Raw genomic sequence first — 66820 nt, forward strand, 5'->3', positions numbered from 1 at the left:
ATGCAAACATGTAGATTCTAAATTTAGACCAGGTTTTAGAGCTCTAAACCCTGTACGGTGGACACTGTCTCTGGCCCGGTGTTTCTGCTCCTCTCCACTAGCGATCACTCGGGAATTTGCAGATAATATTTAAGGCATATTGCAATACAGTGGTCGCCAGACTCGAGTTTTGTGTTGTCGAAGAGGCAAACCCACACTGGCGTGGGCCTCAAACTTCCCCCTGGCTTGTCTGAGCCCGGGAGGAAGGGTTACAGCAAAACCCAGGAGGCAGGGACGCCTGCTTGCTGGGGAGGATCTGGCGGGACTGCCCGTCCTAGCTGTGAGCACAGCACACTGGCTTCTTGGGGCAGGGGGTGGGGGGAGAGCCAAAGGAAGAAGCAGGCAGCTGGGGCTGAGCGGTCGCAGAGCTGGCGTGCACTAGGCTCGGGTAGCTGTCGAGTGCTCCACTGGCATGGGTGGCCGACCTGGGCCTCAAAGGATATGGGCCTAGATGGCGGGACCAGTTCAGGGTTGCTCTAGCCAGACTCCAGAGTAGGCAGAGCAAGGCTCCAGAAAACTGGAGGTTCTTTTCTTCCAGTGGGGTCACTTTACCCAGCGTGGGCTCCAGTCCTGGGAATTCTACCAGCGGGTCCTCAGCAAGACCAGCCTTCTGTTTGATTCTGGGTTGTCCTGACATTTGGGTAGAGCCTTTGGTTTCCATATGCCTGCAGACTGCTTTCAACTCAGATCCAGAGAATCTGGATCTTTCCCATCTGGAATTAACTGGTGTAAGTTACTCTCTGGGTGCGTGGGGCTGTGATCGTGCACCCTCCGCTCCAGGAGCTCTTTGCCTGCTCTCCAGGGCCCAGCCAATTACTCTTCCTTTTAAGTGAGCCTGTGCTCTGCAAGGGAGGGAACTTCATTAGTGCCTTAGGAGCCAAGAACTGCGGTTGGCGGATCACACATTGCCATTAAGAGCGGCTCCAGGCAATTACAGCTGAAACTTAAAAATTGGATTTTACACGGTGGGGGCAGGAGAGAGTTGGATGCCAAGATCCCGTTCTCCCAAATTTACAGGCGTCTGAATGGAAACGGGCTGCCTGGGCACAATCCCTGACTTCCTGGAGATCCCAGGGAACTGTCTTGAAGGTACCTGGAAGCAACCAGAAGGCGGAGTCAGTCACCAGTCTTGGCTGGAGATTCAGAGCCGGGCTTGGGAAGAGTCCAGGCTGCTGGGGAAGCCGTGCAGGGGGGGGACAGGGGCCCTGAGCGGGGGAGCCCGGCGTGTCTGTCAAGAGGGCAGAGCTCGAAGCTCTGTGTGGCTCTGTCACCACCACCCCTATACTCACCGGCCCACACTGGAGCCGGGGTCCCAGAAACAAGGGGTTGGAAGGCAAGACAGAGGGAAAACCTCCACGCCCGCAGCTCATCTTCCACTGTCTCTCACCCCAAGCACCTTGCCTCCCTGCACCACACTCTACCAGAGACCCAGGGGCACGGCTGAAACCGCCCCCCCAACCCCAGCCTTTCCAAGCCCGGGCCCCACCACTGCCCCCTGATGCTGGGAAGAGAACCCCACCTCAAGCATCAGCCTTCAAGGGCCTCCCTCCTTCGGCACCTGGGTTTTGAGCTGCTCAGCTTCCCCCATCAACTCTTCTCTCTTTTCAGCCTCCTGGCCCTGGGCCTGGCCCAGCAGGGCAGGGCAGCCGGCCTTTCCCAGGCTGCTCCATGTACCCGGCCTGGGCACTGCTCCAGAGAGCCCCCGGGCTCCAGCTGAGTGAGAGCAGTAACAGTAACAGCGGTTCAGATGCTCTGCAGTCCCTCGTCATCCTCACTTCCACCCCACGAGATGGCTCCATTCTGCCCATTTTCCACTGAACTCATCACAGCCAGGATTTCAAAGCAGATCTGTGCAACTTACAGCCAGGTGCTCTTTCCTCTACCCCATTCCTGCCCCTTAAGTGTGGCCAGGACGCTGGGGGGACGGTAGCGCTCGGGGCAGGGCTTCCTGGGGGTAGGTGGAGAGCCTTCCTTCTTTCTTTCGTTAAGTACCATGTGCTGGGGACCCAGTGGCGGGCAAAGCCAGCAGGAGCTCGGCCCCAATCCTGATGGGCTGAGTGGACAGAGAGGGTGCCGGCTGGGAGCAAGGGCCAAAGGCGGCTGCTGGCTACTGTGCGCCTGGAGAACAGTTTGGAGGAATGAGACCAGGGTCCGGAATGAATCGTCTTCCCTGGGAACCGGAGGCCCATCTGCTGGGCCAGATATGTATCCTACAGACAACGCAAGGACCTCTGGAGGCCCACTTTGGGCCCCAGGGATGCCGTGTAGCCTTACAGGAGCTAGAGCCCTGCCGCCAGTCAGGGCCCAGCAGGCCACCAGTGTCCCTCTGAGTACGGCCCGGGGCGAGCCGCAACCACTCCCTGCCTCCAGGGAGCTTGCGTGCGTTCCCTAACCTCCGTGAACTCTGCTCACTTACAGTCAGGGGCCTCATCCGCCATCCCCTCCATAGCACGAAGTGGGAGGATGGATCAGTGAGGTAACATTTGTGCACATGTTTTAGCCTGACTTGTGAAAAAGCAGGGCACAGCCGAGGCATTCAGAAGGAAGCTGGGGAAGGGAGAAAAGTGTTTTGAGGGTTCAGACAAAACGGATCATTGCCTGAGAAGGGCCTTGAAGAGATGCTGTTTGAGGATGAGGCCCTGCTGGCGCATCTCCAGCATCTGCACCCCTGGTTTTACCAAATCTCTTGACCTCCAGCCAACTTTGGGCCAATTCATCCTACCCTGCAGAATGGGTGAGGGCTCAAGCCTAAGCGCCTGGAAGGGGTCCCCTCCTCAGAATGCCTGTGTCCCCTGGGACAGGCTCATCAGGGATCTATCTGATTGAGGTGTCAAGGAACCTGCTGGAGGGCAAGGTCACCAGGTGCCAGGGCAGGGGCAAGGTTGAAAGCACTAGAAAACTGGCAGCGCCTTCCAGGTGAAGGAAGCTGGCTTCTCCAGGAAGCCAGCCCAGGGTGCTTCCCAGGAATCAGCTTAATTTTATATTCACAACAATCCTATGAGGTAGGTTCTAGAATTATCCCCATTTTACCAATGAGAAAACAAGAGGTTTTGTTTGCCCCAATCCCTAGTGAGGGACTGGGATTGTCCTCAGGCAGTCGGCCTCCTCCTCCCAGCTCCCCCAAGCCCGTGGCCTTCCTCCCTCATCCTCCTGCTGCCCCCCTAGTGCCCAACTACAGATCCCAGGTCCCACCACCCAGTGGCCCTCCGTGCTGTCCAGATACCCACGCCAGCTTCCACCCCACCAGGCTGGCCTCCTGGCCGCCCTGTCAGGCAAGCTTCGGGATTTTTCCATGCCCACATTGTTCCTGTCCTTCTCCCTGTTCTGCAGGGCCCCATCCAGCCAAGAGGCTTTTGGGGTGACTCCAACTGGACACGTTCCCTCCCCCATCTGAAATCTCCAACTTGCTCCTCGGGTTGAGCTCCTCCCTTCCTGTGAGCGCCTCGGGAAGGCCTTGACTTCAGCTGCTCCCCCTGCTCTCCTCATCGGGCTCCTCGGATTCTGACTCAGACTAGGAGGAGGGGAGGACAGAACTGCTCCTGGCTTCTCCTGCGCACAGGCCCTGGGCCGGGCTTCCCCACGTTTAATCCTCACCACGGCCCTATGACCCCCATGCAACAGATGAGGACGTTGAAATTCAGAGTAGGTAAGGAACGTGCCCAAGGCTTCACAGCCGGTAAGCGGTAGGGCTGACTCAAGCCTAGCCAAGCTGACTGGGAAGCGGGTCTTCTCCCCACCACTTCACCAGCCTGTTCTTGTGCCAGTGGGTAGGTCTGGGTCATGCAGACACGCAATCCTACTAACCCAGACTGGGGCAGCCAGAGAAGGCTTCCTGATGCAGACAGAGGAGGTGGGGAAGGGGGCGAATCCAGAGGGGCCTGCCAGGCTGAGCAGCCAGCCCCCTGGCTCCTTCTAGAGGCCGGCTGACCGGGACCAGGCATCGGCTGAAGAGAGGGAGGCACTGGCCACCTTGTGGAGCTTCCTGCTCAAGAGGCGCCCAAGCTGACTTGCCGCCCACCCCCACCCACCTGCACAGGTGAGGAGGGGCGAGACTGTCAAAGTAGCAAACCCCTGGAAGGGGCCGACCAGGGGGGCCTCTGGACTGCTTCTGAAACTGAAAACACAGCCGAGTGACCACCAACCACCGAAAGCCACTTTGGCACCTTTCTTCTCCTTTCTTTCTTTGGGGAGGAGGGAGAGCTTCATCATCTGCCTTCCATTCATCCACCCCCTCCATTTCGACCCTGTCCTGGTCGTCAAGTCTGTAAAACCCTCAGTCCCCCACCCTGCGCTCGTGCAGATATACACAACACGCACACACATTTACCTCCACCGTATGCACCGTACTCTGTCGGTTGCTGTTCTTGTTTAACTCGAGGGCTGACCCCAATTGACATGATGGTCATAGTACTTCTTAAAAGGGAGCTTCTCTCACTAAAGATGATAGTATTATATAACGTACATATATGCAAATGTATTATTCTTATTACTTTGACTTCTCTGGGCATCCAGTCATACTGTAGGGATGGCTGAACAATGAAATATGAGAAACTACAAAACTCTCCCGAGAACCACAGAAGGAGATGATAGAGAAATGAGCCATTAGCTTAGCTAGAAAGACCATGTCAATCTCCCAAGTACTTTAATGAAATTTAAATGAAAAATCTCAGTGGTTGGTGGTTGTTTTTTTTTCCTTTACCTTTATAATATTTCTCAGAATCACTTGGAAGAATGAATAAGTGAAAGAAATCCAGAAGCTGTTGAAATCGAGAGGCTGCTTAAGCATAGGAGAAAGCTATGATCAATAAAACAGTGTGATACAGGCATAAGAAAAAAATAGTCTGTGTAACAAAACGGGTACCTAATAATGAAACTTAATATCTATAAAAATGTAACAGAGGATAAGTAAGACATGGCTGCATGGAAAGGAAAGAAGGTCTTATCCAATAAAATGTTGTGGTATAATTGGTTAGTTATTTGGAAAATAATTAATCTGTACTCTATAAACCAAACTAAATCCAAACAGATCAAAGAGCTGTGTGCCACAAAGGAAAGAAGAAAGAAAAGAAAGCCTACGAACTAGAAAGAATGCTCAGTCCCTATCTGTTTTATTTCTTTTTGATAAAAGACTTCCTGAGTTAAAAAGCAACGTAAAGAAGGCATGGGAACCTGGGGATCAATAGGCTGACTACGTGCAGACGGTAAACAGTCATCCACTGAAAGTGCGAGAAACAAGATTGAAAAGTAGATAACCAGCCAGGAAAACTGTCTCAATAAGTGTAAGGGACATAGGGTTAAAATCCTTAGTTACGAAGAACTTATTCAAATCATTAGGAAGAGAAAATGCCAATAGATAGATGAGAACAGACAAGTCGAAGAAGAATCCAGATGTTGAAATTTTCTAGAAATAAGAGAAATGAAAACCTAAGATGGCATATCTAAACACCATTTTAATAGCTTTTTCTGATTATAAAAGTAATGCATGTTTATGGTAGGAAATCCGGCAAATAAAACTGACCTGCTTGGCCGCCATCCAGAAACGACCAGCATTAACGTTTGCTGTGTGTCCTGCAAGTGGTGTCTCCTCTGCCTTTTTCTTTTTTAAATTAGGATCGTATTGTTGGCGTCACACTTTCTGCCTATCAAGTTAACAAAGGTCGTTTTTAAAGCTCCTACTCAATGCTGGTCACCGTATATAGCGTTCTGACAGTGTAGGTGCAGCTGAATTGGAAAGGGGCTTAAATCATCCTGTCCTTTGTCGGAGGCCACAGCTGAGCCCGGGTGTCAGGCAAGGGTGACCCCAGGAGACAGGGCGGGAGTAGGGATTTCAGTTGCCAAGGTCACAGGACCGCAGTCAGCAGGGAGTTTTTCAACAGGACAGACTCGGGGGCCCCACTCAAGTCCAGTGATTCAGAGGGCCCCTCTCCCAGGGTCCCCCCGGTATTCTGAGCTTGCCAGTGGTACCTCCGCCCCGAGTCTGGCTGCCCGGGTTGGGGTCAAGGGTCCGTGCCTAGCTAGCCGCGGGTACTCAGGCACTCCCAGAGCCTTGGTTTCAACGGAGACTCCCAGCTCGCAGGGTCATCATGAGGATGAAAGGACAGAGTCCAGCAAATGCGTCTAGCCCACTGCCACGCCACAGTACGTGCTCAGATAGTGTTAGCTCCAAAGGACAAACTCCAAATGAGTATTTGCTTTCTGCCTTTATAACAAAGGACTCATCAAAGGATTTTTGCTGAACAAAGGCACTGTGAATTCAAATCTTTGCCTCCTGAGGAATCAGAAAACTGTTTGCAGCTTTCAAATGGCAGTTTCCCCAGCTTTCCAAATATCTCCTGGCTAAATTTCAGAAAGCCCTGCTTACAGTCCTTTCTCTGAACACCTCCTACCTGGCCAAGGTGACACAGCACGTCAGAGGCAGAAATGGTCCCAGGCCCCTGAATCCAAGCCTGTCCTTACTTCCTCCCCAGGCTTGATCCTTTAATGCCCCGGGACGAGCCGCTGGGGAGGGAAGGGAGGCTGCGGGAGGCAGGGGGAGGAGGATGAAGGCTGCTGTAGGCAGCCCCTCGAGTTCCAGGCCTGCTGGTTCATGAGGGAGTCACTGTGCCCAGAAGCATGGCACCCCTCCCTGGACAAGGGGCTCGGCCAGGCCCCAGCCTTCCTGGCCCCTGGCCTTCCTCAGAGTCCACTGCCCACATCTGGGCTGCCATTTCAGCTCCCCTCACACACTGTGCCTGGGCATCCTAAATGCTCCAGTCGGGTGTACTTTCTTTTTGGGAAAGTCATTAAATTACTTTTGTGGAAACATTTTAATTCAATTAGATTGTTTTCTGATTGTAATAAATGTTAATTAATTGAGTGGGCTGGCTGTCTTTGGATCTAGCTGGCTTCTCTCCGTTTAATTAGGAGGAGAGTGCGGACTTCTTTCTTTTTGCCATGACTCTGTGGTTTAAATTTATCTATTGTGCTAATAAAGTGATCAGGGAGTGCAGGGAGCAGATCATTTCTTCTATCTGAAATTTAATAGCCTGCTTCACTCACAGAGCCGGGCGGCAGCCCCTGCTTGACGTCATCGGGGCGTGACCCTGTTCTCTCGTCTGGGCTTAATGAGGTTTCTCCATTTCTCTTGGGAAAAGAAAGAAGTTTTAAGTTCTGCAAACATCCCGTTGTTTCCCAAGAATACGAGTCACCTGGTTCCAGGGGCCGATATCGCTGATTCCCATGGACACAGCTGACCAGAGAGGCAGGTGGTCGGCCGGGTAGCTGAGCCCCCAAGCTTTTTGTCCAAGAGCCAGCTAGATGCCAGAGACCCTGGCAGGTTCTTCATCATAGAGATGCAGAGCCTGGAGCCAGAGAGGGAAGGAGCATGTCCAAGGCTATACAGCATGGTTCTGGGACAGAGACATCTGTAGCCCAAGGAGTCTTAACTCGTAACAATTTCAGTTTGGTTCAACTAAGGTTGACGTGATTCAGGACCTGTGTTAGGTTTGAGGGCAAAGATGGATCCAAGGTCCTCAGAGAGGTTGCACAGCAGTGACTGTGATGGTTGTGTAAACCAGGGACAACAGAGGGGTCCGCACAACACAGAAGGCAAATCGAGGGACCAGCAAGTTCCCTTGTACTTGTGGGGAGGAAGGGCAGTCTGGAGAGCCTTCAAGGGGAGGTGTGCCTGCACTGGGTTTTGAAGGATAAACAGGAGTTCCCCCAGGTGGACAAAGTATAGAGAAGGGCCTTCTAGACAGAGGCCCTTGTGCAAGGCTAAGTTCATTCTGGCCAACATGGGAGCCACAGGACGAACATGTTCAGATGTGCACCGTAGGAAAGATCCTTCTGGCAGCTTCAGAGGAGGAGGGTCCAGAGGGGGAATCTAGGAGCAGGGACAGCCAGGCAAGAGAGGCTAGGAGCTCCCCAGCTCTGCTTGCTGCCACGGAGATGGAAGAGCAGGGCCAGACTCTAGAAATATTCAGGAGGTAGAGTCAAGAGTTCCTGGCTTGGGCAACTGCCCAGGTCAGGTCTCCCGAGGAGTCCCCTGGAGGAAGCAGGTGAGGAGGAAGGGAGAATTGACACCCTCCCTTTTGGACAAGTTCCTCTGCAATGGAATGGTTGGTTCTTCCTCTGAATGGCGCTTGGTGGTGATGAGGCCGTATGATAGCAACCGGCGCTCCCGCCAGACGCCGTCAGCCGTGCTTTACCTGCACGGCGCGTGGAACCTTCAGGACAGCCCTGTGACATGCGTTCTCTTCTTACCCATTTCACCAGTGAGAAAACCTGGGCACGAAGAGGGTCAGTGGCCTTCCCAAGGTCACTGAGCTTAGGAAGTGGGAGAGTGCAGCTCCCCAGGCCGAGCCAGGGCTCCTCTGACCTACCCCAGAGAAACGTGTGCTCCACGTTCACATAAGGCTTAATTGGCTCTTTACCCAAAATTACCCATTCTAACAGGCAGCAAGACTCTAAGTTTTCCTCTGAGAAATCAAAAGACCTTCCTAGCACCACTGTGCCTTCCCCAGGACCAGAAGGTGGCATCTGATTCCCTTAACTCGTCTTAAGGGAGGGTGGGGTACCCATGCCCAGCCCATCCTGTCTGGCGGAAGGAGGGGAGGAGTGCAGGTTGGACTTCCTTCTCGAAGGTCCCACAGTACAGCAAGGAGGGCTTGGGCTCAAACGCACTTACTCCCTATGTGCCCCTGGGCCAGCCCCTCTCCTCTCCAAGCCTCAGCAACACACTGTGTCTGCATCAGCCCCTCCCGAGGCTGCATGGGGTCCCCAGGGCCCGGCCACACAGTACTCGGTGGTTGCTGTGATTATGGCTGTCCCAGCCTTGCTCCTGATTCTCTCCGGGCTGAGGTGGTCCGAGGACATAGGCCGCCCTCGGAAAAGGATCCTCACAGGGGCAGCCACCAACCCCAGAAACTGGGTCCCAGGCCTGCCACCCAGGAATCAAGCTCAGTGTCAGTGCAGCCTCTTTCTTTAGTAGATGCTCACCGCTCAGAGAACCCTTGGGTAGTTTCTTTGCTGGGAGCCCCAGAAACAAGCCCTTCCCCATCCACACGCCAACCCCAACTCTGCCCGTCAGGATTCTGTTCATCCTTCAGGGCCTCAGTCTGCCCACTTCCTTTCCAACCCCGTGGAGCATCTCCCTGACTGCTCTCTGTGCCCCCCGCCCACCCCATCTGCCACTGGGCACTTGTCTGATGCTGGCCAGCTCCCAGGCCGGGCCTCTGCCTCTGAATTGCACCCAAGGCCTGCCGGAGCCATTGTGGGGGTAGCTCCAGCTGAGGGTTGTGGACGGATGGAGATGGGAGGGAATTTACCAGGATGACATTCTATCCACTCCCCCCACCTCACACACACACACACACACACACACACACACACACACACGCATGCACACATATCACACAGGCCATATGCCATCTGGCGCACCTGCCCATTCCGTGGCAATGCGAGCCTCCCGTCTAGCTCTGCCCGGGCTGGCTCGGGGGCCTCTCTTCACCCTGCCCTTCTCTTCACTGGGCCCCCAGGAAGCATCCCCACCCCGCCCTTCTCCCTAGCACATATCCTGCCTGTGTGGCGGGGGCTGGCCTGAAGCAAGGTGCCACTCCACACCACGGTAGTCCTGTCCCTGGGAAAGTGAAAGGAACATGGCTTGGGAGCTGGTCGTCTACCGGCCGCAGGAAACTCCCACAAAATCCAGGGAATAAGCAAACCTAGATCCTTCCCACTAAGGCCAGGAAAGTGGACCGTGAAAAGCAAAATTAAGAAGGTTTCCTTCTCTCTCCCCACTTGCTAGAGAGCAACACAGCAGGGCCAACTTGTTACCAACTGATGGGTTTCCTGTCAGCGCCCACCCCCCTGCAGGATGGACCAGCTGTTGGTGCCAGATTAATGGCCACAATTAAAAGCAAAATGCCCTTGCTGTGGCCGACTGTCCTCCCACACCTGTGAGTCTGGAGGCTGAGCTTTAAGCCCTGGGAATGGAAGATTTGTAATGAAATCAGACAGGCCTCTTAACCGCTGATGGTATCAGGGCCCACGGGAGATGCAGACTTATTTCCTAATCTCCCGCGGAGCATCTGTCAGCCCCACCACACAGCAATGTCACTCCTGTGTGCAGCAAGGACCTTTCATGGGGCGGACTGTCAACTGCCTGCCTGGCTGCCCACCCGCCCGCCTCCTCCCACCCCTCCTCCGGTCCCTTCCCCTTGCCTGAGCTCGGGCATCACGGACATTCACAAAGATCCACACGCACGCGCGCACACACATGCACACCGATCCATTCATGAGTTGCCTGCTCTGCTCCATTTGCATAGACGGAAGAAAGAAAAATAAGAATGGCTCTTCAGCAACATTGGGAAACAAGTATCGACAGAGTAAACATTCTGAGAGATTTCTAGAAGCTGAGAGGCAAATGAGAACAAAATGAGAAACCCATTGATGTCGGAGTCTGTGACCCACCAGACAAACTCTAGGAACTGGTTCCCCCCCCAGAACCCAGGGGCCCCCCAACTCTAGGCAGCAGGGCTGGGCAGAGGGGCTGGAGGAGGCCTTGGGAGCGGCACCAGCCCACCCTTTGTCCTCAGGATTTACTGGATAGGACTGTGTGCTGAGTCAGTGGGGCGTCCAGCAGGCCTGCACAGCAGAGGGGCTAGGACCATACAACCACAGCACAGGAAAACCAGGAGGGGACTCGGCCCCGCAGTGGCAGCCCCTGCTATGCCAGAAACTTCTCTACTGCTACGGGCTATTACAGCCTACTCCCCTGAGGGGGCCCTGAGGTCCCATTAGGAGGAGCTACAGGAGTGGGTGGGTGGGAACAGGTGGCAGATGGCCTGGATTCTGCCCCTCCCTGGCCCCAGTCTCTCAGTGGGGAGAGCTCCCCATGAGACCTAGGACATGAGACACAAGGAATCCTGTCACTCCTGTCCCTCCATGGCCATTTGCTCTCAGTTCATGCTCTTGGAAGAGAATTTCCTGTCCACACCCCTTCCAACAAGGTTCAAATCAGGTCAGGAAACCCTGTGGCCTACATCCTCCTCTTGACATTCATATTATGCCTTACCTTATTAAAGACTCTGAAAAGTCCTGCAGTAACTTTATTGTATAAATTACATTCCATGCAGTTGCAGGTCCAAAGTGTGCAGTTCAATGAATTTTGACAAGAGCACACCCATATAACTTACAGTCACACCAAGATTTAAAGCCCTTTCATTGCACCAGAAAGTTCCCTCATGCCCCTTTCTCATCATCCCCATCCCTACGCCAGAGGCAACCATAACAATAGATTAATTTTGCCTGTCCTAAAGCTTCATATACCTGGATTCTTATGCAATCTGTGCTCTTTTGTGTCTGGCTTCTCTCCCTCAGCATAATAATTGCAAAATTCATCCACGTTGCTGCATGTGCCGGTGGTTCATTTCTTTTGCTTGTTCATCATTTACAGTTGTCCCCTGTAAAAACGTGTTTATTACAGTTTGCTTATCTATTGTTATTCTGGTAAATATGTAGGGTTTTCCAATTTTTGCTTGAACAAAGCTGCTATGAACACTTCTCTACTAGATGTTGTGAATGCGCGCTTTGCATTTTTCTTGGGCTGTTATGCCTAGGCACGGAATTTGCAGGTATATGCAAATTGCCAAACTGTTCTCCAAACTACCAGTTTACACTTCCACCAGAAATGTGTGAGACTTACTGTTGGTCGATACCCTCACCATTACTTGGTGTTGTTTCTGCAGTAACTTTTTAATTTTTTTGTTTGTTTGTTTAACTCCTCACTTCCCACACCTATTAAACACTGAACATTTTTTCCTATAAATCTTTCTAATATCCCATGGAACTAGTGTGCTGCAGAATTCACCATGGACAGTGAGGATCTAAATCTTCACTTATAAATAGGAGAAGTCAAAACATTAGTCACAACAACAAATCACCAGAATATGAGGAGCAAGAGAAGCTCAAAGGAGGGGATTGAGGCAAGAAGTCAGAAGAAAAGGTCTCCAGGGAAAAAGAGTGAGTTCAGTGTAAGTTGGTAAAAATTCTGGGATTCAAGAGGATGTCACATAGATAAAACTAGAACAGGCTACTATGAAAGAGAAAGGGAATCCAGAAACTACAAACATGACTGCCAACACGAAGGTCACTTTAGAAGCATCTAAAAGGAAAATGCTGAAAATGCTGAAAATGCAGAGGGACATGGAGAGAGAACCAAGAGCTCAAGAAGTTAGAGGAAAATATCCCCGGAGCAAGGGGAGGCTTGAATTCACAGATTGAAAAAGCACACTACATGTCAGGGTGTGCTTGACAAAGAACAAGACCAATAGCGTTTGGTCCTGATACGTAAATGGACTAATTAAAGGGACAAAATTAAGGCCTTAGAAATAGACAGAAATAATAAGAGAATTTAGTTTAGGATAAAGGTGGTATTTTAAATCAGAGGGAAAAACTGTCATTTACTAAAGGGTTTTGGTAAAACTGACCATGTATCTAGAAAAAAAGATGGCTTTCCATGTTATTTCTTATTCTAAAACAAATTCCAGATGGATTTTAGTTGTAAAAATGAAATTATAAAAAGAATAGAATAAAACATGTATATTAGGTAAGGGGCTATACTAGGTAAATACCAAAAATATCAGCAGCTTAGCACAAGTGTTTATTTTTTGCTCATGTGGAGCCTGCTTGGAGGAAATGGAGCAAGCTGGGGATCTTGATTCCCAGGCTTCCAGAGACCCAGGGTGAAAGAAATTCTGTCAACAAGGGGTCTCCGAGGCTGCCCTGAGCATTGACATCCAACTGTGAGTCAGAGAACGAGAGAGAGGATCATGCACGAGAGAGCACCCATATCCAAAACAGGAAAGACAAGTGGGACTAACCTTTGAAACTGAGGGATTTTAAAACTGGCAAGAGGTTTCTCTCCATAATTCTATGTAAATAAATTTGAAAAAAATCTAGTTGAAATGGTGACTTTCTAGGAATAGATTATTTATCAAAACTGACCCCAGAGGAGAGAGAAAGTCTAAATAGATAAATCTTAATGAAAGAAATAGAGAAAGTTGTTCAAGAGCCAATCCCTAAAAAAAATTTCAGAGGGGAACTCTATAAAGCTGAAAAAACAAGACATTCTCAATGCTCATTAAATTATTCCAGGGAATAAAAAAAATGAGGGCGTGAAGAGACAAAGTGAAATTATCCAGCAAACGACTATGGAAACTCAGGTTGCCTGGTAGTAAGCTTGAATGTTCGCTGAGGGCTACCCTTACCTCAGCAGCCAAAGTTCAATTTTCCACCAGGCCACCAGGTGCCAGCAGTTAGCGTTCTAGACAACTCTCTGAAAAGCTGGTGTCTAAATTTAAATTGGACCTCCTCTTACGACAGATTTGTCTTATTCAGGGGATGAACTATTTTCCATTTAATTCTGAATGTAAATAGGAAATTATATGTTCAAGACATTTGCTAATAATTTAAAGATAAGCACTAATAATATGGATATGGGATATGGAACCTGAACACCACAAGAGGAACAAGGAACAAACAATAAAATACTTTGTCAACCCTACGAAATTCAGAAAAAGGAAACAAAGAAAATATTGACAAAGAATAATGAACCGAAAACATGAAATAAAATGGCAGGAAGGCCAAACATTTCATTGTTACATTATGACTGTGAATTAATTAAATTTCTTTATTAAAGATAAAGACCCTAATATTAGGCGTGCACACACACATATTGTTGTATACACTCACACACAAAAATCTGATGATACACCAGTTACAAAATGCTCACTTAAAACAGAATGACGAAGATTAACATCAAAGGTCTGACAAAGATATCTCGGACAAATGCCGACCAACAGAAAGCGATGTATGGTATACTCATATCAGACAAGGTAGAATTCAAGGCAAGATGCATTAAACAACATAAATTTTTTTCCAGTAAAAAACACAGTCTACCTAGAAGATGTGAAATAAAAAGGGACTTTAACCAAACCATAGTCATATAGTGGGAGAATTTATCATAACCCAGAATCAAATTGAGTGGAGGAAAGAGAAGGTTTGAATAACAAATTGAACAAGCCCAAAAGCAAACTATCTGCTTTCTTTTCAAATTCTCATGGAATGAGAGCAACGACTGACCACATACGAAGCCGCAAAGATCTCAGTAACCAAACAGTAGAAATTATGTGGACCATGTTCCCTGATCACAATGTAATCAATCTAGAAAATAAACAACAAAAAGATAACGCCTTCACCTCAAGCCTAACCACTTGGAGATTCTCAAACATTCCTCCAAAGAGCTCAGGTTAAGTTGAAAAATAAAATTAGGATTACAACCTGTCTGATTTCATATCAAAACCTAGATAATCTGACTGAAGATTTCCTCATAGCAGTGGTCAGAGCCTTAAACTCCTTTGGGTAAAGTCAGTGACTGACTCATCCATTCCACAAAAGTTTTCTGAGTGCCTATTATAAGCCAGCACTGCTCCAGGTGCTGGGGATAAAGTAGTGATCAAAAGAGAGAACGTTTCTCTTGGTGGAGGTTATGTTCAAGTGGATAACTTAAGAATTATTGAAAAAAACATCCTGAATATTCAACTCAAGAAGCTGGAAAGGTACAATAATATGCCCTCAGAAAAGTAAGGGAGAGGAGTACGTAAAATATGAAAATTAATGACTTCGAAAGAAAAATAAAACAATTGATAAAATTAAGATCTGAATGGCTAAAATAAGAAACACAAGAAACAACAAGTGTGGGCGAGGATGCGGAGAAAGTGGAATCCTCTTGCAGTGTTGGTGGGAATGCAAACTGGTGCAGCCACTGGGGAAAACAGTATGGCTGTTAAAGTTAAAAATAGAACTACCCAATAATTGCACTACTAGGTATTTACCCAAAGAATACAAAAACACTAATTCGAGAGTGTATATGCACCCCTATGTTTAATACATCATTATTTACAATAGCCAAGTTATGGAAGCAGCCCAAGTGTCCATCAATAGATGAATGGATAAAGAAGATGTAATATATATATATATATATAATGGAATGTTATTCAGCCATTAAAAAATAATGAAATCTTGCCGTTTGCAACAACATGGATGGATCTAGAGTATAATGCTAAGCAAAATAAGTCAGTCAGAGAAAGACATATACCATATGGTTTTGCTCTTATGTGGAATTTAAGAAACAAAACAAATGAACAAAGGGGAAAAAAAAGAGACAAACCAAAAAACAGACTCTTAACTCTAGAGAACAAACAGATGGTTACCAGAGGGGAGGTGGGTGGGGATGGGTGACATAGGTGAAGGGGATTAAGAGTACACTCATCTTGATGAGCACTCTGTATAGAATTGGTGAATCACGATATTGTACACCTGAAACTAATATAACACTCTGTTAGCTATACGGGAATTAAAATTAAAAACTTAATTAAAAAAATTAAGATTTGATCAGATTCTGCCACGTCTGACTAAGAAAAAAGAGAGAAATCACAAATATGTATCTTTAGAACAGACAAAGGGGGTGATATGGCTGCAGATACAGAGAAGATTGTAAAGCTCATAAGCAAATAATGTGTATGAAACAATGTCAAAAAATGTAAAAACTTAGATAAAAATAGATGGCTACTGTGGACAAGATGAATAAATTACTAGAACTATGTGAATTAACAACATTGACTCGTGTGGTGGAAAATTTGCATGGCCCAATAACTTTAGAAGAATTTGAAAAGATTGTTCAGGATCTACTCACCAAAACACATAAATACCTTCACAAATTCAAAGTAAAACTTGACAAACTATTGAGGCAAAGATAATCTTATTTAAACTATGTAGAATATAAAGATGGAAAGAGACTTTTGCAAGGCTGGCATACCAAAATCTGATATACAACATAAACACTGGAATTATAATGACAAGAACAGAGGCAGGAAGAGCAGGAAGGCTGGAGCACAGACCACCCTGAGGGAGAGCTTTCGTAGTGGGAGCTACTGTGTGTGTTCACTTGGACACGAGTGGCCTGTCACCCAAACGCAGCTGTGGGGACATCCCAATCTGTATTCCTGCCCTCCCTTCACTCCCCGCCACAGTCCACATCTATGACTTCGTGGGATGCTCCTTCCACTCAGCTGGTCCACGGCAAGTGGACTGCTATGGTGTTACTGTCCCACTTGGGGGTGGCCCCAAAAGATGGTGGGGAAGAGAAATCCTCTCAAGGATAGAATGTAGAACAATACATCTTCTTGACCACTCTCCCCGAAGGCAAGATGGGCTGAGCTACAGATTTCCATTGGTTCATGGACAATGGCTAGTGGTCTAGCTGGACAATTGGGAGCTGGGAAAGAACCAGGTTGGAGGTTGGTGACAAGGTGGTCTGGGAGGAGAATGTGAATGGATCTTTCAGAACTGGCCCAGAGGCAGAGACTGCTCTCCAAAATGTCCCCACTGGGAAGGAAGTTCTCAATGATCAGGTGGACAAGATGCCCACCCAGTGGATATCTATCAGCTTCTTTCCTCAGCTACCCATGGGCCTGCTCAGAAATGAAGTGGTTTTGGAGGCAAGAAAAGAGACCACCTATCCAAGTAAGGACTTGACAGCCTCTCCAAAGCTGAAGCAGCCAACACCACAGACAAGACTCTAAGTTCCAGCAGCAGAGACCAACTTGGCAAATCTGATATACTCCAGTAGAGATGACCTATCAGCATTGGAGAGCAAGCAGGTTACACTGGACTCCTTCCATCATGGAGGGCCAGTGATTTGTCCTCATTGGTATAAATATTTATATTGGAGCTGAATATACATTTTCTCTCCATGCTTCCATCAGGACCACCATTAGAGGACTTAATAAATACCACTGGAACAACCCATACAATACTGTTTCTGCCCAAGGAACTCAGTTAAAAAAAAAAAAAGTGAAGCAATGGGACGATGGTCATGGGATTCACAGGGCTTATCATACACCAGGAGAGTTGGGCTGATAGAAGAATAAAATGGGCCATTGAAGGATCAGTTGCAGCACCCTGGTAGACAATATCTTGTGAGTTTGGGACACTGTCCTCCAAGACATGGTATGTGAATTCAACCAGCAACCCATGTATAGTGATCGATTTTGGCATTTGTCACTATCGAACGAAATAACCCACTTTCAAAAAATGTGCTTCTTGTTCCTGTGTCTGCTCTACATCTGCTGGTTTAGAGGTTTTGATATCCAAGGGAGGAAAGCTCCAATCTGGGGACATAGGAAGTTAATAGTACCAACCAGCCATTATGGGGTCTCCATGCCACTGGATGAACAGGCCCAAAGGGAAGTCATGGTGTTGGCTGGAATGATTGATTGTGATTTGTGTTGTCCAATTCTATAGCCACCTGTGGCTATTATAAATTCATTTAAATTAAGCAAAATTAGAAATTCAGTTCCTCAGTCCCACTAGCCACATGTCAGGTGGTCAGTATCTGCATATGGGTATTGGCTACCATATTAGGTGATAACATATGGCTATTGTCTACAGAATTAGGCAGAGCAGATGTGGAACGTTTCCATCACTGCAGAAAGTTGCATTAGACGGTGCTGATTTCGACAACCAAAGGGTAATAAGGAGGTCATTCCGTGGGGCATGAAGAAACGGGGTTGCCTCTCTGGGACCCCTCTGCTCTACCTGCTAGCACTGGTAAGAGTGGGGGTCAATATGGAAGGAAGACTACAACAAACATATTTAAGCAGGACCACCAGGGCTCAGACCCCTCAAGAATAATGGTCCAGGCCACCTCACCATGTAAAGAACCCTACCCACTGAGGCGCTGGCTGAAGGCAAAGTCAACGTGGAATAAATGGTAGAGGAGGGAGGTCATACACCTTCACCAAGGCACAGAGCCCCATGTTCCCGCCCCATAGTTTCTTCCTTGCTCAGCCATGTGTATATTCACGTATTTTAATGAATTTCTCTTAGATTTCCCTTTAATCCACTACTGTATATATTGTTTGCAGAATACTGAAACAGGATTGGGACAGAATCAGAGAAGGAATGGACCTTGCCCCAGGGCCAGGCTCATCCCCCCCCCCCCCCCGGCTCCCCCGCAGGGGCCTGTGGCCACCATCCCCCGGAGTGGGGGGTGGGGGTTGCCAGGAGTGCCAACTCCAGTCGGCGCTGGTGGGGCCGAGGGGGCGGGAGGGGGCGGGAGGGACAGGAGCTCTGCTGTGGTCTCTGGGGTGTGGGTCGGTGCATCTCGTCCTCTGGCGGCAGCAGACCCACATTTTGTGGGGCCTTAGGCTTGGATACGTCGGAGGACTTCTATAAGGAAAATGATAAAATTATAAATACAAAATAAGGTACAAACATGAATATTACTTGGAATGAGAAAAGAAATCAAAACCACCAACAAGTAAGGAAAATTGACATAGTCCAAATGTCACATAATCCCCCCAAATAGCATAATAGTTTTAAGTGCTACACACATCTTTGTAATACCCTTTTTTCCTTCATTTTTGGCTACATACCTTTTGGTCGCTTCTTCATATAATGATACTGTAAAGTACAGTGCATGACATTTCCTGTAAAGAGAATAGAAAAGATAATTTGGTGTTTCCTAAAAGGGAATAGAAAGATAATTCCTGGGGTGGTTAGCCAATTTGTTATTTTGTTACTAATAGTTTAGGAGAGTTCAGCTTCACAATTTGTCGATAAAGTTGGAAATTTTCAGGATTGTTGCCTAATTGGCAGAAACCTCTATCAAATAACTTTTATAAGTGAGCTGTAAGATTGCAGGGTGAGGACCAATCTTAAATATTTGGAATTGATGGCTCGTTAACCAGAGCAATTCAGATGCGTCCTGAAATCGCTGCTACATTGCTTTTAGCTGCATAATTGTGTAATAAAATGACTCTTACGCTCTATCCACTGTAGTTATTGATGAGTATGCTTAGCAGCCTTGTCACTGGAAGTTCCTCCAGGCCGTCTTGCTCTGTTGGTGGAAATTTCATGTGCCCCTTCATCTGGAACTACCAAACCTCATCAGGACAAGATGCATCAGTTACACTGAGATGTGATTCCATATAATGAGATGCATAAAACAAGCAACTTTACACAGAAGTACCTACTGCTTGTGGAACTTCTACAGTACTCAAGCCCTGTAAACAATGGAATCCTGATACATTTTATTCTCCATGAATCCCATTAAAGAGAAACAAAATGTGTGATGCACTTATAATTGTATACACAGCATTACTGAGTATATTCTTTGAGAGGAGAGAATTTCCATTTTGACTGGGCATCCATGAGAAATGAGTCCTATGTTCTGATGGTGGAAGACATTTTCACCGACCCACTCTGGCTCTTTTCAATTCAAACCTTGTTTCTCCTCCACAACCTGCCAGTCCTGGGTGCTGACCCCATTCATATTTCAATATGACGTCTCGCCTGAACCTTCATGTCATGATAACAGGTGGGTTGTTATGGTGGGTATTGGTGGGTATGAGTATTATTGCCAGAATGGCTAGCAATAATTTAGCTATACACAGGAGTGACTATAAACTACATACCTATATCCCACTAAACCACATAAATGTATCTTTGGTTCAACTTCCCCTTAGCCAGATCCCAAAGATGTCCGTGGCCATCCAACACCATCCAACATGGTGGAAATAATGACAGGGAAGTTATAGTGAAAGAGACAGTGGTCTTAATGGAAACATTTTACTTCTGTCAGTTTTACAGAAACGTTATGACCATGTACATGCATAGGTCGGATCCCTCCCAGGGCTTTGCAGAAGGCCTGTGTGAGTTTCTCTAACATCACAGTATACCCACCTTTGGCTTTGGCTCTCAGAGCAGGAGTGGGGGAACCAGGGAATAGTCCCATTAATCATTCCTCTCGCCGAAAATCTCAACACAGTCCACACAACACCCCTCATGCTCACCCTCTACAGCCTGTGGAGCAGGTATTATCATTTTCCCAGGCCACAGATAAAAAGTGGAGGCCCAGAAAGGAAGGGCTCTTGGCCAGGGTCACATAGTCAACAAGCAATACAGCCCAGCTCTTGTGCTTCGCCCAGGGCTCAGAGCCTACACCAGGCCTACACTGTCTCATTTAGTGCACGGGTCACTCTGACAGAGCAGCGAGGAAGGGCTTATGCTCCCATTTTATAGAGGCAGTAGCTTTTATAATCATCTGTCATACCCACACCCACAGGACAGTTGACAAAGCATTTGTATGCACATGAGTTTTATTTATAACTCTCAAGGCAACATGCAAGGAGTGTTATCCCTTTTTCCGGTAGAGGAGACTGAGGCTCATCGGAGGTCATATGGCCCGATTAAGACCCAAAAGCAAGTCACTGCAAAGAGGCACTCCAAACCAGGACTCCCCACTCCTGGTTCAATGCTCTTTTCACTGCACTTGGCTCTCTTCCCCTTTAGAGATCAAAGGGACCCCAGAGCATCATCTAGTCCCATCCCCTCGAGCCACACAGGAGAAGCTAAAGCCCAGAGAGGGGGAAGGACTCCTAACCCAACGGTCGTTTTTCTCTCTGCCTCACTTCTGCAGGAGACTTCATCTGCTCCCCCATGTCTAGGGGACCCCACTGCAGGCTGGATTTTGCCTTGACCTCTGAGTGACCCATCCAACAGCTTGTATCACGTAAGTCAATCACTGTCTTCCTTCCCAAACCCCTCTTCTTGGAAATAGTCTCCAACCCCAGGCCCCACGGAAGAGGGAGGAGAGTCTTAGGCAGCCTTAGATCCGAGTAGCCCCGCCCCCATGGCCACAGCCGATTGGATGACGCCAATGAGGGAGGCCAATCCAGACTGAGCAAGGCTAGACTTAGGCGCCAGAGCAGGTGAGTCTGAGCAATGGAAAAGGAGCCCAGACAGATGCAAACGCGGAGCCCCGCCACAGAAAGGCAGAAGCACAAAAAAGAGGCTAGGGGACCCCAGACAGAGCCTCCTGCCCTGTGAGTTTACCAATCCCATGATTCCCAGCAGTACCTGGGCCCAGGTTATTTTTCCGTGTGATACATTAGCACCCTCCCCACATTGAGTCCCATGAGTGGGTTTTGGTACCATGCAACTTAGACATTATAAATTATTTTTATTTTTTTAACAAGTTTAATGGGTGATACAATCATACGGTTTTAACTCATATGTGGAATTTAAGAAACAAAACAAATGAGCAAAGGGGAAAAAGAGAGAGAGAAGGAGACACACCAAGAAACAGACTCTTTTTTTTTTTTTTTTAAAGATTTTATTTATTTATTTGACAGAGAGAGACACAGCAAGAGAGGGAACACAAGCAGGGGGAGTGGGAGAGGGAGAAGCAGGCTTCCCACGGAGCAGGGAGCCTGATGCGGGGCTCGATCCCAGGACCCTGGGATCATGACCTGAGCCAAAGGCAGACACTTAACCGACTGAGCCACCCAGGCGCCCCAAGAAACAGACTCTTAACTACAGAGAACAAACTGATGGTCACCAGAGGGGAGGTGGGTGGGGGGGATGGGTGACGTAGGTGATGGGGATGAAGGAGGGCACTTGTTGTGATGTATGATGATGATGGGTGATGTACGGAAGTGTTGGATCACTACACTGTACATCTGAAGCTAATCTTACACTGTATGTTAACTAACTGGAGTTTAAATAAAAACTTTAAAAAAATACGTTTTTTAAAAAAGTAGCACACTATATACATTGCTCTGTATCTTGCTTTTTTCACTGAATGGTCCTGGAAATCACTCCATGCCATAAAGTGATGCATTGTTTTTACAACCAAAGTCCATGGTTTATGTTTGGGGTTTAACTGACCCGCCAAGGGGTGAGATGGCCCCGCAGGCCTGTCGCTTCATCTCAGACAAAGGAGAGGCAGTATCAGGAGATATTTCTGGTCTTTTAGCTGGTGGGAGAAGGGAGGGAGTGAGGCTTTGGCCAGTGTCTACAGGAGGCCGAGGCCCTGACCTAGGGCTTGGCCGTGGCGGGGATACAAGCCCATCGTCATTATCTTACCGCAAGGCTTGCTGACTTCTGCCCCTCCTCGGCTTCCTCCGGCTCCTCCCTGTGAAGTTCAGGAACAGGTTTCTCAACGACTTCATCATTCTGCCTCTTCTGCTCCACCTGCCGAGTCGGTGCCCTGGAAACGTGAAAGCTGCCAAGGCCTCCCTGGCTCTTCCCCCTCCCCGCGGGTCTCTCCTCCCTGGAGGGTCTTCCTTCGCCCATGGCAGTGAGGGCTGTGTGCGCCCAGAACAGGCAGCTTCCCTCGCCCTCTGCCCTGCACCCCTGGCCCTGGCAACTCTCTGTTGGGCTCCCCTGCCTGAGCTCTGGTGGCCTTTACCCTCTGCCTCCCTCAGGCTTCCCTGGCCCCGGGGCGGTACCCTCCCCATTGTTCCTGCCCTGTGCCCAGCACCTCACCCTGGGCGCTGGGGCTCCCCTGGACCTGCCTCTTGGAATCACATCTCCCATTTACTCTTTCTCCTTCTCCCACACTTCTTTATTCTGTTCTTCTGCAAATTGCTTTTGTAATTCTATCCCTGCTCTGATACTCACTTGCACTGAAAAAAAAATGTGTTTTCGAGACTTTCCAGCCTGCTCCAACACCCTGCCCATGATTTACTGCTGGTCACCTCCTCTTGTAAGGAGCTCCAAAGGGTTTGCCTCTCTGTCTTTCTTCTCTCTCCCTGCCCCTCCTCCTTTTTTTTTTTTTTTTTTTTTTTCAGATGTATTGTTTAGGTTATGGAGCCATTAATTAGGGCCGGGGGCCAGGATGTCTTTTCCACAGAGGAATTTTTGTTTCTGGCTCGCATAGGGCCATTCCACTGAGTTGGCGTCAAATGTCTCTACCTGAACTTTGGGATTATTTTATCTGCATGCACATGCACTGTAGCCCACAGCCAGGCATGAGAGCCCCGACTCCAGTCACTCCTTCCATCAGCAAACACTCCCTGTAGCCTCCTGTCTGTGGGCTCTGCAGTCAAATGCTCTACCCCTGAGCTATACCCCCTGTCTGTGGGCTCTGAGCTGGACAGCGGGACACACATAAGAACAGGACATCCTCAGGGCACCTGGGTGGCTCAGTGGCTTGGGCATCTGCCATCGGCTTGGGTCCTGGTCCCAGGGTCCTGGGATAGAGCCTCACATCCACCTCCCTGCTCAGTGGGGAGCCTGCTTCTCCCTCTCCCGCTCCCCCTGCTTGTGCCCTCTCTCTCTGTCCAATAAATAAATAAAATCTTAAAAAAAAAAAAAGAATAGGACATGCTCGCTGCCCTCACAGATTCCCCAGCGTGCTGTGGAAGACCAGGCATGTGCAAGGATAATGGGGGGCTACAGGTTGTATTTGTGCTGAAACTTGATCCCCTTTAGTGATTGTGAAGCATTCTTGAGCACCTGTTATGTGCCCGGCATTGTGCTGTGACTTCACTTACGTGGCCTCATTTCATTTTGACAACCACTTGCAAGTTGGGTATTGTTAACCTTACTTTACAGATGAGAAAACTGAGGCCCAGAGAGGTTGAGTCACTTACACACGGTGACATTGGAGCTGCAGCGTCAGGATTTGATTCCAGGATAGGTTGACCCCAAGGCTAGGTTCCTTCCACGGCTGGAGCAGGCCTCTCTCAGCGCTGATAGCAAATAGGGGCAGCTTTCACACTGGTTCCCTACCTTGTCTCTTTTCTAGCCTCAGTGCGGCAGGCGGGGGATGTGGGTCAGAGCTGGGCCCAGAGAACAGAAGAGGCCAATTGGACTGACAGGGTGGGGGTGGGAAGCAGCGCTTGTCTGTCTGTCTGCACATGCGCAAGGACACAGCTAGCAGGGACGGTAGATCGTATGGGAGTAAATGAGGCTATCTTTGCCTTTTCCCGCACCAGCATCTTCATTTGTGTGGAAGCCTTAATATCACGACAATCACATCTGATAGGTGCTCCCAGCCCAAAAGGAACTACACTGTTCAATCAACAAACCACGACTGGGGTCTTCCCTAAACGGGGCATGGGATAAAGAAAGAGATGCATAAGAAAAGGTCCTTGTGGTCCTTGCCACAAGCCAATGTGGCAAGTGGCTTGATGGAAGAATGCCTGGGGGGTGGGGGCTGCCAGAGCTCAGGGAAGAGGATTTCACTGAGCTAGAGGGGGTAGATCAGGAATTCTTCTTGGAGGCAATGACTGAGCTGAATCTTAAAGGATGAGCAGTCCTTCAAGGTCAAGGCAGGTGAGAGAGGGCATTCCAGCACATGTACATGACATGTCCAAAGGCCGGGAGGGGGAGAGGGGGCAGGGCAGTTTTGGAGAACAGTAAATAGTTCAGTATGGCCAGAGCCTCTGCCAGGGGCTTTGTTACAAAAGGTCATTTAGCCAAGCTGGGAATTTGTCCCTATTCAGTAGGTGAAGAAAATGATTAAAATCCTTTAAGTGAGGGTAAGGCAGTCCGAGCTGCATTTTAGAAAGATCATTCTAGAAGATCTCTTATTCTAAATGGTGCCTGGAGAGCAGCCCCTATTGCAGCCTTCTGCAGTTCTCACACATACGCACACACAAAACACAAAAATGCAAAACAATTCTGAAAATCAAAACTGACAATCAATTACGAGAATCTGAAAGACAAAACAATTGCTTGTCCATGCTTCCACTAGGAAATAAAGCAATCCACTCATGTAAATAAAGATAGAAATACACTTAATTCTCTTTGCCATCCAGAGACCCCAAATATTTAACAACTAGAAAATCGCACAACTGCCCTTTTGCTGTAAATGGGCTGCTTTTTTGAGGTAGCCAGTGCAGTATTCTCAAATTCCTGTTTGGTTTTTTTTTAAGATTTATTTTTATTTTTTTATTTTAGGGAGAGAGAGAGAGCACGAGTGGGAGGGGCAGAAGGACAGAGAGAGAGAGAATCCCAAGCAGACTCCACGCCAAGCATGGAGCCTAATGTGGGGCTTAATCTCACGACCCTGAGATCAGGTCCTGAGCTGAAACCAAATCAGTTGCTTAAACAACTGTGCTACCCAGGCACCCCTGTCCTTTTTTTGGTGTGTGTGTAAAGATTTTATTTTTAAGTAATCACTACACCCAATGTGGGGCTCAAACTCACAACCCCAAGATCAAGAGTCACATTCTCCATTGACTGAGCCAACCAGGGACCCCATCAAATTCTTGTCCTTGCATCCACCTTTTTGCAACTAAATGAAGTTGCAATCCCAAAAAAACAAAAGGAGAGAAAGTAGGGGAGCCTACTATGGCTGGCACTTATCATCCTGAAAGGTGAAGAATCTCAAGGCAAAACACTGACATGAGCGGAGAGAAGGAAGGGAGACCTGGTAATGATGTATGATGATGCACAGTTTTTCATAAACTCCACTGATCCAGAAATGGCAGAGAGACCAGACAACAGGAACAGAAGATGACCCCACTTATGGAGGAAGAAGTTAGAAAAATAAAACAGAAAACTAAGCCCAAGTAAAGTAGAAAAAAGACAAAATAACAAAAATGAGTCAAATAGGAAGACAAACAATTTATTAATTAAATTAAGCAATGCGGCTGGATCCACTTTCTATGAACAAAACTCAGTAGTACTTCTACTAACTACCTACACTTAGTGAAATTCAAAAACAATATCATTTACAATAACATCAAAAAAGCAACAAATATCTAGGAACACATCTAGTGAAAGGCTTACAAGACCACATACATTAATGAGAGAAATTAAAGGAAACCTAAATCAAGGGAGGAAGGGATATACCATGTTCATAGATTGAAGGACTAAGATTATTCATACCGACGCTATTCTAAATAGCCTAAACTGGAAACAACCCAAATGTTTCTGAACAATAACAATGCACCAATTCATCATGCTATAATCATACAATTAAATATATTCAGCAATGAGAATGAATAAACTTCTGCTGCATGCAACAACCCTGATGAATTCCATAAAGATAATGTGGGAGGGAATGCACTGTGTGATTTTATTTATTTATTTATTTATTTATTTATTTAAAGATTTTATTTATTTATTTGAGAGAGAGAATGAGAGACAGAGAGCACGAGAGGGAAGAGGGTCAGAGGGAGAAGCAGACCCCCCGCTGAGCAGGGAGCCCGATGTGGGACTCGATCCTGGGACTCCAGGATCATGACCTGAGCCGAAGGCAGTCGCTTAACCAACTGAGCCACCCAGGCGCCCCTCTGTGATTTTATTTATAAAAAATTCCAAAACATGGGCGACTGGGTGGCTCAGTCAGTTGAGCATACAACTCTTGGTTTTGGCTCAGTCTCAGTCTCCAGGTCATAGCACCATGCTTAATGCAGAGTCTGCTTGAGATTCTCTCCCTTTGCCCCTCACCCTGCTCATGCACATGCTCTCTCTCCCCCCCCCAAATAAAAATAAATAAATAAATAAACAAATAAATAAATGAAATCTTTTTTAAAAAGTTCAAAAACAGACAAAACTCATCTATGGTGTCAGAAGTCTGGAGAGTGGGAGATAATGACCAACAGGGCCTAGGAGAGATTTCAGATGTTGGTCATCTATTTCTTGACCTGGGTGGTAGCTTCACAAGTGTGTTCACTTTGGTACAACCAAATTGTGCATTTATGGTTTGTGCACTTTTCTGAATATGTTTTAATTCAGTAAAAATTTTAATAAAAAAGGAATAATTTAGGAAATGGAAAATTGTGATAAAAGGACTTACAAGGCTTCTCAAATTCCATGATCCAGATGAATTCTGTGTCATGTGTGGATACTACAGCTCCTCAAGAGAGCCGAGCACTTTATAGTTACTCACTTATTTAGCCCTCTCTGATTAAATAGTGTCCTATGAAATAGGTATTATTCTTATCATCTACCCACCCACCCTCATTCTGAAGATAGTCACAAAAATCTGAAAAAAAAAAAAATCAGCAAATGTCATTTCTCATTTTACAGGTGAGAAAACAGGCCGAGAGAGTTTAAAGTAACTTCCCCATAGTCACAAAACAACTAAGGGGTAAGGACCAAGAGTCAAACCTCAGCAGTTGGGTCCCAGGACTCGCGCTCTATGCCACCCCACAGAGTCAGCTTGTCAGCTGTTTTTCTTCTGTTCAACTCCTTCCCCCATTCCTGGAACAGTGTTTCTCAAACTCCATAATTCATTCGACAATTTGTGCAGAGTCTTTGCCATGTTTGATGACACTAAGAACAATAGTGATTCCTATTGTGTTTCAGGACTTGCCAGTAATGGACAAACTTTTTAAGAGCTTGGAACACTGTGCCAGGATAATGGCTGAACAAAATGTCTTCTGCATTTTTGTCACTAGAAGCAGAGTTGTGACGGGCGGCATAATATGCATGTTCACTGCCAAGAAACTTGCATAATGATTTTCTGCATCTTTAAAGCCCTGAATCCATTAAGGCTTTTTAATTGGTATTGAGTAATATACCACATGCATGGCAGATATTATCCATAGCCATCCCCGAGCTCCTCTTCATACCACCTTTCATCTAGAACTGTTAAAATTACTCAGTTAACTATGCATAAATGTGTGGAATAATCAGTGTATTCTCAGCTATGTAAAAATGCAGAAAAAATTTTTTAGGAAATACACCAAATTATGAGCAGTAGTTATCTCTGGGTTGTAGCTTTTTGCATTGGTTTTTATTTTTTTTATTTCTTGGTATCCTCAAATTTTCTACAACGAATATATGTCACCTTTTAAATCATATAATTTTTTTTTTTTTTAGAGACCGGGGGAGAGGCAGAGGGAGACAGAGGCTCTTAAGCAGGCTCCCTGCCCAGCATGGAGCCAAACCGGGGCTTGATCTTACAACCCTGAGATCATGACCTTAGCTGAAATCAAGAGTTGGACACTTAACCTACTGAGCCACCCAGGAGCCCTAAATCATACAATTTTAAAATCAGCTTAGAGTATATAAAGTTTTATATAATCATGTAATCGTAACTATGTCAAAATATGTATATATAGTAAAAGACTGGAAGAAGTTGTTAATAGTAATTATTTTCTGTATGTAGAGCAATGAGTTTTTTTCTTCCTTTAACTTTTTAGAACTTTACAATTTTTCTGTAGCAATCATCGTATCAGTCAAGATTCTAGATTACAGGGGTGCCTGGGTGGCTCAGTCGGTTAAGCATCTGTCTCTTGGTTTTCGCTCAGGTCATGATCTCAGGGTTGTGGGATCAGGGCCTCACATTGGGCTTCGCGCTCAGCATGGAGCCTGCTTGAGATTCTCTGCCTCTCCCTCTGCCCTTTCCTTTTCCCCCTGCTTGCACACACTCTCTAAATAAATAAATAAATAAATAAATAAATAAATAAATAAATAAATAAATAATAGACACTTTAAAAAAAGATTCTAGATTATAAACAACAGAAGTTGACTCCAGCCACCTTAAGCAGTAAAGGATTTATTGTAAGAACATTAGGTGCTTCTCAGGATCTTTTGGAAGCTAAGGAAGGCTTAGTAGAAGAGAACCCAACCAAGGTTAAACCAAGGTCAATGGTTTGGTTAGGAGATTGTTGCTGGGACTGCCACCAGGCACTCCTAGCCAACACTGCTGCTGGACTCCTGGTGCCTGTACTACTATAACTGTCTAACTGTCCCTGTGTCTTTATGTCACTCTCTCATGGTCCAGATTTCTGGGCAGGATCATCTGATTCACTAACAAATAATCATGTGCCCATGTTCTAGCTGCCTGAGCGCAGGGAGGACTGTCTGGCTCTTGCTTGGGCTTCCTACAAGGTTCATACGGTAGGGATCCTTCCAAATTGATAGGGTGTTCAAATGTGGGAGAGCTCAAAAAAAAAACAAATGTCCACTACACTCAGATATTAATATTATTAATATTAGTATTATTAGTTGCAATGTCCCAAATCAGAGGGCAGAGCTGGTCTAATAAAGACACTAATCACCATAAGTAGGCACTGCTTTTATAATGGAAATAATAATTTTTTCCTTTTTTGATAAAACATAGACACTTTGTGTCATATAATGTGGATCAGAATGCATTTTACTTCACACAGTGGATTAAAGAGCAGGGTTTATTGGGGGAAGTTATAAGCCAAGGATCAGTGAGAAAAGGCACAAGTACTCCATGGTCCCCTTGTCCCCCAGACAGGTGTGTCATGGTCAGGGGCCACAGGACACACAGTGAATCTGTGTTTCTGGGGATGAACCTCACCCCTCATTTGCTTTTTTTTTAGGTACAACTTTACCAGTAAAATCAGACTGCTTAAGCACTGGGCAGTAGGAATTTATAGAGTGCCAGGAGTTACCTGAGAAGGCTAATCTTCTAGAAAGGAGGAGTCTCCCAGTGGGTAGAAGGGTCAGCGAGGGATAGTGTGGGTCATGACACACTGGATAAGATGATGGATGTACTGTTCATTGAACGAAACAACACAGGCAGAGGAGGGGTAGGTTTGGGGGAAGCGATGAGTTTGGTTTGGGACACACTGAGTCTGGAGAACATATGAGTCCTCCCCAGACAAGGTCAGTGTTCGCATTATACACACCCATGGCAGCCTGCAAGTCTCCTTTGTTTTGCTTATCCCAACTGCACTTTAATCAATAATCACAGAATTAGTATTGAATCTCCACTCCAGATCGTGAGCTCCCGGAGGTCTTGGCCCAGGTCTAACCACTTCACTGCTACATCCCCAGCCCTGGCATAGGATCAGGCACAGAGTAAGTAAGCAAAACAAACATGTTGAATGAATTAATGAACCTACACGGAGCCCTGCAGCAGGCAGATATGTGGATAGGAAACCGAGAGACCTGGGATGAAGCTCTAGATTCAGGAGAGTTCCACACTTAGATAGTAACTGAATGGAAGCCACTGGCTAAGATGGGTTACCCACTGAGCCCAAGTGGGTTGAGAAAAATCAAAGAGCCTAAACCAGAACCCCAGGGAACATCATCATCCCAGGAAGGCAAGGCAGGTAAAGGTAGGCAGAGAGCAAAGGGAGGGTTGTGTTTTGGAAGCTAAGGGAGAAGAGAGTTTTAAGCATGGAGGAGTCAGTGGAGTCAAATGCTGTCGGGAGGTCTTGTAAAATGAAAAACACCCACGCTTATGAAGCACCCGTGTGCCAGGCGGTGTCCTAACAGCTCTCAATGTACTAAATCACTTAATTCTCGAGACCACCACGTGAGGCAGGTGGGGGTTACCGTCATCGTTCCCTCCCTGTGATGAGGATACTGAGGCACAGAGAGACCACCCAGCTAGTAAGTGGGAGGGCTGTATTTTGAACCCAGGCAATCTGGTTCCTAAGTCCATGCTCTTCACCATTATATATGCTGCTTCAGAGAAGAGGTAACAGGTGGCTCATGGGTAACATCAATGGGAACAGATTTCAGCGGTGCTGTGGGGTGAAACCACATGGCAATGAGTGAAACGGTGAGTCGGAAGCAAGAGAGTCAAGACCAGAAGTCCAGCTCTTCCCTACAGAGTGGTCCAGCTGCACTGACACCACCTGGGAGCCCTTTAGACATGCAGAACCTCGAGCCCCAGCCCTATCTTCTGAATCAGACTCTGCAGTTTAACAAGCTCCTCAGCACAATGAAGTCTGAGAAGCGTTGGACTAGATGATCTTTCAGGAACTTTGGTTGAGGAGAGAGAAAGAAACACACAGCATTAAGTGAAAGTTTGTTTGTTTTTAGGTTGGAGAGCCTGGAGCATATTTATAGACTGAGACCAGTGGTTGGGAACTCCTGCAGCACATTAGAAGCACCTGGGGTGCTGTTAAAATGACCAATTTCCTCAGGCCTACCCTTGGGAAAGCTGTGTGGCATGTGGGTTGGGGGTGGAGACCTACCTGAGGGGAAGGCACAAGTAAGGAAGGACGGGATGGAGGTGCAGGCACCAGGGAATGAAAAATGGATGAAGGCCTCCTCAGGGAAATGGGAAAGGAAGGGATGAGGATGAAGAATGCAAAGGAGATATTTTGGAGAAGGAGAAAACGCAATAACAGTAAAGCAGAGAGAGAGAAATTTTTAGAGGGTGGGGACCAGCAAGGAGATAGACGCTCAAAGGGAATCAAACCTGAGAGCCATGATTGATTGCTTTCTTAAATGCTAACTAAGACATGCGTGGTGGCAAGAATAGTACTTGAAGACAGTTACTGGCCTGCTCAGAGTCTTGTATCTTCCCATCCATCACACATGGCTTACTAGGCACTTGATGACTTTATTCTCTTCTCTCCACTGACCTCTGGCACACCAGGCTCTTCAGTGTTCCTTTTCGTAATCATCACATTCCTGCCTCAGGGCCTTTACACTTGCTATCCTCACCTATGGGCTCTTCTTCCTCCAGATATTCACATGGCCTGCTTCCTTACTTCAGTCAGATCTCCTCCAGTGTACTCTCCTCACAGAAGACTTCCCTTGTCACTCTCAATCCCCGTCCTCTGAATTGTTTTCCATTACTGCCCAACATCAGTCCATAAAGCTACTTGCCTATTTGTTTAGGTCTGCCTTCTCTACCTGAATGCAAGCTCCATTGTCCTGCTTGCTGTGGAAAACCCACCGCCTGGAACAGTGAGGCACAGAGGTGCACTCGTAAAAAGTCTGGAGTGAATAAATGGCAGCTGCTACCTGGTGCAAATGAATGGGATGCTGAGATGAAAAGGTATTGCTGAGTGTGCCTGGGGAAGGTGATGAACTAGGGAGACTGAGGAAGAACAAGGTAAGGACAAGTAAATGGGCATCTTGAAGGGCCTGACTGAGGAGGAAGCACAGGGTGGTAACAGCAGGAGAGACTGTGGTTTCTGCATTAGACCACTCACTCTGTGTTGGTCCGGGCAAGCTTGTTAATCTTTCTAAGCCTCAATTCTCCCAACAGTAAAATGAGGCTGATAAGCATAGTACCCTCCACCTAAGGTTGTGATGGGGGTTAAATGAGCTAGTAGCCAGAAAGAGCGTGATAGGCGGTAAGCTCTCAGTAAGTGCTAATTACTATGATCAATCCAAGATTGTGGGAAGAGAGTGAAATGTGGCAATGGGGGTGGGGGTGGGGTGGGGTGGGGAGACGTTTTTGTAACCATTCCAAGTCTTGACCCAAAGTGTCCTACCCTGAGATTGACTTGTTACCTTGCCACCGCCCAACCACCCACGCAAACGTGTCTCTGCCTTGCTAACGCCGTCAGCAGCCTTTTCTCCTTTCTGATGACTCTTCTGAGAGCTGGCCTAGCGCCTGGCACAGTAAGTTCTCCATAAATATTTGTTGGTGTTCACTGCACTTCTCCCAAACAAGTGCTACCTTGTCAGGAAAACGACGTGAAGTGGGAGAGATTCCGGTCTCCGACCTCTTTAGGGGAGAACGGGCTAGGCAGAAAGACAGGGTTCTGCGGGCTCTGAATCATCTCTAAGGCTGGCATAGTAAATTTAGCTCAGTAGGAGGGGAGTGGGTTTGTTCCTCTGGACCTTCCCTGAAGAGCCCTGTGCGTCCAAGGGCGGCCAGAGGCCAAGAACTGGCGCTGAATCTTCGACTCCTTTAAGAGGCGTGGCCTCGCTGTAGCTGCCGCGGGGATGATTGGCTGAAGCTGTCGGGGGCGGGACTCGGTTGCCAGGGAACGGCGCGGGGAGCCTGGGGCTCTGCGGCGGCTGCGCGAAGAAGCGAGGTGCTTGCTGGGGCCGGGGCTGCGCGACGGCACCGGGGGCTGCGGTGAGCGCCGCGCAGGCCGTGCAGTTCCCAGTGGAGAGGCGCCGCCGCCATTGCCGCCTCGCTCGGTGAGCGCATCCCGCTCGCCGAGCAGGGCCCCAGCGGGCCGCCGGCACCATGGGTCAATGCGGCATCACCTCCTCCAAGACCGTGCTGGTGTTTCTCAACCTCATCTTCTGGGTGAGCGGGGCCGACGGGCGGGGAAGGGCGAGGGGCCGGCGGCGCGGCCCAGGGGAGGCCTCGACTGAGGCGCTAGATGTGCCCGGCGCTGTGGGGGCAGCGGTGACGAGCTCGGCGGCGACGGGGCCCTGCGGCGGAGGCCTCTTCGCGAAGTCCCTCTCGGGCTGGGATGGAGGGCGGTGAAGGGAAGCCCCCGGCGGCCTCCGCGCTGGAGCTTGAGTCCTCGGCCGGCTGGCTCCGCGCCAGGGGCTCCGGGCCGTGAGGCTGGGCCACCTCCCCCGGCCCTCCCGCTGGAACAGCCTGCTCGACCGAGAGCTCTCACTGCAGATTCTTTCAGGACCTCAGGCTCGAAATAGGATATTCCCCAAAGGGTCAGGCTCTGCTTTCTTTGTCAGGGCCCGGAGTCCCCACAGCTCCAGGGGCCGCCCCGAGGCGTGTGAGCAAACGGTGCCGGTCCGCGGGGACGCTAGCGACTCTGGGCTGAGGGATTTTGACTTACAGCTCTTTGTGTGTGGAGAACTGGTTAGCTGGTTACCAGCCCAGAAAACTGAAAGGTTTCAACTTGATAAGCCAAATAATTCTTTGCCCAAGAAAATCGGTATATTTGTTTTGGTCACTGGGCGTGAGTAACCTGAGATCATAAACCCTGGTTAAATAGAATTCAGATGTCAAAAAGATTTTGAAAGCAATGAGTTCACTTTCAACAAAAGGTGGCTTATGAATTTTTTTGGACACGCCCCCAAAGAAAGGGGTGTTTATAACCACTTCATCGCAGTTCAGGTTCTTATCTTATCAGGGACTTTTGTAATAACCGGTATTGTTCCTATCACTCTCCACCCTCTAGTCCATCTGGACCTTGCACCTTGATAAATCTTATTAAGCATTTCTTCCCTCACATCATTTTATTTAAAAAACACCCCCCCCCCCCCCCCCCCCCCCCCGCCAAATCTTCAGCAGTACAATAAGGTTCAACCTCTTGGTATTGCCGCTGAAGTCTTCAGTCACCTTTCCTTCCTCATAACTGGCCACGTTCTCAAACACTTGCTGTCCAGTCCCCAGACACTCCTTGAACGTTCCCACTTCCATACTTTTGTATGTCCCCTTTCAGCTTCTCCTTCTCACACACATACCTCATTTGGAAAGAATCCTTGCCTTCTTACATCCCCCCACCTCAACAAAGGATGAAACTTTGTTTCATGTTCAGAACTTTTCATGATCTGACTGCTGTAGCATAAAAGGATAATTACATATAATAAGGCACTACACACAAATATTGCCATAGAGTCTTTTAGGGTATTTATGGTGTGATGGAAAGGGTCCTGATAGTACCTGTTCAAAATCACCCACGTGACATTGGGGTTTCTATGACCTCTTCCAATTAGAGCAGTGTTTCTCATACTTTAATTTGAGTTACAAACCTTTTTAAAAGGTAAGAGAATTTTTCAGGGATCTTCAAATGAGAGACACTCTATTAGATGATAAGGTACTTAGGCAGAGACTTGGCTTTGTACCCTTTACAGTTTCTTGGGATTTTTATGGACATAGCTATTTGATTTTGAAAAATAAACTATCAAGTGAATTCTAGACTATTCAGTCTCAGGGACTGGAATTGTTGTTAATGTAACAAAATATTTAAAATACAGGAACCATTTTCTTTAAATAATTAAACTTTTTGGGGTGCCTGCGTGGCTCATTTGGTTAAGCATCCAATTCTTGATTTGGCTCAGGTCATGATCTCAGGGTCCCGAGATTGAGCCCTGAGCCCCTGAGCCCCGAGCCCCAGCTCTCACTCAGTGGGGAGTTGCTTGGGATTCTCTTCCACTCACATGCACTTTCTCTCTCAAACAAATCTTTAAAAAAAAATTAAAAATAATTAAATTTTCATTTCCTCTAAAATATCAGTTAATTCGAAGTGAATGCTCACGAATCTTTAGAAATGTCTTTAGAAATAAGTGTATGTACTACTGGTACTTCTGTAAAGAAAGGTTAGATTGAACTTCAGTTGTGCTTTCCTGGTGGGTTATTGCCAAGACTAAAGTCATACTGTGTAGTAAAAATATCCTTTTTCTAGGTTAGTAGGATAGTAAAGCTTTTGTGAACTGTGATAAGTTAAGCAGACATGCAAGGGGGAGAATGTGGCTTAGAGCAGGATTAGTGGAACATAACTAATGAGGAAACAGTATTAGATGTGTCTCCCACTAAACGATTAGTTTAAGGACAGACAGTTGGAATCTGATGATGCTGGTAATGATAACTAACATTTGAGTGCTTATTACATACAGTCAAGGTGCTGAGCACTTTACAATGAGTGTCCTGATAGCAACCCCACCTGGCAGTAAATATTCTTACGCATATTTTACAGATGAGGGCATTAAGATTTACTGAGGTGAAGTTGCACACCCAAGGTGTGGCAGAGTCTGCCTTCAGACCCAGGTTGTCTGATACTCTAGAGCCTGTGATGTTAGAGCAAAGTGTGATTTTTTTAAAAGATTTGGAAGGGGGAAGGAACTCATTAGCCGAGTTAGAGTCACTTTCTCTAAACCATACTAATTTTAACCTTGGTTAGAGCCTGTACCATCATTTAAACTACACTGACTTGTCAGTTTAAAAAATTAGGTCATCATGAGGAAATACATACAACAGATGTTAACTGGTTCTCTCTGAGAATTTGTAGTGCATTCTTCAGTTCTAGTAAGTGTATTCTTATATAGTGGCCCCTCCCTCCTTTTAATGCCTTAACACACACACACACACACACACACACACACACACACACACACGGAAGAATAAACATTCCCTGCATAGAGCATATCAAAAGTTTACCTAGGTCCCCTTGGGCAACTTTGTAAAGACTTTATAGTTCTGTAGCACTGGTTCTTCACTATCAGATGGTAATGGCTGATTGTGGATAACGGCTAGCTGTGGATTAATTGCTTTGGCAAGATCTTTATACCTTTTAATATCTTGATAATCCTGTTTTAGTTGGCAGTTTGTTCAGTGAGCTGTGGAAATAGGTATGTACCTGAAATACTTAGGCTTGGCACCAAATGACCTGACAGTCAAAATTGTTAATGTTGACTTGGTCTTTTGGACAGTGCAGTCTAAGAAAGTTAACTGTGGAAAGGCACAAACTAAAAGGGATAACAATCGTTTCTAAAATCCTGAAGGTTGTCTTCATGGAACTAGAGAGTTCCTTACCAAATTCCAGAATGTTAGGGCTTGTAGCTTGAAAGATAATTTTGGACAAGTGAAATCAGGTAAACAACTTGATTCTCTATTTTTTAAATGTAAATGTATTAGTGCTACACCATGATAATTTATGGAAGACCAGAGTGTTTGAGGTACATGACTAAATGTTGAAGACTAATGGAATAGTCTTCAATTGATAATGAAATATTTCAAGGAAAACTAATGCCTCTTCTATAAACTGCACCTTTGTACCAAGGTCAGAAAGTATTCTTAATTCAGTGGGTCATTTGATCTGACCCATAGGAAGCCTCATCTAAAACAAGTTTAAATCAGTACTTTTTAATTTTCAGGTTTTATTCTGGTAAGTTAGTTTCAGTCAAGTTCCATATTACACAAATTGCCTTTACTTTTTCTACCCTATAAGAAAAAGCCAATTGGCTAGTATTTATTTTGCTGATATGTGTCTTAGGCATTATAGGGACTACAAGACAAAACTTTGTCCATGCTTGTAGAATTTATAATGTGGCATATCTGTTTAGACTTTTGTTTTTCATTTGTGTTGAGAGGCGATAGTAACACTAAAACACTTATGGAGTAGGAAGTACTACAGGAAGGCCAGACACTTTTTAAGTGCCTTTATAAGTAACTTCAAAATGTGGCACCTTCACTAGTCATCATTCACTTATATGTAGTCCCCTATACATACAAATCATATTTGAAAGCCATATATAACCTTTAAGATTTATCTTTAAAAAAAAAAAACTTTTCACGTTATACTTCCATCTGAATATATATAATTAAGGAAAGTTACTTTGTTAAATATAGCACAGATATTTGAGCACTTAGTTTATGCTTATATTATTGATAAAATGATATTGATAAAATGATGGAAAAGCCAGTGAAGATCTTGTTCTTACAGAACTTTCTTTTTAGTGGAGCGAGCAAGCAAAAATGAGAAAAATATCAGATAGTGATGTGATTATGCAGACAATTAAAACATGGTGCTATCATAGAGTGAGTGAATGGCTGCCTAGGTTGGCAAAGAAGCCTTCCCTGAAGAGGTAAAATGTAATCTGGACTATAAGGAGGAGTGGATTTGGGGGTGATGAAGGCATTTAAGGCAGGGAGCAGCCTGGAGGCCTAATGGCAAAAATATACTTGGTATATTCAAATTGCCAAAAAGGAGATTTAACTATATGTTCATGCTTTTGTTTAAAAAAAATTTATAATGACATATTTCAAGGAAAACTTCTTGTCAGAAATCTCCTTACACGTATTTTGTGTTCTCCAGCACTTCTTATACATTTGAGCTGCGGATGTGATACTTTTAAACTGGAACTTTCATCAGACATCCTGGAATTCACTTCTCTATTTCCTGTATTTCTATCATCATGAATGACTACTCTGACAAAGACTATGTCATCAGAACACACCTTCAGCTAACAGATTTTTTTTTCCATACTTGTTTTTCAGTTCACCAAAAGAAAAGCTAACTGTCAGTAAGCAAGTCATGGTACATTAATAGGAGACCTATTTCTTACCTTGTCTTTGGCAGTTAAGAAATTGAATATTTCCAGTCTTACTTCACTTACAGTCATCTGTCCACTGATCAAGTGCCTTGTGGCTCTGAGTAATTGTTGACTGAAAGAACTCAGCATTGGGAACTTGGAAGCAGTCAGATGACCAAATGCAGGAATGCTCTCTTTAGTTGGAATTTAATGAATAGGTTGTTTCTTAGATTTTTAGAATATTTATCGTGCATTGAAATATTTTCATGGATTTTATTCCGTAAGATCCAGTTCAGGTTAGGATTTTTGCAGAAAACATATTCCATAAAATTTATACTTGCACCAGACAGGTATACCCTAAGAATCATTCACTCATAAATGCTTGTTGAGTATCTATGCTTTACTTGTTTCTGAGAAATACAACAAAAAACAAAAAGACAGTCCCTGTTCTCTAACAGCCCATGGAGTGAGGGAGCAGTTAGGCAAAATCATCTAATACCTGATTGAATTTAATTTCTAGGTGCACCTTCCTCCTTCTCTCCCCGTCAGATAAAACTCATGGACAGTCTCAATTCTGCCTTTATCTCTGCTCCTTCACCTACTTTAATAGTTTGGTAGAATCAGTAGATGAGAAAAATTACTTGTGTTTATATATTTGTTTTTAATTTACTAAAGGTGGTCTGTAGGAAATGCCAAGATATTGTATCTTACACTGTTACTGCTACTGATTAAATACATAACACCAAGGATGGACAAACTATGAAGTTTATGCATCTCAGGCTCCTGTATTAATAACGGATTCTTTTTATAGTCAGAGTAGGTTATGGGGACAGAAGGTCTCAGGAAAAAAATGCATGTTTAAATTCCATGCTTCTCCGATGACCCTTGGAGCCCTACAATCGGAAAATAGCCAGTTTCCATGCTGTTAAAATAATCTGATATCTGGCAATTGGTTCATCTCCAGTTTCGTTGCCACCCGAACTTTTGGGTCTTTCAGCTGGTAGGTATAAATTGGATTAGATGAACATCTTTGTTAAACTAGATAAACAATGGCATAAAAAAACTGAATACAGAAAAAAAAGTGAAAATAGGGCATAATTGAGGAACATGACCTCTGGTATATCATCAAAATAATAGCGGTATAAAAGGATGAAGGTATTTCCTCTTTAGGAATAATGACAGTAATGCAGTGATGTAGATAATGATGGAAGAAGTGGCTTATTGTCAAAACTTTGCAACCCTAAGTAGGGATTTGTTCTTTTTTTGTCTCCTTGAAAGGTGACGTTTATGTGGTGGTGGTTGGGGGAGGAAGGATAATGTGTATTGAAAGAATCAGAATTGTGTTAGATAATCAGAAAACATCTGAAGATGAGTCAAAGGCAGGTAGACCAGAGAAAAGTGATAAACGGGAGATTGGCAGAGGTGCCTAAAGTATTTGGCTCTTTTATGTTGGTGGTTAAGGGCAGATACAGGAATTCATTTGTGAGAGAACAACAAAGTCTCAATTTAGATATAATTTTAAATATTTTGGGACGCCTGGGTGGCTCAGTCAGTTAAGCGTCTGGCTTTGGCTCAGGCCATGATCTCAGGGTCCTGGGATCAAGTCCCACATCGGGCTCCTCCCTCTGCCTGCTGCTCCCCCTGCTTGTGCTCGCTCGCTCTCTGACAAATAAATAAAATCATAAAAAAATATATAAATATTTTACTTTTCTGATTATGCAAATAATATATTTGCTTTTTTAAGAAGATACTAAAAACTATTTTAAGAAAACAGACTGGGGCACCTGGCTGGCTCAGTCGGTTAAATGTCTGCCTTCGGCTCTGGTCATGATCCCAGCATCCTGGGATCGAGCCCCACATCCCGCATCAGGCTCCCTCCTCAGTGGGGCGCCTGCTTCTCCCTCCCTCTGCCTGCCTGTCTGCCTACTTGTGATCTCTCTCTGTCAAATAAATAAAATCTTTAAAAAAAAAAAAAAAAGAAAAACTAATATCACCATAATTCCACATGCAGAGACAAATGATATTTTAGTGTGTATTTTAATGTCTGTATATGATATATGCTTTTCCCTTAGCACATCACATTATTTATTATTATTATTATGCTTTAACAAAATATTTAAAAGCTATAATGCCAAGTATACCTCTGGATGCCAGGTTTTTTTTCTTTTCTTTTCTTTTATTATGTTAATCACCATACAATACATCATTAGTTTTTGATGTGGTGATCCATGATCCACTGTTTTCGTATAACACCCAGTGCTCCATGCAGTACGCGCCCTCCTTAATACCCATCACTGGGCTAACCCATCCCCCCACCCCCCTTCCCTCTAAAACCCTCAGTTTGTTTCTCAGAGTCCATAGTCTCTCATGGTTCATCTCTCCCTCCAATTCCCCCCCCCTTCATTTTTCTCTTCCTTCTCCTAATGTCCTCCATGCTATTCCTTATGTTCCACAAATAAGTGAAACCATATGATAATTGACTTTCTCTGCTTGACTTACTTCACTTAGCATACTCTCCTCCAGTCCCATCCATGTTGATGTGAAAGTTGGGTACTCATCCTTTCTGATGGCTGAGTAATATTCCTTTGTATATATGGACCATATCTTCTTTATCCATTCATCTGTTGAAGGGCATCTCGGCTCTTTCCACAGTTTGGCTATTGTGGACATTGCTGCTATGAACATTGGGGTGCATATGGCCCTTCTTGTCACTACATCTGTGTCTTTGGGGTAAATACCCAGGAGTGCAATTGCTGGATCATAGGGTAGCTCTATATTTAATTTTTTGAGACCCTCAACACTGTTTTCCAAAGTGGCTGTCCCAACTTGCATTCCCACCAACAGTGTAAGAGGGTTCCCCTTTCTCCACAACCTCTCCAACATTTGTTGTTTCTTGCCCTCTCAATTTGTGCCATTCTAACTCTGGTGTAAGGTGGTATCTCAGTGTGGTTTTGATTTTAATTTCCCTGATGGCTAATGATGATGAACATTTTTTCAGGTGTCTGTTAGCCATTTGTATGTCTTCTTCAGAGAAGTGTCTGTTCATGTCTTCAGGTTTTTTTCTTTTGTTTTTGCTATAATTTTGTTACAATATTATAACATTTTGATGAACATACCTTCCATACAAATTCTTTGTTTCCATCTGACTTATTTTCTTAAGGATAGATTCCTAGAAGTGGAATTAATAGGTGTGAAAGCATAAATATTGAGGCCAGTATTTGTTGCCAGATTGCTTTCCAAAAAGATTATTCTGTATTAATCTGTACTTCAGCCTGAGGGTTCTTTTCTCTGTACCCTCACACATATTTGAATACAGCTTGGCTCTCTTTCTTTTCTTTTCTTTTTTTTTTTTTTTAAGATTTTATTTATTTGCGAGAGAGAGTAAGAGAAAGCACGAGCAGGGGGAGGGGCAGAGAGAGAAGCAGACTCCCCACTGAGCAGGGAGCCTCACTGCAGGGCTCTGATCCCAGGACCCTGGGATCATGACCTGAGCTGAAGGCAGACGCTTAACCGACTGAGCCACCCAGGCGCCCTGCTTGGCTTTCTTATTGACCAATTTGTTAGGTAGAAAATGATATAATTATTTTCATAGCTTCAGAAAATCTTGGTAAGAGTAGATTTAATTTCTGAAAGAAGATTTGAAATCTTTGGAATAGTCTTTTTTTTTTCTTGAAAGTTGATAAGAAAGTGAATGAAATATATAGCATTGGGCTTGGGAAAGGAGTAATTGTGTTTAATGATATGAGGTATTTTATCAGAGTAAGAGTTGAAACAAAGCATGTTTGGACTAGAGAATATTTGTAGAATGCTACAAGAAATTTTAAGGTGATTTTTAAGACACTTGTAATGGCACAAAGGTGGAGTTTGGGGAAGCTTTCAGAAATACACTAGGTAGAATTACCAGTGGATTCCTTGCAGGAGAGAAGTGTGGTACATAAAAAGCTAGTATGAGTGTACAGGAAACTGAATTAAATGTTAAAAGATGTACATAAGATGGATTTCTGCTGGTATTTTTATCCTCTGCTTTCTTTTTGAAATCTGCTTTCTTACAAAGTCTAGAGTACACAGTGTTTTTCACCTTGCCTTTTCTTGACTGTTTTTTCTCCCAACATTCCAATCACTTTTACTTTACTAATTGATTCTTTGAGGCAAAAATTAGTCTGAAGGAGCAGTTCACGCAGGTGGGTAAGAACTTGTCAAACATTGTGATTTTAGCTGAATGATCTCACATGGTCTCTTATCTTTACACTGTCTTGGTTCTTGCCAGTTCTGGACATGAATCGATGACTATACCAGTGTAAGAAAATCACTTCTCTTCTTCTTTGCTTTATCTTCACCTAAATGTTCTATGGGATGCTTTCACCTTCACATTTCTAAACTTCCATGTAGGTACACTTTTCACGACAGAGCTATTTTATTCCCTAGCTTGTAACAAGTCTGTTTAGTTTTTGATAGTGCCACATTCCCTTGTCAAGTTTCACTGTGGATGATGTGCACCCTTTTGTTTCATATTCCTTCTTCCTTAGGAAATTAAAGAATTTAGTAGTTTTGTGGATTTCAGCATTTTATCAGCTATTTCTTTCACAGAAGTTTTGAAAAATAGAAACAGAACAAAACAAAAAACCCAACTATAGTTTTCTATAGTTTATAGTTTCTAAACTATAGAAAAAGCAATCTTATGTGAGAATGAAATGTTTTACTTTAAAAGAGACTTTACATTTGTGTGTATATAGTAGAAGGGTAAAAGGGTAAAATGAATATCGTACTTCTGGAACTTTGCTTCCAAAATTTGATAGCAAGATAGCTTTAGTTTTCAGAGAACAGCTTGGTATGGAAAAGCACTGGCTCTCCTAAAATTTTAAAATTCTGTGGCTTAATTTGGGGCATGAGTTTTTTTAAAAGATAAGGAAGAATAGTTTTTAAAAAATTATTCTTTTGGTAGTTTCAGCCCTCAGCCTTTCCTTTGAATTTCCTTTCATGTCTTTGTAAAAAGGATGAATATTTTTAGTATACTGTCCTGGCACAAATCCTTCTTTTAGGCTGAGTTTTTTTTCAGCGGTGACTAAAGCAGTGCAGTGCAGTGCAGTTGCTTCCAAGTTCTCCATTTCATCTCCTCTTCTGTGGCACCTCCTCCCCCTCTGCAGCTGCTTTGTTGGCAAAGCCCAGATCCTTTGATAGATCTCAATCCCATCATGACCCTTCAAAAGCAGGATTTAACCCAGTTCACCTTTTAGCCTTTCTAATAGCCGTAATTCCTATATTAAACATCTGTATGACGACTCTGCAAACTAGTTCGGAATTACTTATAATTTCCTCTCTGTTTACCATACAGCTCTACCTATGTTCTTAATACTGGTGGTTAGATGTCTTTGAAGAAGTTGCTTATTGTTTTTAGGCCTTCAGCTATTGTTAGGACACCTCCATATTTTCAAAGAAACTGATGTCCTTTCATAAGTTGTTTATTATGCAACTTAAGATATAAGCACTGTATACAGATATCAAGAGAAAATTTTGAAGTTGTCTTCAATTTAGGAAACAAGCCTCTGTTCACGAGTAATTTGATTTATATACTCACCAGCAATCAGCGCAGTTTCTGCTTTGGTGTGTGCAGCTAGTAAGTTGTTTCCCACTATGTGTTCAAATCCAGAGCTCATGTTATGTTCTCAACTCTGCTGTGTGAATTGGATGTTGACTGGTTTGCAGCCTCGGAAAAGATAACTGCTTTCAAGTCAATTAGAAAAAAATAGGCAGCCTTACAGGTGGCATCTCCTGCTAGCCTTCCATTGCATTTGTTACACGTCTGGTCACATCTGCTATTGGTTTGTTTTTCTGCTTCCTCAGAGTCTCCCTTTCAGTTGAGTGCTTCAGTCTGGGTGAAGGGTGGCACCACTGGAAGTATTTCCCTTGGCCCATTCCCAGGCAATACCAATTGTGAGTCTCTTTAGATGGAAAGCTCATCATTTTGTATTTAAAATGCAAGTACTTCAGTGTCTATTCTTCAGATTAATTGAATACATATCTTTTCCAGTTTTATCTTGTTTTCATTCAAATTTCTGTAGGCTAAAATTTCATTTATTAGAAGCTCAGAAATGGAGTTTAATTAAGCCTTTTAAGAAATAAAAATTACCTTTTAGAGTAAGAAAAGCTAAGAATCCAAAGAATAGAAAGATGACTAATGAAGACAAACTGGACAAAATTTGATTGATTCATATTTAGGATTTCTTCTAATTCAGTTGAAGACTGAAGGTATTTACTTTAGCAAAATATGTGTGTGTACATACACGTGTGTGTTTATCACACACATATAGTAAAAAGTAGTATTGGGGTGCTTGGGTGGCTCAGTCATTTGAGCATCCCACTCTTGATTTCGGCCCAGCTCATGATCTTGGGGCGGTGAGATGGAGCCCTGAGTCCCTGCTCAGTGGGGAGTCTGCTTGGGATTCTCTCCCTCTGCTCTTCCCCTGCTTGCAAGTGTGTGCACTCTTTCTCAATAAATAAATCTTTTAAAAAAAGAAAAAGAAAAAGTAGTATTTGGTAAGAATGTTAAGTAGTCTGTGTACTTTTGTAATTAATGCACCCAAATTATTAAGCTATTTTTCTTCTTTTCCCTTTTCTATACCTGCCTTCATCCCATAATAATATACCCTCTAAGTAAGTATGTCAGTGAACTCTGAGAACTTTTGAACAGGCATAGTTGCTATAAGTTCAGCATTTATAAACTAAAAATCTATTCCAGATGTGATGGCCATCAGGAATTTAGTAAACCGGATTAAGTTACCAAATCATGTTTGAATAGTGAACTAAAAACTATAAACATTAGACCGAAAAGGGAAAAAAACAAAAACTAAAGCTTATGATAGAAATGGGGGGGCTGCGATTTCAGTGGAAAGGATGAGATGAATTATACTCAATAAATTTTGATTGATTGTGCCAAACACCATTCTGGGTGCTGGGTGGTGATACAGGGCTAAAAGACAGACGGGCAAAATTTGTGCCCTAAAGGTATGCTGAGACATGTATAGTTACTACAGTTGTGTGTGTGTACTGAGACATATATAAGTTGCGGCAGTTGTAATAAATGCTCTCTTGAGCCAGGTGATGTGGGAGTGGATAAAGGGCACCTAATCCAGCCTGAGAAAGTCAAGAATCTGCATCTTAATGGACAACAAGGAGTCCTCAGGCAGGTGTGGAGAGGGCATTCCAAAGAGCACAGCAGAGAGTAAAGAAGTGAGAGAATATGTGTGCATTTGGGTATAACAGTTTTCTCTTAGGGTGTATGTAATGGAATCTGAGGTGAGGTGCAGGGAGCAGCAGCTTTGTTCATCAGGGGCCTTATTTTGCTTCATTCTGAATTTAACCAAGCTGATTGATGTCTTGATCTGGTTTGCCCAAACTAAATGTGTCCCATAGACTTAAGAAGTAAACTGCGTGTTTACGTTGAAAGAGTTCATGAATTTCTAATATCATTGTGGAGGCTGTTTTCTAGTTTGGAGATTAATGATTTATGTGTTAAATTTTAAAGGACAGTGAAACCATTCTTTTCCTGTGAAAGTCTCAAAGTGTTCTACAAATGGTAACTCATTACACCAAATGTTTTAACACTTAGCCTCACACTGCATTTGATCATTCACATTATAAGCAGGTGACATTAGGCTGTCAGCACAATGATAGCAAAATGACAAGGATAGAGGGAAGGAGAATGCATGTAAAACTCTGCAGCTGGAGAATGGTGTCTGGAGCAGAGCCGAAATAAGGCAGATCTCTGTTCCATGACTTTCTGCATTCACCTTCCCTTTAGGTGCTCTAAAACCTTGTTATTCAAAATGTAGTCCAAGAACCAGCAGCATCAGCATCACCTGGGAATTTGGAAATGCAGAGTCTCAGGCCCCAATCCCAGACCTACTGAATCAGAGTCTGCAGTTTAATAAGGTCCTCACGTGATTCCTGTTCACCTTGGAGTTTGAGAAGTACCATTCTAAAGAATAAATCTAAGGGTTTGCAAAGTTCTTTAGTTAACTCAGCCTTCTGGCTTAGGACAGTAAGTTTTTTGAAAATGGATATCAAGGTTACTAGCTATTATTCTATTTTCTTTTTCCAAGTGGGTGGATAAAGATTAGAAATGCAGATTCTGGAATTAGATTGCCTGGATTCAAATCCTGGCTCTGCCACTTGTACATAACTAGTACATAATTTCTTCATTCGTTGAGGGCAACTACAATGAGCAAAGGCGTACCCCACCACCCCACTGATCTGTGGTAGACCTGTAGTTGAGTTGCAAATAAGCCTTTGTTGTGTGTTTGGGGGCGGGAGAGTTCGTTTTTGTCATTATTTATTGGATTCATGGTTTCTTGATCTTAACCATCCGTTATTGAAAAGAAGGTAGCATTTGGGAAACTTTTCATCGTTAGTAAAGAAATGTTCTTACTAATGAATAATAGACTTTTCAGCTTCACTGTAAAAAAAGTATTTAAGTAGATTTAAAAGTGATGGCAAATCTCATTAAATTATAACCTACTAAGAAATAGTAGGAACATTTTACTAACAGAGCTTAAAGATTTTTACCAGTGCTCTGATCTTGTTTTCTACAGGGGGCAGCTGGAATTTTATGCTATGTGGGAGCCTATGTCTTTATCACTTATGATGACTATGACCACTTCTTTGAAGATGTGTATACTCTCATCCCTGCAGTAGTGATCATAGCTGTAGGAGCCCTGCTTTTCATTATCGGCCTAATTGGCTGCTGCGCCACAATCCGAGAAAGCCGCTGTGGACTGGCCACGGTAAGTTACCACTTTACTGACTGCATGTGTCATCATCGTATGTGAGAGTATTTCGTTTGTGTTACTGGCTTCAATCAACCATGAAATTCCATAGACTCTTTGGCTCTTATGATTGAAACAGAATTAGCGCTTGTCTTCTAGCAGTTATCTCAGGTAACTTATATCAAGACAATATTTAGAGCAGTTTGTATTTAATTTTTGACACTGTTTTCTTCCTTACAGTTTGTCATCATCCTTCTCTTGGTTTTTGTCACAGAAGTTGTTGTAGTGGTTTTGGGATACGTTTACAGAGCAAAGGTATGTTGTCTACTGTAATTTGTATGTTTTAAAAGGCAGCCTAAGTGTTTCAAGTGAAATAGAACAAATTCATTTTATCAGAGTAAACATTTTCTTTTGCTTTACTTCAGTTTAGTCACTACTTTAAAAATCTAAAGTTAATTAGAAATTGCACAGAGAACAGAATGGTGGTTGCCATTCGTGGGGGTTGGGTGAAATGGGTGAGGGGAGTCAAAAGGTACAAACTTCCAGTTATAAGGTAAATAAGTCATGGAGATATAATGTACAGCATGGCAACTAAAGTTAGTAATACTGTAATGTATGTTTGAAAGTTGCTAAGGGAGTAGATCTTAAAAGTTCTCTCATCACAATAAAAAAATTTTATAATTATATATGGTGAAGGAATTAGTTAGACTTCTTATGGTGATCATTTTACCATATAAAAAGTTTAAACCATGCTGAAACTAATATGTTAGATGTCAATCTTACCTCAATTTAAGAAAACAAAATGCATTTAGTAAACACAAGTCCAGTTTCCTGGCTTAATAAAGAGTACATACCAGAGAACTGAGCTTTTGTTTTATGTTTAAGAATACGGCAACAGGGGCGCTTGGGTGGCTCAGTCGTTAAGCGTCTACCTTTGGCTCAGGTCATGATCCCAGGGTCCTGGGATTGAGTCCCACATCCCGGCTCAGTGGGGAGCCTGCTTCTCTCTCCCTCTACTCCTCTCCCTGCTTGTGCGTGCGCTCTCCCTCTCTCTCGCTCTGCTCTCTCTCAAGTAAATAAAAGAATCTTAAAAAAAAAAAAAATACTGCAACATTTCAGGCTCTTTCTGAACACTTATTTCCACTGAAGGTACCTATGTAGGCATCTAAGATTGTGTTTAATGTGGTTTCTGATCTCAGGAAGTCTCCTGAAAGCTTAATTGGTTATTTCAATTTTTATGTACTTTTCTACTACAGTAATTTTTTTCTACAATGTATTGTGTGCTGTGTCAGTTGGAGTCTTGTGAGAAGCACATGCAAAGATGGTATTCAGTGTACATGGATTATGTTAGAGGAAAGGTCTGTGAGAGAACATGGGGAGGGAACCAGGACTGGCTGAGAGCTATCAGGCCTTATGCAAGTGTAATCCCAAGTACTTGTTAGTGTAATTATGTAGTTAATTAAATACTGACTAAGTATAAGAAAAAAATGAGTATATGAAAAAAAGGAAATGAATAATTTGAATAATTTGAAGAGACTTGGTAAAAACAAGTAGTTACTAAAACATTTTTGATCAAATCAGATATGGGTATGATCACTATTATAGGTTTAGGGGAAATTTATTAATATTTAGTAGATTCTACACTTTGATTATGTTGCAATGTCTCCACAGTTTAAAGAAACCAAACTGAAAGTCACTGTCCATGTATTGAGGGTGTGATTTGTGCAGAACAAATGATAAAGAGCTCTAATCAGTGGATCTTATGCAAAGACAAGACAGGCTTGCATCTTAAGATCAGTATGAAATATACATTTCTGTGCTTTAAGCTAAATGAAAATGTTTACTTTTTAAAAAGTCTGTGACTTTCTCAGTTAACTAACCAACTACTCCTGACCATGGGAGGCTTCTCCCATTTGTTAAATACAGTATAACTGCATTTGCCGCTGATTTTTACATGTGGGGTAATAATGAAAAACACAAGATATTCTCTGGATTGAGAGAGTATGTGAAAGTCAATTTAGGTCATGGTTAGGTCCTTTCATTCCACAAATATTTGTTAGGAATGGTTTTAGAACTTTGTCAAAATCATAGATGGGCTGCTTGGATTTCAAACTATATTTGACAAACATATATATTTGGGTACCATATATCTACCCAGCTCACCCAGTTGACCTTTGAACAACACAGGGGTTTTATATGTGTAAGTTAATTAATATATGACATAAATCTCTGGAACTCAAAGGGTAGAGATCAGCCAAAGGGTTTACCTACTGTCCCATATATTCTCTACCCAAGACATGCTAGAGAATATTCAGCTATCACCTGCATTTAATTTCAGCTGTCAGCTGAAGGAAAAATTTGTTTAAAATTTGATTCATCCAGGCCCACCTCTAACCTCAGGCTATTTCATGTGGTTGATTTGTTCATGCAGAATTTCCAGCTAACCCTTAACTAAACTTTTATAGGCACACCCTAGTGACTGTTCCACATGGAGGAGAGGTTATAGCCCTTTGTAAAATCCTTCTGGAACTTAAATTAGAGGCTGTTGTAATATCTGATCACAATTCACTTTCCTCATTTGAGGCAGGATAATAGAAACATTAAACCAACAAGCAAGTAATTTCTGAACAAGATAGTTTTCTCTTTTTTTCTCCTTGTTGAATTCTGCTACAGTGTATCTTCTAAAGATCTAGCCTGGGGACTCTGAACTCCTTAAGGGCGAGGCAGTCATCTTTGTCCAGCAGTGGCAAGGTGCCTGGCACAATAAATATTATGAATTGGTCGATCGATTGAATGAAAAAAAATTACTTGTCAAGACTTCTAGTCTTATTTAATATATCAAAGTGTTCTACTGTTCTAATTTGTAAGTATTTAACTTTCTTTTCCTCAGAATGAGCTGCAGATGAATAGTTGGTCTGAGAAGTTTGTTCAGATTTCCTCAGTGCATAAATTCCCTGTATGGGAGGGGGGACATAAAAAGTTTTCTGATTTCTGTTTTAGAGGAACTAAATTGAGGACTTCATTTTCCTTTGCTTCTTTAAAAAAAAAAAAATACCTTGGTTTTGGACATAGAAAAAGATGACTGTGGGTTGAGATCCTACCATCTATGCCCGTCCTGAGGAACGAGGGGTCCTGCTAACTTGAACACCAAGACAGCCATTGCCAGCCACTCCCTTCTTGCCCCCTTTCCTCTTTCTTAGTCACTTCCTCTTCTTTTCTTTCACCTTTCTTGCTATTTTGCCTGTTTTTGCTTTCCACCTACAGTACTGTTTAAGGCTAAACAGTCTGCCTTTAATTAATTAATTGGAGTATAACTTTAAAGCTATGATAAAGACATAATAGAAGTATTCTTACTGTAATTTACAGTTTTAAATCAAAGGCATAATATGCCAATTTAACATTCAAACCATTGATACATAAGGTACCAGGCAGCTATGCCCCAAAAAGGAATGCATTGAATTATGCCCCTACTGGTTACCAACTTTATAGTTGTATCACATAACTGGTATAATTACTAAGTAGGTCTAATCATCTTAGAAGGGTAAGGAGAATCTGGTACAAGCAAATTTTACTAAATGACATTTTCTTGCCACTTTAGTGATTGACAGCAGTAAGTTATGAAGAGTTTATTTCCTGTCTCCTCATTCACACAACATTGAACTGTACTTTTTTCATAAAGGACCACTTTTAAGGACTGATTTTTTTTTTACCTGCGATTACCTTTGTATATTTGGCCAAATCTAAACATTGAATAATTCCAAATTCCATTTGGAAAGCATGTTGGTACTTGTTCCAAAAGTGGGGGGTTTTTAAGTTCTTTTATTTTTACCTCCTTTAGGAAATGAAAATTAGCAGGTCCAACCCACTAAAAGTTTATTGGAAATGGAAGGCAGTTCATTTATAATTTACAATATCTGTCTCAGGGTTCAGCTTCTTTCTCCCTCTTGAATAGATTGTTAATCTGCCATCTTGCACACAATCTTCTCTTTGAATGCTTTTAATCTGTGTGATGTAATATGTCTGAATTTTCATCTGAATCTCTGTGGAGACAGGAAGGGAGAAAATTTTTTTTCTAAAAGAAATTCCCAGAGATATCTGGCAATTTGCCATACATGTCATTTAGGTAGTTTAGCTGGAGCCTTGACAGATGTTAATTTTACCTGTATTATTAAGGGACTGAATTCTTTGTTTTGATTCAGGTGGAAAATGAGGTTGATCGCAGCATTCAGAAAGTGTATAAGACCTACAATGGAACCAACCCTGATGCTGCTAGCCGGGCTATTGATTATGTACAGAGACAGGTGAGCTCTCTTGAGATGAATTTCTTTTTGAGGGCCAGTCACTGTTGCATCAACCTTAAACAAACTCTATTACTATGTAAATTAGACATGTATTTTCATAGCCATGGCTAGCTTCATGATGTGTGTAATATTTTTACCTTCACCCTTGAAAAGTTTTTTCCACTGTCACCTAATCAAAGCCAGATAAGAAGCATTTGACTTTTTACCAAAAAATAATTAGCCAGGAAGGTGATAATGGAAGAGAGGTATGGTCACAGGAAAGGTGGGAGCCTCGAGGGACTTCAGAGGAGGTAAGAGGTCTTTCATATGCCTTTAGAAAGCAAGACCAGAAAAGATAGCATTGGGGAAAAAAAAAAAAAGGACAATTTGAAATACGTGACGGTAGAGAGAGAATAGTATAGTACCCATAAACCTACCCCAAAATTGTCAGTTTTTTGTCAGTCTTATTTCATCTTACCCCACATATCTTTTGCTAATTATCTTAAAGCAAATCCCAGACATTTCAGAGAAAATATTTGAAGCACATTGTCATTGGAAATAATATTTAACTCAGAACCAGATTTTTAACATGTAAGATATGAAGATTTTTCTTAGCTATAAATTACCCTTGCGGGTAAGGTGCTTTTCGTGTGGAGGTTCTAAAATTACTAGTCGTATGTGGCTATTTAAATTAACATTTAAAATTCAGTTCCTTAGTCATCCTAGCCACATTGTAAGTGCTCATTCGCCTCAGGTGGCTAGTGGCTAACATGTTCAACATGGAGACAGAACATTTCAATCATTGCAGAAAGTTTTATCGGACCTCACTGGTCTAGAGTAGCTTAAAGCTCTGCAGTGCACAGAATTCTAAAGTTCAATACAGATATATGTGTCCTCTGAGGACTAATATTTCTCTTCTCTTCCCCTCCCCACTAGCTGCATTGTTGTGGAATTCACAACTATTCAGACTGGGAAAGCACAGACTGGTTCAAAGAAACCAAAAACCAGAGTGTCCCTCTCAGCTGCTGCAGAGAGACCGCCAGCAGCTGTAATGGTAGTCTGGCCCACCCCTCTGACCTCTATGCTGAGGTAAATCTGGTTTCTTGGCCAAAACTTGTATCTAGCTTGATAACCTGTTTTTCTCTGTGAATTGTCTTTACCTAGAACTTTTCTATACTCTTTTGCTTGTCTTTAATGCTGTTTTATGTTATTGTAAATTCTTTTTAAATGCATTGTCTCTCCCTCTTTGGGTTTCTGTTATTTCCATTTCTGCCACTGAGTAATAATATTTGACCTTGCAGCTTTCACTTTTAAAAAAGACTTCTAATGAGGATGACTGTGTGTTTCAGGGATGTGAGGCTCTAGTTGTGAAGAAGCTACAAGAAATCATGATGCACGTTATCTGGGCGGCGCTGGCGTTTGCAGCTATTCAGGTAAGCGCAGCTAGCTGAGGCGTTGTTATCTGAGTGTGCTGATTCTCTGGTGTCAGCCGTGAATGGTTTTAATCATTAAGTGCAGTTAAAACTTTGTGTATATAGATAACTTGGAAGTGATTGAGGAACAGACCACCAGTTTCCAACATCTTCCATTTCCTGTCTCTAGACCTAGACCCAAAATGGTTCCAAGAAACCAGAGATCAGGCTGTGGGGACTGTGTTTGAGGGGACTCTGCTTTATATTCTTGACTTGAGTAGTGAGTGGCCTGTTCAAAATACATACTGTTCCCAGTCCCATTGTATTCTTGGGAGGTATTTTAATAGAACTTCACAGAATTTTTAACAGTTGTACTGCTTTATTTCACTTTGGAAATGGAAAGCTTTTTTTCAATCTTTTTGTACTGTTTCTTCTTCTGGCTCTTATTTTTCTGTCCTCAGGGGTTTTCTATGTCTATATATGTAAATCAAGAACTGGTACTACAGCACTAGTCTCTTAAACTGATAGAAGCAGTTTCATTGCTTTACAGAAAAGACCAGGTGAAAACTGAGGTTCTAACCTATTCTGTATTTGTGGACTTAGTTTTTTCAGACTGACAGCCATCAAGGAGTCCGTGTCATCACTTGGCACCTCTGCAAGTGTACCATGCCATTTTGGGTAGCTGAGGGGACTTGTTTTCCCAACTCCTACCCGTGAAAACAGTCTTTTTCCTACCTAATAATGGCATGCACAGAGTAGCTGGTGATTGTTTAATTACCTCTCACTTTATCTACTCCTTCCTCCCTCCCTCACCTGAAAACAAATAAGAAAGACAGCTATTTTTCTGCTCAGTACACCTACATTGCTAGTTTCTCGGGAATATACAATATATCTTGGGGATTATGTTAGAGGAATCTTAACCTGAGAATAGCCAGTTGTTTGGAATGATTGAGAATCCTTTGTGTCAGATCTAGTTCTCAGAGTGTTCTTTTGGTAGTTCTTGAAATATGCTTCAGGCCTAGAGAATCTATTTTAAGAAAGTGTAGGTATCTTTTAACTGTTAGATAAAACCAATGTAATTGCTAGTTTAAGTGTAAATTGCTTGGATTGCCTGCTCTCTGTATATTTGAACAAAAGCTAGTGTATTTAATGGGAAATGCCTTTTAAAATGGCAAAAAGGTGATTGTTTACTTTGCTGGTATGCAAACAGCCCTGAAATGATTCATTAAAAAGCCTAGTTCTTTATTTGCTATGGTCTCTGCCCTTCTAAGCATTTACTTTGTGGCTCAGCATAGCAGTAATATGTTGATCAGGAGGCATGTATTTCATATTTTGATTGTCTGTGCAAACACATGCATTTAGCTAAAAATAATGAAACATAAGGGAGGTCTTTTTTCCCAAGTGAAATCCTGGTCTCTGCATTCTTAATGATTTTATTTGTGTTAATAAATCAGCACATACCAGCATGCAGCAAAAAAGCTTTGAAACTGTAAGGTGCTTGTGATCATGAAATATGCAGCATGTCTAAAGAACACTGATGAAAATCGTTGCTTTAGCTATGTCCCTCATCTAGTTACGCTTATTAACCAGGCAGATATTGCTTCATTAAATATTTTTCAGTGGGGGCTAATAAATATTTTAACTAGTCTCTTAATTTATGTATGCCTTCTCATATGCATTTTATACTTAAATCACCCTGATTTAGGTAATGGCTGATAAAGATTTGATGTGTTCAGTTCAGCAAAACTCAGGAAAGGATTCAGAGTTTTCAGACTCAAAACCTAGTGGTTTTGAAAATTTAAAAACTTTGGTTTTAAGGGAAAAAACATACATTTGAAATAATGAAAGAATTTTCCCTAATGTTTTCTTTTTTAAAAGAGTACCTGTTAATGTTCTGAACTTTTGATACTCAAAATCTGATTTAGATCGGTGCCCTCGGTGTGGAAAACCTGAGCAAAGGCAAAAACAGCTCAAAGATCAGTGATCTCTTGTGCTTGTATGCCCATCCTGATAGAGAAAGAGCTAGAAGGACACTTGGAGAGTCTCTAATCCCTGTTTCCTTTGGTTTAAAGGCCATGAAAATGAGGGGGCAGGGGGACAAAGATAGTATGACTAATGACCATCAGTGAAGCTTGAACCCTGGCCTCTTGTACTCTGCCTCCAATTACAAAGTGAAGAATTAAGGTTCTCAAAAGATTAAATTCTTCAATTCTGTTATGAAACCAGACAGTTAATTGGCATTTCAGCTTAAGAAAATACACAATGTGATAGCATTGAAATATCATTGGCACTTTCCTTCAGGTTCTAAAGTGGGGAAGCTCTAAGAGCTGTCATAGGAAGTATGGTTTTAAATAATGGTAGGGGCACCTGGCTGGCTCAGTTGGAAGAGCATGTGACTCTTGATCTTGGGGTTGTGAGTTTGAGCCCCATGTTAGGTGCAGAGATTTCTTAAATTAAAACTTTAAAAAATAATGTTAAAGATTGAAAGATGATTTTTGGTAGTGTTGTATCAAAACTGAAGCATTGTCTTTTTTGAATTTGAGTGTGATTTATGGCACTGTTAAGCTACATTTTATTGAAGTTCTAAGGCATAAGGTGAATTTAAGAAAAAAATTTTTTTTTAAGATTTTATTTATTTGACAGAGAGCTAGAGAGCATAAGCATGGGGAGCACAAGCCAGAGGGAGAGGGAGAAGCAGGCTCCCCGCTGAGCAGGGAGCCTGATGTGGGGGCTCAATCCCAGGACCCTGGGGTCATGACCTGAGCCCAAGGCAGACGCTTAACTGCTTAACCGGTTGAGCCACCCAGGCGCCCTGAAGAATTTTTCTCATAAACCTAATTGACGAATAGAAGGCTCTAGTTCACGTGTTAGCCATCTGTAGGTCCTACGGGCCAAATCTAGCCCACTACCTCTTTTTGTGTTAGCCACACTCAATTATATATTATCTGTGACTGCTTTTGTGTTACAGTGACAGAGTTGCATGGTTGTGACAGAGACTGATTTTGTCTCTTGGTTCACAAAACCTAAAATATTTACTATTTGCCCTTTAAGAATACACTTGTTGACCCTTGTTCTAGTCTAGTTAAGTGATCTAAGTTTGAGTAGGACCAAAATGTTCAAGTTAAAAAAAACCCTGAAAAATAGTAGTTAATTGTTACAACAGGATTTTTTAATGTGAGACAAAGATTTTTAAAATTTTGCTACATTCCCTATTTTGTTAGCTTTCGTTTTTAATGATTTTACTTTTAAGTAATCTCCACACCCAACATGGGGCTTGAACCTACAACTTCAAGATCAGGAGTCGCACGTTCCACCAAATGAGCCAGCCAGGCACCTCTTTATTTTGTTAGCTTTTTAAAATCAGCAAGATATTTGACTTCTGTGAGCATAGCCAGCCTCTTAAATTAGCAAATGATCAATTAGGAATTTTATATCTAAAAGATCTGGTCATAATAATAGACAAAAATCTAGGTTTGGATTTGGCAATCTCTTAAGTATCTGCTGTGAGTAAGGCTTTCTGCAAAGACAGTATGGGAGGGGCGCCTGGGTGGCTCAGTCCTTAAGCGTCTGCCTTTGGCTCAGGTCATGATCCCAGGGTTCTGGGATCGAGCCCCGCATTGGGCTCCCTGCTCGGCGGGAAGCCTGCTTCTCCCTCTCCCCCTCCCCCTGCTTGTGTTCCCCCTCTCGCTGTGTCTCTCTCTGTCAAATAAATAAAATCTTTAAAAAAATAAAATTAAAAAATTAAAAAAAAAAAGACAGTATGGGAAAAATGGGAATTATCTGATGTTTTTGGAGTCTCATGAAGTTGGCATGTCCTCAAGATAGAGTGATCAAGAGCAAACTTTCACAGAGGACTGTTTCCCAAAGCCATGTTGCTTTTTTCTGGTCTATATGCCAAGTGTGAAGGAGGTTGAGCCTGCTATTTCCTTCCTGCTTCTTGATTGCCAGATATTCATTAAAATGACTTAAATTACGTTAGTGAATAACACTTCAGATTGGGCCTCCAGATAGTTAAAATCTAGTGGGTTGATTCTGACACACTTTTAAAGAAATATTTCAAGTAATTCTTTAAAAATTTAAATCAAGGCTTGGGAAGATAATTCTTGAATGACTAGGTTTTGTTTTGTGTATCACAACCAGGGTATTGGCACTGATATAATCCACCAGTTTTATTCAGATTTTTCATTTCTATTTGTATATTTGGTTCTGTATAGTTTTATGACCTGGTAGGTTCCTGTATCTACCACCACGATCAAGATACTGAACAGTTCTAACACCACAAGGATTCTACCTAGTACCCTTTTGTAACTAACTGCACCCACCTCCATCCTGTGCCTCCTCCCCCCATACCCTGGCAACCACTAATCTGTTCTCCATTTCTAAAATTTTTGTCATTTCAATATATAAATGGAACCATATGGTGTGTAACCTTTGGTTCCTTCTTATGTCTTACTGTGGCTGCATAGTATTTCATTTTGGGGCATACTTTATAAATTATCTAATCTACATTAATGGGCACTTATATAAGTCTTGCTATTCTAGAAATGCAAGTAGTGAATATCCTCTGTATGCATGTACAAAGTCTATAGCTACGAAGTTGAAGAGTCAGTGGCTTTTTGATAGGTATTTCCACATTTTTCTCAGAAAAGGGTGTTTCCAGTGTGCAGTTTCAAAACCTTGTATAACAATACCTATTTTCCCATAATGCCCCCTACATAGTATATTCTAGAACATTTTAATCCTTGGCAGTCGGTTTTTTTAATCACCACTTGCCTCTCTATTTAGCAATCATTTTTTGCAGTTGCTTGATGTTATATTTAGACTAAGTGCAGATTAGTTCTCATGGCTTGAATATTGCAGGGAAAATTTTTATTGCAAGAAATAACTCTGGAGCTAAAATATTTCCAAGTCTATTGTTGGAAAATTTTAATAATCAGTGAAATTTCAGTATAGCAGAGCTTTGGCAGTGAGCCTGTAGTACTTAGTGATGAGGTTTGGACCGTAAGAAGTTAACGTGCAGAGCTTAATGTTCATAAACAGACTCATTCCCAAGCATGAGTAGGGTTTTATCAAGCTTATTTAATTGTTTTAAAATCGGTACAAGTTGACTTAATTGAAATAAAAGTCAGGAAAAGAAATGATGCTTATTTCAGACCCCATTTGAGAATGCTGACTCCTTCAGTAGAAGTTAACCAACTGAAAGGAATGTGAGGGAAGTGGCATAAGAAGAGAGATTTTTTTTCCAGAAAATCAGTAATTTCTGAGCTTAGCATTTTTATTGCTCAATTTAACATTGCCTGGGAACATAACTGTTTGATTTTATAGCTGTTCTAAGAATATTTTGATGTACAGTGAATGGAAATGTATTTCTGTAGGAATTAGATACAAAACATGTCCAGACCTGGCTAAAGATATTTACTGAATTTTAACAATATCCACTTTTAAAATGTCTTCAAGGTGCTTTGTGCTGTTATTGCACTTAGCAAATATTGATATAATGAAACTGATGGATTTAAGCAGCAAGAATATATCCTGAATGGGTAGAAAGAATATGGGCTAATTGAGGGCAGAAATTGGAGTGTGTGACTTTTATACCATGGAGAATTCAGTTTGAGGACATCCGTATTCTCTGTGTATTGTGTCTCATTAGTAATCTTCCACTTCAGACTTTGAGAGCTTGTTTATGGATCCAGTACATTTTGTTGAAATTGATTGACCCCATATATACAGAAAGCCTTGCCTTTTAAAATCAAATAACTGAGACCTTTCACTGCCAATGAAAAGTTAGAACAGCAAATTAACTTACTCTTATTTAGCTCTTTTGTTACTATTTATATTTTGTAAGAAGCCAGGTCAAAATTCTAGAATCATTTTCTCTTTAATCCAGTTTAATCCTCTTGCTTATTCAAAATAACGTGGCATGACTTTATTACAATTCCAGTTTGCTGCCACAGAAGGATTAGGGCTTATTAAAATGATGAAGGAAGAGTGACCTTTAAAAAATAATGTGTGTGTAATACAGAGCCAAATCTGGATTTCAACAATAGTAAATAATTATGAAAGAGACAAAAACCTTCAAACCATTCTTTTGGCATCAAGATTAGTTTTCCACCATAGGGCTTTTGGGCTATTCATGTACTGAATTTTGTGGATTGTTAGTAAAGCCTGTGTCCCCAAATCCAGATGTCTGAAAAGACCACCAGTAAGTTTCCTTAATACACGTAGTCTTGGTCATTCCACTCCCTAGACCTTTGTTGTCCAGTATGGTAGCCACTAGCCAGTTACATGTGTCCCAAGTTTAATTTACATAAAATAAAAAACATAATTCAGCAGTTGCACTAGCTACATTTCAGGTGCTCAGTAGCCCCATGTGGCTAGTGGCTACCAAGTTTGACAGCTCAGTTTGATAGAATGTTTCTATCATTGCAGAAAGTTCTTTTTTAGAGCACTGTTGTTGATTGAGAGTGGGGATGGCAGGAGGAGAGTCTTGTGTTTCTGCTTTTCACATATTGTTCTCAGGTGTGAGACAGGGAAACTAAAGTTGGTTCCTAAAAAGTTAATGTATTCATTAGAAATTACTTCTGTTCCTGTTGTTATTGCGGAACTTTGAAACGGCTCCATTGCCAACCAAGAAATACACACTTGCTATGAGAGAGCCTTCAGCCTTCTTTTTTCCCCTGTTGTTTTCTTCCCACAGCTGCTGGGCATGTTGTGTGCATGCATCGTATTGTGCAGAAGGAGTAGAGATCCTGCTTATGAGCTCCTCATCACCGGCGGAACCTATGCATAGTAGAAAATGCAAGCCTGAGCTTTTTTTAGTCTTGTTGTTCTGATTTGGAAGGTGAATTGAGCAGGTCTACTTCATTAGCGGCCTGGGTTCATTTAGTTAAAGCACACAGGTGTTGGACAAAGCAGCTTGGCTCTTCATGTGCCCACCTACTTCCCTACCCACCCAGGATTTTCTATTCCTCTAGTCTAGCTGACTCTCCATGTCCCTAAGTTTTTAAGTATGGCAGTATATGTTCTCATTTCAGAACCATTTGCAGGTTGCATAGTGTGGGAGAACCAAAGGAGGGCCTGGGCCTGCTTCTGTGACCTCCATGCAGTAACAGGGCTGCTGCCAGAGTATCACTGGGCCCTTTCAGTCTTCATGATGGAGAACTCGGGGCCAAAGGTTTTTGGGGGGAGGGGGAGGAAGCCAGCTGCGGTTAAAGTTAACACCAGATGGTGCCCCTCATCAGTGTCCTTTTAAAAAAACATATACTGTAGTCCAATAAGATAGCAACTGTATAAAATTGCTAAAATAGATTTTAGAATCATACAGCGTGTCTCTTGGTTCATCTTCAAAATCAGACTGGTTTTTGAAACTAGCAGTTTTTAATCAAAGCTGGCTTTATAGGAGGAGTATAATGTATGCACTACTGTTTTAAAACAATTAGTGTGAGTGTGTGTGTGTTTTTGTATGATTGAGCCCATTCATTGTAAGTCTAAACTCGTTAGGATTAATGTACCCATGTAGACTAGCAAAATAGTATGTAGATGTGATCTCAGTTGTAAATAGAAAAATCTAATTCAATAAACTCTGTATCACCCCTCAACATGTACTTTGTAATTATTTGGGGATACTTCAGTTCCCAAGCAGCAGTGTAATGTTTTAAATGTTGGGGCTGTCTACAGTTCATCAAGATATGCATGTGTTTTAATTTTATCAGTTGCCAAATTCTAAAGGCCTTGGGATCCAGAAAACCACAGATGCTTTTCAGTCCAGTATATCCTACAAATACAGAACACCAGAGCATGTGCATGACTCCGGCATACGGCGATGATGCTCTCCTGGCCTTTAAGGATAATGTGGAGTCCTGTTATAGGAGACATAGAAAGAAGCAGATAATTTCCATACAGGGCAATGATTGTAGTAACAAAACAATGGGAGTGCAGAGGAAGTACCCAGAGAGGTCAGAGGCAACTTCCTGGAGAAAAGGCCTGAACTCAGATAGGCTTTGTGGGAGAGGGCACACAGGAGTGTGAGATGGGCTAGAGTGTGCAGGGAGCTACAAGTAGCTCATTGTGCCTTTAGCTTAAAATGCAGGGCTGGGAAAAGAAGTTGAAGTGGCAAAGCACAAGTCCTCTAGGGTGTCCCACTACATTCTGTGGAGGTCCAGTGTCCCTGGAAGGTGGAGGCAGCCATGTGTGGTGCCAGTGGACGTGTTGTGGATGTCCCTGTGGCTGCGGTAGGGAGGATGATTGGAGGGACTTGACTGGGCTTCAGTGAGGGGGGTGTAGTGGTTTGGGGGAGAGCAGAAAAGTGGTTGGTGGCAGTGGGGAGGGGGATGGTGGAATTCCATCACTGGTTGCATGTGGGACAGAGAGAAGGGAGAGGAAGGAGTCTAGCATGAGGCCCAGGTTTCTGGCTCAGTCGGCTGAGGAAACAGAATTAGGAATAGAGCTAGGGAGCAAGTAAGGACCACATCTAGGGGTATGGGTTCACATTCTGTTTTGGATCAGTCCGTTTGGGGGAAATTATGCAGGTCTGTCCTGCCTGAAAGTGGAGGTGTTGAGAGAGGGGTAAGAACTAACTCCTATTCACGAAGCAGAAGTTAACTAAAACATTCATGGCTTCTGAGAACTACAGGTGGTTTGCTAGGTCCCCTGACCCATCTCCCTTCCTGTCCCTACAGGTTGCACAGCAGGCAGGGATGCTTTGCTTGTCCTCACGACTTTCACTAGTGCCTTCTCCCCCTAGTCCTGTCTCTTTTCCTCCCCTTTCCGGTTTTCTGTTGTACCATTCTGTGGCTGCCCCGTCACAGATTAGAGCTGGGGTGAGCAATATCTGGACTGATGTTTCTGCATGGCAGAACTGAGCCTCTAGAGTAGGAAATTGCTTTGGGAAAATGTGCCAGTTGCTAGCCTAGTCTTTGAACTTGCCCAAGACGCTAATTCCACACACCCCTTTACTCATTCCTCTCTGCCTGGTGAAAAAGCAGCTTCCTCCCTTTTAATGGTGGACTAGGAGTTTGTATTACCCTGAGACTCTGGTCCCCAGTGCTTATTCTTCAGAGGGCAAAAGAGCCACTTTTTAGGTCTGAATTTAATGGATGAGCCCTCAGGCTGTGCCACTTTCCCCACTGTTGTCTGCACATTGGAATCACCTAGAGAACTTTGGGAACTACAGGTGCCTGGGTCCCTTGGGAGCTTCCAGAGAGCAGTGAAGGCTGAGAACCACTACCGTATCCTGTTTCCTTTTCTTTGAAAGTTAATTTTATATGGAAATAATTTCAAAGTTACAGAAAAATTACAAGAATAAGAATTATACATACAAGGCCCCCAAACCCTTCATTTAGATTCACCTATTCACATTTTGCCCTGCTTAACCTGTCACTCGTGTTCTTGCGTGTGCTGTCCCTGTACCAGTATCATGGCCTTTAATACTTTGGTGGGGATTTCCTAAGGATAAGGATATTCTAATTGAGAACACTTAACACAATACTTAAACCCACCATTCGTGTTTCAGTTGACCTCACAACGTCCTTTATACCATTTCCCCTCCAGTTCTGGATCCAGTCAAGGACCAGGTGTTAATAGTTAGCTGTCCTGTCTCTTTGGTCTCCTTTAATCTGGAACGTTGCCATAGCTTTGTCACTTACGACATTGACATTTTGGAAGAATAAAGTCCCTTTTAAATGCTGCTACTCATTTTGGGTTTATCGGATGTTCCCTCTTGATTAGATTAGGTTTTGCATTCCAGGTGGTTGGAGCACTACCCGTGTCATGTGTCCTCTCAGGGTGTGACATCAGGAGCACACAGTGTCATCTGCCCTGCCATGGGGCTGTTCATTTTGATCACCTGATGTATCATTCAGGGTCCAATGAGGGGAAAATGTAAACAAGAAATGACAGAAACAGTTGCTTACTGTGGTAAAGATTGGTTAACTAGTAAAAGGGGGTTAAAAAAAAAAAGGCCCTAGAGCAGCTTAGTAGGAAACAGCTCCCACCCCGAGGGTCATGGAAGAGAGGACAAGGAACTGTCCTCAGAGCAGGGCCCTGCAAATCTGAGGGTCGGACCCCTGACAGGAGCGCCGCCTGCCCTGTGCTGTAGGATAAACTCCCCGAGGTGCCCAGCCCTGAGCCAGGAGAGCGGAGCGCTGGCGGCGTGGAGGATGCTGCTGGCACCCATGCCTGACCGAAACACAGTCTCGTCTAGCCTGGCCATCCTCTTTACAGGTCCCTTTTGGCCAGCTGGTGGAAGAGGAACGTCCCAGCATGGCAAGGAAGGGAGAGGAAGGGCGAGTTTGGCACACTTGGTTAGGGTGGTTTCTACTCGCAAGTTTATAGTTACTGTTTTATCCCTTCCAACTCAGGCGATTTCTGGAGACATACTACTATAAGACTAAACATTTAAATATCCTGTTCCTCCCTCCCTTCTCCCCCAGTTATTTTATATATCTATTTATATTTGCTATGGACTGATGGATTCCCATTTTTTTCGGTGGTTTAGAATTCCTTATTTTCCTTTTGTGTTTTGTTTTTGGTTCTCAAATAGTTCCAGATTTGGCCAGTGGGAGCCTCTTCAAGCTGCTTTCTGTGTCCTGACATTTTTATTGAACACTTTTGTAATTTCTGACTTAATAAGATGTTCCAGGCTCTTCTCGTCATACCCCTGGTGCCCAGCCCTGGAATCAGTTTCTGAGGAGCCTTGGTCCCTGGCTCTAGCTGTGCTCATTACTACCGGGGTGTCTTTGCCTCTCATTCTAAGAATAAGAGCTTGTCTTACTCTTTTAAAATTGTTCCCCCCCCCTTTTTTTTTAAACAAAAGTAACAGTGCTTTAAAAAATGTAAACCATAACAGACATCTGTAAAGAAAAAAGTACCCACAGGTAGACAAGTGTAGGATGGTGTGTATCCTTCCAGACTTTACATACATAAAGCCAGATTTGGTGGTGGGGTTTAGTTTTGCTTTTCGCTAGTATATGAATTCTGTTCTACAAGGTCTTTTTTTCTTCATCACAACATAGTATGTGCTCTGTATCAGAATGTAGAATTCTGACGCTGTTGTTAGCTGCATGGATATATTAGTATCGTGCTTAACTAGCGTGCAGTGGGTGGACGTTCAGATTGAATCCAGCCTGGCTGCAGTGAACACTTCCATACACATACTGTGAGGCGTTTCTTTTTTTTTTTTAATCTTTTTATTGAGGTGAAATTCACATAGCATAAAATTAACCATTTTAAAGCGCACAGTTCAGTGGCATTTAGCACATTCACAGTGTTGTGCAACCACCTCCTCTCTCTGGTTCCAAAGCATATTCATCGCCCATGTTGTGCATTTTTATATGGACTCAAGGAGTCTTAGTAGTGGATTTACTCTGGACCAAAAGTCACATTAAAGGTTTTTCATAGCTACATCCACTTGCCCTTTCTAGGTTATTCCAGTTTATATTCCCACTAGCAATTGAAAATGTGCATTTCCCTATACCCTCATTGACACTTTGGGTATTATCAGCCTTTATTTTTCTTCCAATCTGATAGACAAGAATATGTATTTTTTGACTAGTAGCTAGGCCCAGAATGTTTTCAAAGATGTTTCAGTCATTTGTTTCTGTTGGATTTCCAGTTTCAGTCATCTGCCTAGTTTGATAGGTTGTTGGCGGTGGGGTTCTTTCCCCTTACAGGGCTAAGTTTACTTAGGAAATTTTTCTATGAAATTCAGTGCCTGTTGCTAGTGTGTGTGTGTGTGTGTGTGTGTGTGTGTGTGCGCGCGCGCGCGCGCGCGCTAATCTTCCTGATATATTTCCTAACTGGTTATTGTTGGTGTGTAGGAAGCCTACACTTTGGATACATTGATCTTGTAGCCAGCGTCCAAGTAGTTCCTAAAAACAGTTTGTATCTTCTGGGTGGCTCTTTATTGCAGTGTCTCTGAGGTCTCTTGAGGGTGTCCGTGACCTTGTAGAAACACCCTAGGTTTACCTACTGAATACTTTCCTGGACAGTGCTGAGTGCATTGGTAGTGGTGAGGAAATGGCCTCACACAGGTCCTTCTCTCCTGAGTCCTTCTCTCCTTCTCTCCTCACTGACGGGAAAGTAGATATGGCAATTCTAGTAATAAGATAGAAAAGAAATGTGTGTATCTTTGCATCCCTAGCACCTGACACATAGTGGGCACTGAATGTCTGAAATAAGTCACTATGGTGCCATAAGAATATGGTTTTCTTTGTTTTCTTTTTTTAAGCTGAAGAGCCCATTAGCCAGAAAGGTTCACATCCCTGGCTGCATAGTAGAATCACCAGGAGGATGTTTAAAATATTTATGCTCAAACTCAACTGGCAGAGAATTGGTTTCAGTCTGTCCAAAGTGGGACCAAAGCATGAGCATTTTAAAAAGACTTGTTAGTAACTTCACTGAGCAGCCAGGGTTGAGAACCTCTGCTTATCTGGGACGGAAACGCTACAAGTAGAGCTTGAGGTGGAGCGGGGGCTGCCTCTCTCTTCCCTTTGGCCCCCAGCAGGGTTTGCTGGGCACAGTTTGAAAGCCGCATCAGCCCCATGGTCCCGAGAATCCTGTGAGGATGTGGAGGATGGTGTGCCCACCTGCTGGTGGCAGTTTTGTCCGGGGCTTGTGCTGCTGCTTCACACGCCAGGATGGGAATTAGGCAGACGTCCTGGTTCAGCCAGAGGAGCGGGGTCCCCTGTGCTCAGGTTGCAGGGCCTGAGAATAGCTATGGGAAGGTGGTGGGAATTAGGTGTTGGGCCTCCGTGCATCTAGTTCGGCCAGATAGTGGATTGCTTCCCCTTTGCTCCTTGTCACCTCTGGGAGGGACTTACTGATATAACTGCAGCTCTCCAGAGGGCATGCTGTGAGGGTGATTCTGCCAAGCCCAAAGTTGTTGCTGGTTATAGCCAAGATTCAGAGAAGGTGGGCCTTTTCGTTAAAAATGGTCATCCCTGGCTTTTAATTAGCACTTTATCTAATTTGAACTTTATGGGGATAGCAACTTACACAAGGGGCTTATTGCACCCATATTACTGATGATGAAAATGAGGTCCAGAGAAATGATCACTTGCCTATGAGCACACAGGGAAGCCTGAGCCTGGCTTCGTCCTGATGTTGGCAATTCTTCTGTCCCCTGCTTCATCTGTCCGAGCAGCCCTCCGTCGGGGAGAGGGCTGCCGTTATTTGTACGTCCAGTTACACACATGCCAGCCCCCCTTTGTCTGGTACCATTTCTTCTGCTGGGAGGGCTGTCCGTCCACACGATTGGTTCACAGCCACTGAGGTTCTGACCTGCTTGGTGCACAGAGTGGAGAATGCTGTGGAGGCAATGAATCGGACTTAGATTCATTTGTGGGTTTTTTCCCTGGGATGAATTATGACCCACGAGTTGCTTTCAGTTCCATTCTCTGGCTCCCTGAATGACTGGAGCCCAGGCTCTGTTATCTAACACTCATTACCCAGCGCCCTCCGGGGCCCATAGACACTGCAGCACCTGTCAGAGATGATGATAAATATCTAGGCCAAAGGTTTTTTTTTAAAATCTCTGCAGTCGAATGGAATGCTCGATCAAGATGACAGGGTATTTTCAGGGAATAAATAAAGCACTGATACCTAACTTACTCTTTTTCTTCCCTCTTGGCTGCCACACATGACCTGACCCTGGTGGTCAGTCTCCTTGGCTGCCCTTCCTCTTCCGGGACCTTGCTCGGGCTTTGTCCCTGCTGCTAGCCCCTTCTCTGCCTCCTGCTCGGCCTGAGGAGGACCTGCCCGTCCGCAAGGCCTGGCTCAGCTCAGAAGTCGCTCCTCACCTCCTTCTTTTCCACTCTTCCCGCTCCTGTCTCACAGCCTGTAAGTTACCAAGTCCTGTTGATCTGCTTCCCTCGTCCTTCCAGAATTGCTCTCCAGCCCCATTGCCACTTCCCAGACAAGCCGCCATCACCTCTGTGTTGGGCAGCTTGGGCCTGGCCTCCCGGTCACATCTCACCCTGCTTGCTGTCTGCCTTGTGTCAGAGGGATTATGGCGTCTGTGTCCCCCCTCTGGAATGAGTGAGCTCTTTGAAGGCACCCCTTTGTCTCACACCCTTCTGCCCCCCATTATCAAATACAGGGTCAGTCAGGTCTGGTATGTGGCTGTCCCAGGCAAGAATTTTCATAGTCAGGCCTTTATTCACTGACTTCTCTCTCCTTCAGGGAGTATAAGAGCAAGCCCAAGATTACATTTTTCTTTCCGAACATCCCTGTTCGTAAACATCAGATGTGTCGGGGCGATTGGTCAGTTCTCTTGTAGGATATGCCTTACAAGGGAAAAGGACATTTTCAGAAGGATTTAAGCCTCAGTCTGATTTTTCTCAGAAGCCCAAAGCCTTTCCCCACCCCATCTGCCACACACCCTATGGTCGAAGCGCTGGTGGGTGACACCCAGTGGAGGGCCAGCAGGAGCCCTCCTTCCAGGGGCCTCCCCTGCCCCGGGCCGCCTCGGGCCTTTCCACCTGTGCCCGGCCCCAGCAGGAGTAGTACTTGGGCGGCAGCACAACCCTTTCACTGCTTGATAGACTTGTGGGGTACCCACACCCGAGACAGGGCAGAGGCTGCAAGCCAAAGGCACTTTCCCTCCCAGAACAACACAGCCCGTCCCCTCAGTCACCAGGCACCAAGTTTGCTTAGTCACACAAGCTTGTTTGCTCAGCTGAGGAAGATGAGGCACGGCTGGAAGTCTGCAGTGGCCACGGGAGCGGCCCTCTTTACGGTGCCCTCCTTGCCCTCCCTAGTGCCGAGCTTGGTCAGAGGCCTCATTTTTGCTACCGTGGCAGCTGCCATTTGCCTGGGCATGTGGGCTTTCGAGGGTGCTGTGAGCTGCCTGTCACCA

The 66820-nt window shown here is 43.8% G+C and overlaps 1 protein-coding gene across 1 annotated transcript; it reads left to right on the forward strand.

Moving 5' to 3' along the window:
* The first annotated feature begins 32564 nt into the window (after window positions 1–32564).
* TSPAN3 (tetraspanin 3) lies at window positions 32565–59564 on the forward strand. Its single transcript, XM_032417245.1, has 7 exons — window positions 32565–32815; window positions 46101–46292; window positions 46515–46589; window positions 50474–50575; window positions 51491–51643; window positions 51904–51987; window positions 58664–59564. Exons 1-7 carry the CDS (start codon window positions 32753–32755, stop codon window positions 58754–58756), a joined length of 762 nt encoding a protein of 253 aa, XP_032273136.1. The 5' UTR covers window positions 32565–32752; the 3' UTR covers window positions 58757–59564.
* Window positions 59565–66820: the final 7256 nt, after the last annotated feature.

This window comes from Phoca vitulina, unplaced genomic scaffold (assembly GCF_004348235.1).
Source record: "Phoca vitulina isolate PV1807 unplaced genomic scaffold, GSC_HSeal_1.0 scaffold20, whole genome shotgun sequence".
NCBI classification, from domain to species: domain Eukaryota; kingdom Metazoa; phylum Chordata; class Mammalia; order Carnivora; family Phocidae; genus Phoca; species Phoca vitulina.

Excerpts from the sequence above, each read along its gene's own strand:
- TSPAN3 (XM_032417245.1), top strand. The coding sequence starts at position 32,753 with ATGGGTCAATGCGGCATCACCTCCTCCAAGACCGTGCTGGTGTTTCTC. Across the intron at positions 50,576-51,490 it reads TTGATTATGTACAGAGACAG|CTGCATTGTTGTGGAATTCA; the intron begins GTGAGCTCTCTT and ends CCTCCCCACTAG. Across the intron at positions 51,644-51,903 it reads CCTCTGACCTCTATGCTGAG|GGATGTGAGGCTCTAGTTGT; the intron begins GTAAATCTGGTT and ends TGTGTGTTTCAG.